Genomic DNA, 62,500 nt, shown 5'->3' with positions numbered 1-62,500 from the left:
CAGACAGATGTAAAAATGTCATGTATAAAACACAAAAACTATATACAGCAGGGAAAGTGAGGTCATACAATAACATACACAATTTGAAAAGATTTCGTAATACACACACTGACAACATTTAAGACAGTTCTAGCACTATAATGTCCCATGAGGAAATCCTGTGGTCCTTGCATTCCTCATGTATTTGCATATTCAGGTTAAATTATTTTACTGTTGTGTGCTTTTTGCGATTTCTGCCTATCACTATGTCAATGATTATGTGTGTGGCTGATGGTAGCCTGCTGTTATCCTATCTGATGATCCATATCTGGGAGTGATTATCCCTATCAGGTATCAGGGCTGCTGGTGATCCTCCACTGACCTGTACTTCTCTTCTCTGACTTCAGGCGTTGAGGACAGGTGTTAGTGTTGGTAAATGTCATATTTGGTTATGTCACCTCACTGCCGTTATTGACTATGATCAATCTGGGATTGACCTCTCTACCGCCCATGACACCACTCACCGGCACAGTGTACTGTGCAAATACTTATAACATACAATATCATGCACTGCCCATTTGCCGCACACCGTCTATTAATTATATTAATTCAATATAGTCCATCTTTGGGTATCTCCAATGCTTCCTTGCTGGATAGTTTGACACCTTGACCCTGCCTCTCTGAGGCCTTATCTCATTTCACCACCATGCATGCTGCAACTGTTCTACACTGGTAAGAGCGACTTAAACATCCTTGATCTGTGTGTTTCAGATAACGCTTGATACCACTCAAAAAATGTCCCTCTTTTTAAGAAGTGTAACATTTTCAGGGTTGATCCTACTCAATATGGTGCATAACGTAACACTGGGGTGTGAATAAATTGCACTGGCCAGCCACCTGCAGAATTTTGATTCTACTGCTATAGTGTTTTGACTCCCACACAGTGTTGTAAATACTCTGTCTGGATTCATTTAAGTTTACTGTGAAATATTGACACTCCATTTTTACTGTGTACCAGGTATTCCTTGCACACGTGGCTTTTGCTCTTAAAACAATTGGCATGGTTAAATGTAGGGCCTACAGTCAATCAGATGAGGTTGAGCAGTGTTCAAGCCCTTTATTGCATCAGTTGTGTTCAACCGGTCCTGTCCGCTTGCCTGCTCACCACCGATACATCTGCCTGACCGCTTGCCTGCCTCATCCTCAATAACCTGCTGGAGCCTTATTTGCTCAGAGGCACGAGTGCTATTGTAAGAGCACCCACCACACATTATAAATCACCCTCCTTGAAGCCTGTGCCTATATACTGTGTGTAGATTCTCAGCTTAAAAATTAACAGCGCCGCAGTGAGCATCTCAAGGCTACTAGTGTCATCTTTCTCTGCCCATCTGCTTCTTTGATGGGTTTTTTGTAGGACACATCGCAGAGTGTGACATGAAATGTCTATAGTACCGCTAAGGTAAAACAAGAAAAACAATGCCCAAAAATTATTTATGTGATCTACTGTACCATAAAATTTTGGTATGTTTTGAGTTTCAGTTTAGCTTAATAGTGTCTAAGGTAAACGACTGGTGAATATATTGCTATTTTCTGAAGAGTCTTTGGCCATAGAAGAAATTATGAGTGTGTAATTGCATAATAATAAAATAACACTTTGATTTAATGAAAATTACACTTCCATTATTCTGTCTATCTATCATAGCCATAAACTTGATCTGATAACTACGTATCCTGATGTGTTTAAGCAGACAACTTGCTGAATTGCTTAATTATAAATGCTGTTTAAATAATACTGTGCCGTCATTATGTTGATCTGTAAACCTTAATTCATGATTTCCAGGTACAGACTGTGAAAGAGCAGATCACACACACGAGTTGATTGAATAATCTCAAGACTGTAATCTTTCAAAGTGTGCAAACTTTGAATCCATTTTGCTTGGTATGACATTACTCCACCGAAGGATGTCTAAAGAAAGGGACTGCAGTCGTTCCGCTCCACTACAAGCATCTCTAGAGCCAGCGCATTAGTGTCATCAAACATTGCTTAAAAGGCCCATCCAGGTGGGATTGCCTGGGATGCCAAGACCACAGACAAAGTCCACAGCCCGCCTTTTATGAGCACAGTGGCTTCCTTATCTTATTTATGACCGTGCTCCACCCCCCACACAAACAGGTGGTGGTGGTGGTGGTGGTGTTGGGGTTGGAGGGGGGTGGGTACCAATACGGTAACACCGAAGGATGCACACCTATTGGATACAGCCTATCAGGCCTTGCGTGTCTTGTCTTGTGATGACCACACTTGTTGCAGCAGGTGTGTGTGTGTGTGTGTGTGTGTGTGTGTGTATGTGTGTGTGTGGGTGTGTGTGTGTGTGTGTGTGTGTGGGGAGGGCATCAGGTAAGGGATGATGGTGAGCTCGTGCCCTTACTTTGTATCCCCTCCCTCTGAGTGTCTCCACCCTCAGTCCACCGTTTGACGATATGATTCATTCCCGCCTGTTGTGTAGTTTACGTGCATGATGTGAGTAAGCCTACACACGAATGATCATGAAGGGGCTGAACAGAGTTGAGACTGTTGTCCAAACCAGTGAAACAATCTTTACTTGCCCTGCCTGCACTGAAGATACTCAGATACGATAACAGTAAACTAACATCTGCATAATAAGATATCCCAAGACATTAGTAAATCACAAGTAAATTATAAGACAGTATACCATAGGGCCTATGAAATTGAATAGGCCTACATGAACAAAATGTGTTAGTCATCGCTTATATGCATACATTAACTAAATGTTTTTACCTGTGGCCTACTACAAGGATGCAAGTTCTTGGTGAGGAGTCCTCCCTCGTTCTCTGTCTGAAATATCTGTTTCAGAACTTGCCTTTGGTCGATTTGACAACAATAATTGATTTGAAGGACGCACACCTGCCCAAGTAACACAATGGATATTCTGTGAAAGTGTCCATGACAAGAAAACACCATTGAATATTATGTCATCATCTCCTGCATTGAATGACTCACTAAGTGTGACAAATTATTTCACCACCACCAAAAGTTTTGCAAGGACCTGCTTGAAAAAATACCGGGTGGTTATTAAAATGACAATCGGAGAATAGGGCCAGTCTGATGGATTGGATAAGTGTATGATTGTGCTAAATAAGTATGTCCTTACCAATGAACAATAAGCATGTATTGGTCAGGTGGCAAAAGTAATCAGAACAAACGAGCAACGTGACGTCTTTATTTTGCCTTGTACAAGAAAGGGCATTAAATGTAAGCCTAGCATTTCACACAATCAGTAATGGACCCAGCCACCGGGTGTCTTTTTTTTTTTTCCCGTTCTCCGTCTCTATTCAGTCGCGGGCCTCCATAAAGAAATGAGTAATTGCGCCATTAATCATTGGCATATTATTTTTTACGGTGGACAATCAGAGTTCACGGAACCCGTGGACTGCCGCGCGCCATCAGCCAATGACAAGCAGACGATAGCGGTCACCAAGTGTAGGCACGTGGCCCACACCTGCACTCACAAAACACGTCGTAGTGTGTGCATGCTTGTGTGTTTTGGGGAGGGGAGGAGGGTCTATACATGCATATTAATGGATGGATAGGGACTGGGCCTAGGCCTACGACGCTTACAAGTGACATTTCTATGCATGACCTAGTGCCTAGTCTGTAATTTGCGATGGTAGTTTATGGCAGGCCATTTCTAAATAATTCCACGGGTCATTACAGCTCCATGCTTTTCAAGTTGTTTTACCCTCCTGTTTCAAATGCAAACACTGCAAGTGAAATTAAACTCGTTTTTCTTTTTTTCTGCTCGACTGAACTTGGCATCGCTGTTAATTTACAATAGCGGGACCCATACTCGGCATAATGAGGCTAGTAGATGGGCACAATAGTGCGCACAATGGGGTGTTGTGCTCTCCGTTTGGATTGAGATGGGCTGTTTGATGGAGCTGTGTGCAAGTCTGAAAAACACAGTCGGGGACAGAAGTACCCTACAACCACAGGCTTCACTAGATTGATCTCAGTTGGGCAATAAGAATTTTGACCCATTATTGTTCCCGTTGACTTGTCCAGACTCTATTTCAAAGTGAACTGAAGGCAGCAAGGGGATAGGGGTTTCCCCCCACCGGTGAAAGATGGGCCTACTCTTGGGTTAGGCCTACTGCGCCAGAACAATAAATGCACACATAGTGAACGGGGCGGAATATGAATCTTTCTTATGGCACAAAGAGGGACGATCGTCTTTTAGCCTTGGTTTTAATCACATAGCTTAGGCTTAACCGCAATTTACTTTATTACAATAGAGTTTTTTTGTTAAGTTTTTGCCGTTCTTGTCATTTTTTCTTGCAGAGTTCAGTCGAGCTGCTGCCAAGTTCAAATACCCCGTCACCCCCAAAGCTCAGTTTTAAGCGTAAAAGCATTTAAGAATACATGACCTATGATGCATGTGTGGCTGCATGTGCAATATTTTGTGAGGTCAACTGAAGGAAATTTTGCAACTTTAAAAAGAGCAGCAAAGACAAATATTATGAATAAATAGAGAAATCTTTATTTATAAAACTTTTACACAAAATATATTTGTAAAATCGAATATGTACATTGAAGTCTACAGAAAACGGAGAGCAAGTGCATACATTGTTGTCAAAGTCTCCATACCATGTACCCTTAATCTTTAACATGAAGAAATAGTATTAGGCTATTCGATATACTGTATTTCTCATACAACGACTCAAACATGCCAAGTAATATCAAGTGTTTGGAACCAGTGGATTATCCGACTAGAAAAAAAGCGGTGCAGATCACTAATTCATCATTAGTCTTCACTGGCCGAGACCGGCAGTGGTAACTGTTGGGCTTATTGTACAAAAATAAGTCTTCATATTTAACAATACATTGTATAATACAGTAGTAAACCACAATCTCACAATGTTGTCTTTGATAGCAGGAAGATTCAACATCCATCATGTTCACTGTGAATGAAAAGAGGTCTCTCGATTCCAATGTTTCTCTCACAATTGTTCTGTCGAGTTAAAAAAAAAAAAAAGTTGGCTTTTTTATGACAACGTTGTGAAGTTGATGTGGGACTGTGCTCGTGCCAGTTTATTGCCAACTGCGTTACTCAATTGCACTTATCAAATTGATGTCGCGGAAATCAAGACTTGAAGTCTTGGACCCTACAGCCACCCAAGCACTCCTGTCAGAGCGAGCACAAACTCTCTCTCCTCTGGAAGTTGCATGCAAGGGCACTATGGTAAAAATCCGCGACGTGTGTAGGTGACGGTGCGTAACCTTCTCTGGTTGCTGTTTCCTCTCACTTCGTCGAGAGTACAAGTCTAGAGGAGGGAGATCATCACGCTTGCGTTGCCACAGTGGATGAACTTTGTCATTTTTCACATAGGCCTACTGACCAAAAGTCGTCAGTATCTGTCGAACCATGTGGTGAAATCCAGGAGTTCCTGATCCTCTGAACTAAGGTGCTCGTAGCTTCCTTCGTCGGAAGAGTACGTTGACTGAGGGGACTCTGGGTCAGCAGAGTAGGTTTGGGAGATAGTGGGCGAAGGCAGCCCACACTGGAACGCCGCCGATACCGCGTCATGCTCGTCCAGGAGCTGCTGGAGCGCACGGATGTACTCCACGGCGGAGCGCAGAGTCTCCACTTTGCTCATCTTCTTGTTGGCCGCCCCGTTCGGCACGTGCTGGCGCAGAGTCTGGAAACCCATGTTGACCTGCTTGACACGGTTCCGCTCGCGCTCGTTGCGTCTGGCCACCGCCACGGGCTGCTGCTGAGGGATAGTGTAGCCAAGCCCGTTGAAGCTGAGTCTCCGCTTGCAGCGCAACAGCTCGGGCGAGCTCGAGCGCTGTCTTTTCAGCACCTTCGTCTTGCTTTGGTATGCTGCCACATTGGGCAGAGCGCACTCTTGCGCCGGAGCGTGCAAGGTGATTGTGGCACGCCTCTCGAGTCCGAATGAACACACACCCGGTGCCATCTCTGTAGTTGTGATGGTAGTGGTCTCCATCCCGAGTCACAGCAGAGGAGAAAAACGCAAAAAAACACTCGTAGCGCAAAGAATTCCCGTGCGTAACGTTGCAGGACGTCCACGTAGTTGCAGCCCAGAGCGCACTTGTGTTATATGCACGTTACGGATGCTTTTCTTTGTCCCGTGGCCCCAACTTTACACAAGGCTCGCGTCAGTCGCTGATCTGATGCAAACTTTGGCAGCACTCCGCTTTTTCAACACGCGTCCGACACCCCACCCCTTCAGAGATGCACACTTCTGTGGGGAGACCCCGCCCCGCTGGGTGATTCTTCTGCTCACCACTCCGCGAGCCAGGCGCGTGGCTCCAGGAGCTCAATAAACAATCCAGCGCTTTCAGTACCGAGGAGCACGCGCTGCGCTCATTTACATCCCAATATCTTCGAGCTGAAAGCCTATTGGTGGATTCAAACGCCTCGCGACAAGGCAAAAGAGAAGAAAAAAGACGGAGATATAATAGCAGAGAATGAAAGTGCTTTGAAATGAATTTTGGAAAAAAACTGACAGTAGACCTATAGTTCTGGCAAAACTTCAGGTTGTCTGTTTCTCTCCTCCCCTCTTCTTTCGTTCTTTTAAGATGGAAAAATACCAAAGGGTGTCTTTGTGGAATCCAGGTTACAAGGGAAAGACAAATATGAAAACAGCCCGCGAGCATGTAGCCTATCCTGCTGTAGCCTATTTGGAAGGAGTCCTTCAGATGGATAACAAAGCCAGAGCCAAGTTAGTGTTAAACAACAACAACAACAACAACAACAACAACAACAACAACAACAACAGTACACACACACGCGTAGCCAATTTTGTAGTTGGTTAACCACATGTATAACCCAACTAGAATTTTGTTTTCACCAGTGGAATGGATTTCTTTGGGTAAATTCCTCGCTTTAAAAATCAACATAGGCTAGGCAGACAGTTTGTTCCAAGTTCAAGGACATGGGTCTAGCCTACACTCTAGCACAAATAGGCAGTTTTATGGTGATGGGCTGAACAAACTCTTTTCCGAAAAAATGCGAATTATAGCGCTTTCTTAAATAACAATATACAATAAGCCATAAACAATAATTGTATATAAATATCACTGTCGTCAATTTAGGTCTTCTAACCACAGATAGGTCTAGCCTACTTTATCGCTGTCTGTGAGGCACCTGACCCACCGAAGTGAAGTCCTCAGTCAGCCCCACTTCGCACCGAAGCGTTTCGCGAAAAGTAAACTGGTAGCGCCCTCTGGCGTCCTTGGTATACAATTAGTGATCCTAATCATGGGGAGATCTTTTATTATCCTGGATATGCTCAACAGTAGCCCAAGTAGGCCTAGGCTTACCGGCTAGCCTACTACAAAAGACCCATTAGCCTACACATGCCCTAATGCAAACGCTCATGATATAGTGTTATAAGTCTAGTATAGATAGATATTAGTTATTAAGATATTATTATTTAGAGACTTTTGTGTATGTGGCACATAAAGGCATTGCGGAATTCACTGTTTCAATCTCTTGATTCCACATAACGCATTATCGTATTTCTCCCTGCATGACGCTGGCACATCCCTGTAAACTTATTATTATTTAAATTGGATGTCGCGCTAATTCGTTGTCAAAACAACTCACCTTGTAATGGTGCGTCATAGAGCTCAACATTGGCGAAAGTTCCAGTTTAGTTTGGTTATATCACTCTTGATTTACCCGCGAAAGAGAACAGTCACACGACGATACGCTCTTAATATTTTCTCCGAGATTGAGTTCACCTTCACCTCGTTGTATTTTCTCAAGACATCTTTTCTTCCAGACGAGGTCACAAGGTGGCCTCCAATTTCAGGTAGGCCCCGTCCTTGTAACGTTTCTTAATCGTGGCCGTTTCATTTTACGTGCCCCAAAAAAGCACTAAGCACAAAAGAATGATAGATTTAATGAAGGCTGAGAAATGTCCTGCACTTTGCTTTAAAATTTCAGTTGAAACGAATTCAAAGTTACAAAAAAGTGCTTTCCTCCTCTACAGGCGACTATAACTGAGATGGACCAACATCTCCCAATAATGGTATGGGTCAATCCACAAATAATATGTAAACAATCTCAATATAGACTTCAAAAAGTAATGGAGATTAAGAAAAAAAACATTATTTGTTAATTTTTTAGGTCAACCCTGAGGGCCCGGAGTTGGAAGACATGCACCCAAGGCCACAGCAGTGCAAGTCAGGACCCCAGGTCATCTCATGCCTTGGTGACACGCTGGAGGACACCCAAGGCAAGGACAGCTGTGTGCCTTCTCCTATCCAGGAGCTGGACAGAGAGTCTACCAGTGAGATGGCTGCAGATGTAGCCAGGGACCCACCAGCTCAGGGGCTGAGCAAGGAGACCAGTGAACATGCTGCAGATGTGGCCAGAGACCCACCAGCTGAGACACAGAGCATGGAGACCAGTGAGAATGGTGATGATCAGTCACTCTCCAGCAGTGGCACTACACAGCCTTCTCTAATCTCAGAGGCCTCCGCGCTGATCTCCTGTGACAGCATCATGCGGCCTGACAGCTGTGGGTCTGCAGTCATGGGCAGCACTGACACTGCAGGCGAGGGCATGGGGGCTCCCACTACCCACGGCTCTGACCTTCCCCTCCAGCATGTGGGGATGGACTCCAGTGTGGAGATGGACTCCACCGTCTTTCCCCTCCAGCAGACCTCCATGGCAGCTGCTTTGGGCTCCTCTGCCCACTCTGAGGCAGGCCCATGCCCAAAAGTCCTGCAAGCCCTGGAGCATCATGGGATCAGCCTGGATGAGCAGCTCCACCAACACCTGGAGTTTCTGGGCTTGACCTCCAGGCTCCAAGCACAGCAGACCACCTTACATCAGGAGGAGCTACCCTCCACACAGCAGCAGGGCTGGCTGCAACGCCTGCGTGACTGGATAAGGCGCTCCAGGAAATGGGTGAGGAGCCTGAGGAAATGCTGCTGGAGGAGGAGGAGGAACACCAGAGAGCAGGAGCCTTGCCCAGTCACCCTGGAGAAGAAGGTCTGTGGCTCAGAAGGCTGCATGGGAGATGGCGTGTGGCACACGCGAGCCTGTAACCGCTGGAGGCTGCAGCAGTTCCATCAGGTGCTGCAGGACATGGACTCCCAGGTCCAGGAGAGAAGGGCCTGGGTGCGGCGGGAGATGGATGCCATCACCAGAGAGGCACCAGGTGAGCACAAGGAACCATACCTCTGGTGAATGTCATATTTAATACTTCTGGCAACCTGCAATGCAAATACTAACTCTAACATATAATTATGATCGTAATATTTAACAACTATTATTTATTTTCATGGGAGAATCATACTTCCTCCAAACAGAAACAGCTGGCCATAAAGCCAAGCAGTACTGTATATGAACGCCAGATATCACCTGGCAGATCTCAGAGAGAACACCAAACTAAATGCTAATGGATCGACCCCCCCCCCCCTCTCTCTCTCTTTCCTGCAGTCAACTGAACATGTGGGGCCGTTTCCTGGATTTGGACCCATCTTTCCCTTCTGGAAGTAACGAGGGAGACAAAGGCCTATTTTGTTTTATTACTAGCAATAAAATGGCAAAATGTTTTAAGCTCTTACATAATGTGTGCTGCTCATCATTTGCACTGCAATATTTCAGAGAAACACCATTTATTAAGTTTTGAAAAGTTTAGAGAGTTTTCGAGAGCTTTAAGTCACAGCTTAAAAATGCTCTTAAAAAGAACCAAGCTTGTAACCACTAACATATTGTGATAACTGTTTTATTTCTTTTTACAATATATATATCTTTTTTTTGCGGGTGGGTGTGTGGATGGGGACATGCCATATGAATTATTTGTTTGTTGTTTTTATGTGTATTTTCATGTGTTTTTGACTGCTTTACTTTATTATTCTATTGTATATTATTTAAATTTAATGTTAGGGACTACAGATGAAAACTAGCCTAAGGCTAAATCTGGTACAGTGCATGGAATGGAAACATTTATGTTTTAATTGTAGGCCTACATGGTACTAATAAACTTGAATTGATTGATTGATTTATTAGTCATAGCTGGATGATAGTAGCGGTCACATTGACCAGACAAAACAGAAAACACATACATACTGTAGTCTACATTTGCCAGACAATACATACATGTACTATACGTATACTGTAGACTATGTTAGTACAGGAGGACATTTTTGGTGCTACAAAAGATATTGTTTTCCTCATCACAGACCTCTGCTTTGAAATACACTATATTGTATACTCATAATAAACTTAGAATTTACGTTGACACATATGAAAACCCCTGGTGAATTAGCTCTTCTACCTTAGCTGTACTAATCAGGACCAGCTGGTTTGGTGAGCAGAAATATGTCTGGCCTGACACATCAGCCACTTTCATTTTACTTCTAGCTGCTGGGGGGAATTAATTGAGCTCTAGACAAGTGGTGCCAGCCTGGCCAGGTCGGTGTCATGTTGACATCAGTGACATGTATAGAGGTCAGTGGTTGATACTGTCGAGTTGACCTACCCAAGCCATTACATTGCAATACAGTAGCTCCCCTGAAGGTGAGGGTTTGGGTGGATTACGTTCTGGTCATTTATCTTGACAAAGCAGCCAATTTCAGCAGAACACCAACTGAACACTAACCCCAAAGAAGGATGCCTGAGTGAATTACAAACATCAGTCCATCTTACACATCATGACATCACCTTCAGCTTTAACAACTAAAATAGGCTAATGATAGATGTGAACATCAAGAGAGAAAACCAATGCAGTCAAGCAGGTAAAACCTAGATGCAGTTGTCAGTTTGAATTAAAATAGCCTACCCATTGCCACCAGCAGAGGGCGTTATTAGATCATATTAAGCAGAGCCGTACATAAAGAAGGCCTACACAAAGTTACGACATCATGCAGGGATGCTATTTCTGAGAAATACTGTACTTTTATTTTACTCTCACCCACACCACTTTACTATAAACTGCACAGGACAAGAAGAACGTGTTAATCCACCCTCAGTCTGAGCACCATGATGGGGTACAGTCAGAGAGAGTTCAGTTCATGCCTGAAGATCAGTGCATTATTTCAGACTAGTGAAAGTCCCACTACACTCTCCAAAATAATGTGTTAAAAAGTGACACATTTTTTGTGTTAACACGTTTTTAACACAATTTGTGTCATATCGTGGCAAATCTGTGTCAAATTCTTGATTATGTTGGGCAACACATAATGTGTTAAAATACTGTCCAATCACATCATTCTAATCGTCCGCGCTCTTATCTTACCACTCTACTTTCCTTCTATCAAATGCCGTTACTAAAGAAAACTCCCATAGTGATTACAGCATGTCACAGCATACAGTCTAGACCAGAGCAAACAACGGAATTGCATTCATACCTCACTTGTGCAATGGGGCAGCCTAACAAGCATCCCAAGAGAGCAGGATACACGAGACAATACTAAAGTAACCCTCAGGCTACATGCCAGACTAATACTGTATCAGCTTTTGTCAAGTCTTAGGGACTTCCATACACCAAAATGGGCTTTTTAGGGTTTTCCCACTGACAGAATAACAACAAATTACAGTCCACAGATAATTCCTCATTAAACATTAACCAATTGGAATGGCCCTTCATCAAGCACTGCTTTCAATGAACTTGACCGTCTGCATAATCCTCCTGAGGCAAAGTGACGAGCAGGAAAAGGCTCCATTGATACAGAGCATTCATCAGCAATCTGTAAAATGACATGAAAAAGGACAAAAGGCAACCTTTAAAGGGACACTGTGCAGGAAATGGTCAAAAAGGGTGCTGCAACTATGCTGCTCATTGAAACTGGGCTGCCAATTGCCAAATTTGATCTTTACGTGAAAGTTTTCTGAGTAATAAACAAATATTTTCTAGTATGGACCAAGTAGAGTCATTTCTGCAGCTAAAAATGGCTTTTTTTTGGAAATTCAAAATGGCGGACCATGGAGAAGATCCCCCTTTTCATGTATGAAAAGTGCAATTTTCCCAGTCATAATGAATACTTAGAATTTGATGGTGGTGGTAAGTATTCATGAAAAAGGTAACATTAGTGAATGGGCAGCATGAATTCTGGAAATAAACAACTAAACATCTCACACAGTGTCCCTTTAAGTCAGTCAGTAGGATGATTGTTACTTCTCAACTGCACTCATTTCAATGCATATGAACATGTTCTCGACAGTCTCAGCAGTCTGTCGAGGAAACTGCAAGTAGACTTGTGCCGGGTCGGTTGTCATGGGTTGCTATGCGGGTGGTGAAGGCCTATGGGTGTAGTCTTGTACTGTGTAAACTATGTGAGCCAACCAAAAACTGTAGTGCTGTAAAAGCACTATGATGCACAGTGGAAGTACAAACCCCAACTCCGATGAAGTTGGGACGTTTGGTAAACAGTGAATAAAATCAAAATGCTATCATTTTCAAAACATTCAATCTATTCATTAGATGGATAATAGTGAAAAGACAACATATTAAGTGTTAAAACCGAGAAAAAATATTGTTTTGGGGGACATATGTACTCATTTCTAATTTGATAAATCCAACACGTCTCAAAAGAGTTGGGACGGGGACAATAAATGGCAGCAAATATCGAGGAATACTAAAAACAAAACAAAAGACAACACTTAACAGTTAAATACATTAACCGATGAGATGATTTTATATAAAAAACAGTGGTAATTCCTATCTTGGACATGATTTCACCAGCTTAAATGGTGGGTGTATTCCTTGTCATGTTTTGCAATGTTTTCCTTTCTGTAGTGCTTACAGTGTGACAGGTCTTGACCAAAAGCCCACCATTTTATCACCTGCTGGTCCTTATGATGGAGCCAAACTGTTAAAACATAGTAGAGAATGCAATTTGACCTTACTATGTGGCAGTAATCGAAGATCTCCCTTCAAAATATAATGCATGAGTGGCTTTTCATGCTGTTTAAAACCCATGTATACCATTCAGCACTGTATTTAACTCTACAGATGAGTGAGAACATCTTAACCAATGCACTACTGCACCCGCATACCATCAAGGAGGCTGACTTTTGAAGTTAGCACTAACACAAGTTGGATGGTCCATTTTCACTGTAGCACAGGATGTGCAATGCTCTATTATTGTCAAAAAGAATGGACTTCTACAACTTCTGCTGACTTCTGTAAGCAAAGGACAGTTTCCCATGTCTTCTGGGTTTATTTCAAGTGAGCTCAGGTGCTTAGGAGAATGTTACACCCCTGTATCATTTGCACGCATTAAGCATTCTTAATATGGTCAATTTTCAATAGCTCTAGCACTCCAGGAATTAGAGTGAGATTACAGCCAATATATATTTCATGGTGTCATGAACCTATACAATGATTTTAGTAAGAAAAATATGTCTTATATACACTCAATCGTGGTAAATCAAAGGGAATTCAAAAATGTATGTAATAACTATGGTAATTATTCCCTTTGCATCTTTAATTCTGAGTGACTCAGCCTCTCTGTGATGATCTTATACCTGGACACCTATATTGTCCGTCAGTACAATTCATTTTGAAATGTTCTTCTTTGTTGTTTGATCTTATTTGGATGTTTACTAAATTTCACTGATCCCCGTCCCAACTTATTTGAGACGTGTTGGATTTATCAAATTAGAAATGAGTACATATGTCCCCCAAAACAATATTTTTTCTCGGTTTTAACACTTAATATGTTGTCTTTTCACTATTCTCCATCTAATGAATAGATTGAATGTTTTGAAAATGATAGCATTTTGATTTTATTCACTGTTTACCAAACGTCCCAACTTCATCGGAGTTGGGGTTTGTACAAAGGTGTCGTCGTCCCCCCGCCCCCCCCCCCCCACCAACACACACACACACACACACACACACAGTTAAGTGACAAGAATATGAGTGCAAGGTTCATTATGAAAGTCACTATCACTGTCCCTACACATTTTCACAGCACATTGTGCTATTTAGACTATTTTTTTACATTGCTCAACTCAAGCTACTTTGGGTGAGGCCTTTCTGTTATTCCCTACGATTTATGAATGGGAACCCTATTAGACAGAGGCACAGTGTGTGTGTGTGTGTGTGTGTGTGTGTGTGTGTGTGTGTGTGTGTGTGTGTGTGTGTGTGTGTGTGTGTGTGTGAGAGAGAGAGAGAGAGAGAGAGAGAGAGAGAGAGAGAGAGAGAGAGAGAGAGAGAGAGAGAGAGAGAGAGAGAGAGATACTTGCCTTAAAGGAGAGATCTCCTTTGAAAAGGAACAGTGAATACCGATAGGAAAGGATCACTTCTTCATTCCTCAGATCTGTGGGGGCCTTTGCGTGTGTGTGTGTGTGTGTGTGTGTGTGTGTGTGTGTGTGTGTGTGTGTGTGTGTGTGTGTGTGTGTGTGTGTGTGTGTGTGTGTGTGTGTGTGTGTGGGTGTGTTCTATACTGTAGAGTGTGTTAGGTCCGCTTATAATAGCGCGATGGATTAAAAATACCTTCATACTTTACAATGACACGTCATTTTTCCAAAGAACCCATGGTACATTGCTACACACCTGCATAAGGTTATCAACTGAGAATAGACAGCTGCAGAACATATGACTGGTATTTTCCCTGGTTAAAAGCCTAGGACGTAGGCATCATTAAGAAGTCAGAAATATCTATGATTAAACACGTCCCGTCTCCCCCCAACTCAAGGGAAACTAAAGGGATTATTCATTTTATAGTTAGGTAGGCTATCTATGGGGGAGGGGCAGCATTCTGGAATAACAGCAAAAATAGGCCTAGGGAAAGTGACAATAATCATAAACTTGACACATGAGTTTTCTACCGAGCGCTGTGTATTCATTCCTCGCAGTCCAATGCTCTCTAATGTTTAGCTCACCTGTCTGACAGCCAGACCATTTTGTCTTTCATCAGCAAATACCATGATGATGCAATGACCTTGACATCACACTTTCACTTTCGAAGGGGTAAATGAAACTTTGTGGCCAATTGAAATATGACTCGGGTCGGAAGTAAGACATGAAAACACGTTGGTACCACGCCCCCTATCACTGAATGTGATCGCCGAGAGGTTGTGCCTTGTTTACGTCAGCTCTTTTCTGGACTATATATTTAAAGGCTAATTCACCTACAATTTACAGTAGTAGAACAACCTTGCAAGTGTCCTGTCGCGAACAACAGTTTTCAACAATGTATAGGTAAGATGACATTTCAATTCCAATAGGCTACAGGTTACAGCAAAGTTTGCGTCACCATTTGGGTAGGCTCATCATGTCATATTCGGCTTTATTCCAAAACGTGTTACTGGGTTGGGATCTGCCGAAAAGCAGACGATGTTGACTGCTGTCAAAAAAGTTGCTGCGGTCCACTCTCCCTTCACATAGCTCGCGCGCCTCTTGTTCTCTGCATCTGAACGCGATCTCGTTTACTACCGCGTGTGGTTGTAACATGTGTGGCATAACCTACCTAACCCATTACGTATAACCTACCGTTTTATTCAGCATGAACAACAAACCCCAGTTTGGCCGCTGGCTGATCGCACAGGTTGACAGTGGACAGTATGAGGGTGTGTACTGGCTTGACGAGCAAAAGACAGCCTTCCGCATCCCGTGGAAGCACAATTCCAGAAAAGACTGCAACGACGGCGATAACATGATATTTAAGGTAGGTTATCAGCCGTGCATTTTTCGTTAAATTGCTATGTCTGAAATACTTATTTCGTGTGTAATTTATTTTGTGGCATGACAGTGTCGTTCTTTTTCATATTTTCTTTAAGCAATGGGCAATTGTCAGTGGGAAAATTCACGAGAACCCAAATGACAAAGCCAAGTGGAAGACAAATTTTCGCTGCGCGCTGTCAAATCTTAATAAACAATTCAAGAAGGTGCTAGACAACTCCAAAGACTCCGTGGACCCCCACAAAGTGTATCAGGTCATCGTCCAACATGAATATGGAAGTAAGTCTCCCAATTTTGAACTCAGCAGGTTGTCTTTGTCGTCAAGTGCATCTCGTCTGGGTAGGTACTAACATCAGTTTCTCTCCATTGTAAACACAGTTCAAGAGTTCCAGGCGAACCAAAATTGTCCCGTAATTAATGACATCTACGCTGCAAACGAAGTGGACCTCTCTCCTGAAGATATAGGCCTACTGGTGAGAAACTTTTCACACATTTTTTTTAATTTGGTGCTCTGTCCCTTGAAAGGCTTATATATGGGATTCTAGGGTAGCCTAGTTGGGGCCCCAAGCAAAGTTTCTTAAAGGTGCACTGTGTAGAATGTGGCCAGAATGGGTACTGCAACTATGCTGCTCATTGAAACTGCTGCCTATTGCCGAATTTGATCATTTCATGAATATGTATCTAGTTGCTTGGGGGCCCCAAGCGGCTGCCTGCCTAGCCTGGTGACAAGATGCGCCTCTGGACATCGCTAGTAAAGATTCCTTTGTGTAATAGACCTCTGTACTGGCATGTAAGATAAACGCCAACCCAAGCAGGCATACAAGGACAACATTATTTTCATTTGTCATATGCATACAAATTCTATGAAGGTAATGCGTGTAGTGAAATTACAGGATGGCCATGCCTGGCTCACGACATGCACTAAGTCAGGACTGGAGTAACCAAATGAAGAGCCACTGAGTAAGACATCTAACCCCTCGCTGCTGCTGGGTTCCTGTCCCACTACTTATTGTTATTCAGTGTACATCTGTTTGGATAGGAACAGCATCTAAACGAAATACAATGTAATTAATGTGCAATATCATATATTATACTTTACAGAATGCTGACCTGCTAAATCTAGACCTGGACCCCCCTCAGCCAGGTAAGCTATCTGATCAATATCTAATGAAAGTACGTATTTAGAATTACCACACAGAGTGAGACACGGCTAGATTAATGTACAGGCTAGATATGGCTGAAGCTGACAGGAGGCCCCTAGAACAAAAATCAAACATGTCAGAATTGTGACAAGATGTGATATTGAATATTCATTTTTAAATCTTGCTAGCCCCTTAATGCACGCCATACCTCCTGTGGCACGCTGTAATAGACATTGAAAGTTAACTACTATAATACTACACTACTACGTCAGTGCCCGGGGCCTTTAGTAATACATTACAACTTGGTCATTGCCATTCTGGTAACAGCTAATTTATAATGCCGTGTCTTAAGGGGTTAATACTTGTCTCCACAGTTTGCAAACATGTTATCCTTAACTCCTAGCACATTTTTAGCACAGATTTTTACGACAAATTATTGTTGTCATTTCATTTGTCACGATGTTCAGATCTTCAGCTGTGGGGTGGCGGCTATGCACAGAACAATCAGGTGCTGGCAGAGGACTGCAACATGGCACCACCACCAGCAATGGAGGCAGTCCAACCACCAGTCTCCCACAACAACTCCCCCGCGGCTGCTGTCCCCACTGTGCAGCCACATTACCAAAGTAAGCACGCCCACACGCGCTACACTGCCCAGGCTAACGTTTATCTGTCATTTATGGTAGACTAATAGTCATGTGCTGTATGTAGGATGTGATCTGTTGTAAGAGTCATTGAATAAGTTATATTTTGTATTCATTTTGAAGTATATTCGTATAAAACACTTCACCTGGTCCTCAGTCACAGTACAGCATCAATGATAAGGTCTTGGGAGATATTGCATTATGCACAGTATGGAGAGTGAGTGTGACCTGCTGTAGCAGGTATTCCTGCTTAGTGAGGTGTAATGAGGATATGATGTTATCTAATAGTGTGGTTCTCACCTCTCTCCCCGTCAGTGTCACTCCTGCCTCCCATCCACGAGCTGGACATCTCCATCCACTACCGGCGGCGAGAGGTGCTGAGGACCACCGTGTCCTCCCCACTGGGAGTGCAGCTCCACTCCCAGTGTGACGTCAGCCAGCTGGGCTGCCCGGGTGTGGCCTTCCCCTCCACCGAGGGCCTGGTGGACCAGAAGCAGATCCGCCTCACCAGGCGGCTGCTGGACAGCATCCAGAGGGGCCTGCTGCTGCAGGTGGACAGAAGAGGCGTCTACGGCACGCGGCAGGGCATGTGCAAGGTGTTTGCCAGCAGCAGCCACCCTGGAGAGGGCCCCGTGCTGGAGGAACCCAGGAAGCTGGAACAGAACACTCTGGAGCTCCTGTTCAGCTTCGAGAAGTACAAAAGAGGTGATGAGCGACTTCAGTGATCATGCAGGCATCATTAGCATGGCTATCTTAGATTAGATTAAACTTCGTAATTACACATGTAAGCATACAAAATAATGAAATGCAGTTTAGTATCTCATCAGAAGAACAAAAACAAAGAAAAAAAACATGTGTATATGTGTAGAGTTTGTCGAATTCACAGACACAATATTTGAAGAATTTCATTATTTACAGCTACCTCCATGTCATGGCCTTTTGTCACAGTGGCTATGTTTACATGTTACAGTTAATTCAGAATTAACTCAATTTAATTCTGAATAAAGCTTAATTCTTCTTTGAAAACATCATGTAAACACTTGACAGAGCTATTTAGTTATGAATTAGTAACTCAGAATTTGAAACGTCACGTAAACGTAGCCAGTATCTCTGGTATCTGCTGTTTAACAATGTGAAATACTCATTTGGTTGATAGAACTAGGCTACAATAAATGGAAGACTATTTAACTTGTGAATATTTTAATATTTAACGACTTTTAAATTAACGTGATTCTACATCCTGCTTCCCTGCAGAGTGGCAAGAGTTCAAGGAGAATAAGCGGGGTTCTCCAGACTACACCATCTACCTGTGCTTTGGGGAGATCTACCCTGATGGAAAGCCACTGGAGAAGAAGCTCATTGTAGTTAAGGTAACCACCTTGGCCTCTGTACACACATACCTTAATAATGTTAACCCTACGGTTCACACCTTAGAAATGTATGATTAACTTTTGACGTTCTCACCCCTCTGATAACCCCATGTGGTGGTTATCTCTCCTTTAGGACCATAACGTGTAGGAATGCGTGTGTTTATTTGGCTAGCTGAAATGTAGCCGGTCACCTGTCCTCTCACTCTAATTTCTGTCTCTGCTTTAAAGGTGGTACTTGTAAGATAGTAACATGTAAGATCTACAAGAGCAGATGGACAGATGTACAGTACCTACATCCCCTTGTGCAGATTCTATTTCTAGTACACTCAATGCCACCACCTCCACCAATACTAGACATTCTTTCTTCCATTTTCATGTGGTCACGAATACATCCTCTCTTTCTTTCTTCCTCCCCTGCGTCCACAGGTGGTGCCTGTGATCTGCCGCGAGCTCATTGAGCATGCCCACAAGGAGGGAGCCTCCTCGCTCAGCTCCAACGCCAGCCTGCAGATCTCCCACAACAGCCTGCAGATCTCCCACAACAGCCTGTTCGACCTCATCAGCTCCCTTGGCCTGCCCATGCAGGTGTGACCACACAGCACCGCACCGCACTGCAAGCCTGCGGACAACAGCCTGGAGCATTGACATCTGATGCATGTCTGTGCCATGAAGGATGTCTGTCCGCTCAGGAGGGCACCAACGTGTGTTGCCTGATCCCAGGAGCTAGAGGGTCCTCTCCTTTCTTTTGATCTTCTTCTCTGTTGTCTCCTTGTAATTTGTACTGGTTGCGAATTCTGTTTAAAGGGTTACTTTTTCCCGTACATTTCTTTATCAATGTAAAAGGTCAATGAATTGTACATGTAGACTGGAATAGTGTAGGACAGGATGTGATTGAATTGAAGAAGATGCCCTTTAGAGCCACTATATGCACTTGTAAATAACATGAAGCACTTCCTTTCCCATTCCATATAGATGGATGTCGACTTTCAGCCTTATGGCAGCTTATGTATGCCCAGATGTTCTGATTTTGAACACACTACTACCCTTTGGGCTGTATGAACAATGTCTGATCACTTCCTCCTAGCAAATGTTGCACTGTAGCTATTCACCCTTTCAATTGAGGTCAAGCTAATGTTTACCTGCTGTTTTGATCACAAGTATGATCCAGCTTTGAACTATTTATTGAGGGCCAAAGGTGCAATATTGCCTTTGCAGTTATAAAGACTGTTTCCTTTTCTAAAGGATTGTTTTGCTTTACCCCATGGGTTTTAAAAGTTATTAAATATCCCTTTCTCTTGATTCAGAAGGTGAATTCACGGCACATTTTGAAGCTTTTTATCCAGTTAATATCTCCATTGCTGTGTCAGGGTCCTCCTTAAAATTGTATTACTTTTCTTGTCTATCTGCTGATTCTGTTGATTTTTAATGTTTTACCTCGCTCAAAGTTTTAATATCTCAAAGTTGTTTCATTCATTTGTTTGATGTCCTATGTTTTACCCTTAGAGAAAAATAAAGAGAAAAAAGGTTTTACATTTCTTGTCTTTTTTATTAAATACATTACTGAAGAAATATTTACAAAACACTCAGGTGGAACCTCCAGTTGCAAGCAGTTTGTACAGACACTGAGACTGGTGCTGAGGACCTGGTACGTCCGGGGTTGGGGGTGGGGGTGGAGGTAGGATGGGGTTAGGGTGAAGGAAGAATTTAGGTTGGGGGGTCCCCCTATGTACACCTGCTAAGACACCAAGGCTAGCAAAGGGACAGGATCCTCTTTACAATGTCACCTGCAGAGAGATGGTGAGATCACCCAGTCTACTTTACAATAATTATTATTCATGATACAGTGGCCTTGTTCAATCACTGGAAAGTGATAATCATCCTCTTTTCTTAATCCAATTACTCATAACAGAAAACAACAACAAAAGCAGAAGAAACGAAAGAAAACAAAACTGAGCTAGCTTGATACTAATGCTGTATTTACCATGCACATGTTCCCTCTTCTTCAGACCTGCACCTGCCTTAAAGGGCTAATTACCTTGGAAAGACGAAAAAACCCAAAAAACTAAGCTAAAAAACAAACAAACAAAAACACATTCGAGCAAGCACCACACCCTCTCCTTTACCCACTCACATGAAACAATAACATCTTCAAAGGAAAACATACACTCGTAAAAGTGAAATCAAAAAGGCCACAAATAAATCCCATGCCAACCATATTTACACTCCACCTGGTGACGGCATCTGCATCATCATTATCATCATCATCACACAGTGAAAACAGCACAAAGCAGAGCATCAAACTCTGCCAGACCAATGTCATCTCAGTCAGAAAGTATCTACGTAGCCAGCTAAAAGTAATCTAACAAAACGGTCCTCATATGGTTTATAAACGTTGTCTAAAACTTTGTCTTGCGCTAATATCTGCCAGTGTGTGGAACATAGAGCCATTTTTTTGCATAGTGTTGAGGACCAACAACTCATGGAGCTGCGACCACCATAGGGACTTTGAATATCTATGCAAATGATGGGTAACTTAAAAAAGAACACTGGCATTTCCCCATTGATCTGATAGCCACCAAATTAAACTAGGATGAACGGTGAAGTCAAGCTCAAACGCTAAGGGCGAAACAAAATGATACAATTCAAAATGATACGTTCTGACTGAGTTGCCACTCTAGTAGTTTAATAAAATCTCTTCTGGACACACATGCAATCGGCGAAGAGACATTCTGAATACCATTATTCAAACAGGAAGAAGAAAAAAAAAGGGCAAACTGAAACCAACTACCTTTTAAAAAGTTTATAAAACGAACCGTCCACTATAAATGTGGAGCAGTCCAGAGTGGGTGTTAGTACACTGCTTGGACTTGCAATGACAGAGGGTTTTCCTTTGTTCTTATCATGTTCCCCATCATCAGTGTTCAAACTACAACTGTTGGAACTACATGATGGTTCAGATAGGAAAGCCCTTGTTGAAGAGGAAAGGCTTCCCATGCATGGCGGTGTCTTATCCAGGAAAAGTGTTAGCACAGCCCAGCAGGCGCTCCAACCACAGACACTCAGATGCCTACTGATGGTCAAGGCTGGTCAAGGTGGATGTTAGTTGATAGTTGGTTGCCCGTGACAACAGCAGGTTAGTCATAGAGGCACGGTTGCCTTGCGGGCATGAAGTGGTTGGAGAGAGCAAGGACACTCTCTCAGACTCTCAGCCAACCACACGGATTCTTACACACAGATGCAGGGGGTGGGAAAGTATTTTACATTATGTATCTGTTGTACAATTATAGAGTCAAGGAGCTAACTGAGGAGACAGGCGCTAGCGCATGCAGAACAACTTTTAGCTTTCATTTCGCTTCAACTCAGGATAGATAGGTGATGTGTACAAGTCTGTGCTTGCGGGTCTGTCCTCAAGCTCATTTCCCCATTTACCGGTATTGTTTTGTACACTTTAGGGAAGCATCTTCCTCTCTCTCTCTCTCTCTCTCTCTCTCTCTCTCTCTCTCTCTCTCTCTCTCTCTCTCTCTCTCTCTCTCTCTCTCTCTCTCTCTCTCTCTCTCTCTCTCTCTCTCTCTCTCACACACACACACACACACACACACACACACACACATACACACACACACACAGGACTTGAGGCCCCCTGTGCTGACGTGGCTATAAGGGGCATGTGTGCATGTGTGTGTACAGTGCGCACAAACTCAAATGCGTGCACGATTGCAACATAAAGGGCCGAAGGTGGGGACAGCTTATGGAAAAAAAGGACATGATTTCTCCAAGCCCTTGGGTTTACCCCGAGAGGGTAATGTGGCGGTGATAAGTGAAAATAAAAACCCCATTACACACACAAACATGAACAAATAAACAAAGCAAGATGTCCATTAGAGCTGGATGCCGTACAGGTGGTGAACAGGGGAGGGATCCTTCCCGGAGCTCGCTCCCTCTCTCCCTCATCTCAGGTCTCGAGCTACTCATTTTCCGCTAGGTCTTCACTGGCCTCGCCCTCCGCGGGGTTGCGATATTTGCGCGCGTGCCTGTACTTGTCCACGTACGCCTTGACCAGGTTGGCCACTTTCATGGGGTTGATCTCGCCGCTCTTGCTGTGGCACACCTTCAGGCAGAGCCGAAAATGAAAATGAAATTAAATACACGGCAACACACTTGAGAACAACCTGCGCTGGGGCCAAGCCACACAAAAGGCCTGGCTGAATGGAAGGGGATCAGAAGCTACAACAAAAACAAGTGATGATGACGTAATAGTTTTACAACTAAGGCTGTTGGTCAATTGCTCATTTAAAGCACACATCCAAAACCAGACATGGTTGAGATGAGATCTTGATGTGACGTGATGTGAATACTAATGTAGAGCAATGACACATATCTTTTACAAATCCCAGAATCGAACAACTACAACAAGACTAAGTCACAGTTATTTTTGTTCAGTTTGAGTCTCGGTTTTTGATACCTAATACTCGAAAAATAATATGTTTTGTGTGTTTTGATTGTTACCTTCTTGACAGCTTTCCTCAGGATCTCCTTGTACTCGTCTTTCGTGATGTCTCTCTTCTGATAGAAAGGCTTGATGGCCAGCTTCACCTCCTCAACGGCTCTCTCCTGCATGTGCAGCTTCTTCATGTACTGTAAAGGAGGTACACACACAGAGATGGACATGATGCATACAGCATTATCACATTCATGTTATTGCTACCTCAACTCTCTGTCTGCACGGTTTTTCCCCCCATTGACTTTCCCTGCTATGGTGTAGTAGTAGTATGTGTGTCTTGCAACGTTCATTATGTTTAAGCTACTTGACACAGTGATTGTATAGTATACAATAGATATTGATCTGACACCTTAATGTCCTCCTAGAGATCAATTACCTGTAAGTAACCCTACTCTGCCAATCTACAACCTCCTCATGCTCACAAGACCTATTATGGCTCCATCAATGCACATGGTAAGAAGTGGTAATCCTGTGCCTGAAATTAGCAATGGTTTGAAATGTGTTACTACTGCGATGAGAGAGAGGGGCACTAGGTGTCTGCCCCTCCCCACAGTACATTTGGAAGCTGCACATGACGTATGCAACCACTTCTTGCACAATGTTTTTTTTTCAACTTCTAGCATTGAACCATTTCCAGAGTAAGGTGAATTATGAATTTCTCAACCCGACCCATCCACTCCATATTCATATGATGGTGACAGACTGAGATGCAAAGACTCAAGGAGCCAAGCAGCTGCACAGCATTCAGTATCGAGTTCAAGGTCAATTCGACCTACAGCACTTAGGAGGGGCAGGAGTCAGAGGAGCATTACTAAATGTGGACCAGACAGGAACGGACAAGTCAAACAGTTCATGTTTCCCTCTGTGAAATGGTTCACTTAGCATTTCACTGATAATGAAACTTCAAAGACAAATAATAATTTTTACAGGGGCAAATGTTTTCTAAATTATGGTATACAGTCAGTTTAATCCTATTCTAGGTTATTGAATGTCAAGTCCAATTCTGAACTAGCCTAAACTGTTTGCATTTCTCTGCAACCACAAGTGACAGACACATAGAGGTAGAAAATAACATTAGAGAGGACACAGCAATTTGCGACAGCACTGGGAAATGGCAGATGGAGCTTCCCAACTTCCGTAGGTAGTGTAGGTAGCTTCAGGCAATGCAAGTCAATGGAGAACACGCCCACCCCTGTCAAAAATGGACTAAAACTGTGTGAATATGAAGTAACACATTAATCAAAGACCAGATTTGAAATGTCATGCAAAATATCTAAATCTTAAATCATGAGTCGATAAAATACATTTAAAAATCAAATAATATCTTTTATGAATATAGTTAGCAACACACTTCAACTATTGTCCTTGTATAGTGTGTTGATGGACAATTTCACATGATTAAGCCATTTTTGACAGAGGTGAGCCTCGTTCTCCGTTAATTTCCATTTCTCTGATCTACCTACAGATAATGGCCGCTACAGATTGCCGTAAAAAGGGGGGCGGGGTCACCTCTAGTGTTTCTTTCTACCTCTATGGACAGACATGACAGAGAACAGGTGACAAACAGCTGAAGCTTTAAATGTGGGCTGTGTAATATTTTTAGTAGTTTATTACCAGAATTTTTTCTGCCTGATGTCACCATGCTTGAAACAAGACTTACTACTACCGTGACCCTTCACACACCTTAATAGCTAAGAGCAGTTCTTTTCAGTCACACCTCAAAAACACTTTGATGTGACATTTATGAGCTGTGGAAGGAACACATTCCCCCCAGCTACAAAAGGGAAAGTTTAGGGATTTCCAGCTCCTCCCCTCACCATGTCCTTGTGGACGGCCTCATCCTCCCCTTCGGCAGCAGACGCCCCCTGGCCCTCCTCCGTCAGGGTGGTTGCCACGGCATCACCGCCAGAATCCTGCGGGACCAGAGAAAACAGAGGCAGAGGAATTAAGTGTCAGATGATCTCCATCATATTCAACAAATAATAGCAATGAGAGGAATTGTACTGTGTATAGCACAGTTCATACACTGATACAGCTCACACTGCAAAGTTGGCACATTTTAAGCCAAAGATTTACGACCTGTAACACTGGTTTGCAAGCACTCCAGGATGCGTCAATGTCTTGTTTACTACTGATATAGGTACTAAACTGTTAGTGTGAGGTCTTAAATTGTGGGGTTACAAGGTTGAATAGGCATGCTTTCTATGCATACTTTAAGCCTGTGTAATGGTTAACTTCACTGTATGTGGGAGGACACAGAATGCATACACGGGTGCAACGTACATGCGCCCTCAACAGACAACAGACAGGTGTGTTGACTTACTGAAACAAAGAACAGATTTGACAACTTTATTTTAGGGACTTTATATTTTAAAGTCTTCTCATGGGAAGCAAACATACTTCAGATTTGACAATACTGTAGCTATTGAAGTTGCTTCTCAGGAACACACAGAGTTTTTTTTCCACCCATATCAGCATTCCTGAGATACGCCCTCTTCCTGTTTCCCCTGCAAATCTCAGTTTCATTTCGGCTGAAATGCCTCTCCGATTCACGCATAAGAGCGCCCTCTACTGCCAAAGCTGAGACATACTGTACATACAGATGATCTTCCCACAGCATCCGGGACAGTGCATGCACGCTTCTAACCTGTCTAGCACTGCCACCTCCTGGTCTAAGAAGAGGTAGACACGCATCTCTGCAAGTCATAGACCACCTCTGCTTGACAGGATTCCACCACCCTTACATACAAAAATGCATTTTGGTTTCGTTTTGATGTCCGTTTTTTTTAGTGGGGAAATCCCAGTGAGAGTGAGGTTAAGTGGATGACAGCCAAGCTGATTGTTATATTGGTCTGGTTTCAGTCAGTTGACCTTGAGAAGTTTTGACTGCTGCTGCAGGTGCTCTTCAAAAACCTAAACAGCCGAAAGAAGTGGAAGTGTTTCTTTTTCCAGAGTTCAAAGGCAATACAACGTGAGAATGACCACAAATGAGAACTTAACTTTGTACCGTTTCCCTTTCTTTGAAAATCCCTACTCTCTTCATGTTAAAACAAGCTTGAATGCTGGCCTGTGCATAATATTTTCTTGATCAGAGCTTCAGATCAATGAAGACTGCCTGAAAGATACAGACTTTTACCTTAGGGACCATTTCAGGCATTCAGTCCATGACTGTTTTCATAGAGTCGGCACAGCGAAAAGCAAAATGGGGATGGATGGATTTGCACATTAGTTTAGCTTTGTGCTTATTGATGAAAAACGAAACTCACACATACACGGTCTTGCAAACATTTGAATGCTTACGCTGAATGTGTAAGCCAATCAGGAAATCAGGAAGTGAAAAAATAGAGCCATGAGCTTTTTTGTTAAGAAATTGACATCAGAGGAAGTAATGGAAAAAAGACACTGGTGGCATGAAACCACTGAGGTTTTGCTTTAAACTATCCATGACAAATGAAGCCTAACCAGACAACAGTGGCTGAGGCAGCACGCACCTGGCTGGACTTCTGTGCGTTGGTGGCAAGAGCTGCCCTCTTTGCTCCCTCCAGTTTCTGTCTCTGCTTATAAAGACTAAGTTCTGAAAGAGAACAAACAGAATAGGCATTTTGATTTATACAATTTATATAAAAATGAATGCTTTTAAGAAATCAAACTTAGGTTTGGTACATTTAAGATACATGCAAGTATGTTATTTTCTAGTAGTTTATTTCCAGAATTTCAGAATCTCTTTCATGAATATTTACCCCTACCATCAATTTCTAAGAATTCACTATGACTGGGGAAATTATTTTTTTCATACATTAAAAAGGTGTCTCTAGTATACAGGGTCCACATAAATATCTTCACTGTTAAACTTAAAGGGACACTGTGTGAGATTTTTAGTTGTTTATTTCCGTTATTCATGCTGCCCATTCACTAATGTTACCTTTTTCATGAATATTTACCACCACCATCAAATTTTAAGTATTCATTATGACTGGAAAAATTGCACTTTTCATACATGAAAAGGGGGATCTTCTCCATGGTCTGCCATTTTGAATTTCCAGGAATAGCCATTTTAAGCTGCAAAAATGACTGTACTTGGGCCAAACTAGAAAATATTAGTTTATTACTTAGTAAACTTTCATGAAAAGGCAAAATTTGGCAATAGGCGACACAGTTTCAATGAGCAGCGTAGTTGCAGTACCTTTTTTGACCATTTCCTGCAGTGTCCCTTTAAGTTACTGGGCTTTGGTAAGAGCAGTAAATATTAGTATATTACTAATATTTATGAATCATCATCAAATTTGGAAATGGACGGCATAGTTGCAAAATTCCTAATCTAGTCAGATTCCTACATATTCTACCTTCAATACAAATTTAAAAAGTAAACCTAAATTGTTGCATCTCTAGATGATGTGATCACTGGACATTACAAATTGATAGAGATTGGATACTCACTGCTTATCTTCTCTCCCGGAGGCTTTTCTGACTCCTGTATGTTCCAAGTGACCCTCTTCCCCTTGGACTTGGAGCCCATGGAGCTTGTGGAGGAGTCCATATCCGTTTTCTCCGTCTCCTCAGTGGTGGCAGAGACACAGGCATCATCCTGCTCATCTACACCGGCCTCCCCAGTAGCACCGGCAGCCCCGTTACCGTCCGCACTGGCGCGCCCTGTGATCTCCTTGAGGTAGAGGCTATCGAGCATGTAGTCCACGTTGAAGTCTTCGTCTCCTGACGAGTCGTCCTCATCTTTCACCAGGTCCATCTTGTCGTCCTCTTGTTCTGCAGGAGGAGGAGGTGGAGGAGGAGGTGGTGGGGAGCCGGCGGTAGGGGTAATGACGAGAGGAGCAGTTGGTGCCTCAATGTCCATGACCTCCTCAGGTGTGTCGATAGATAGAGGAGCAGAGGGTAGAGGTGGAGGTGGTGGTGGTGGGGGCGGTGGTAGACTATCTTCATCAGGCCAGATAGTTTCTACTTTGATGGGCTTGGCGCTGATGATGACGACAGGATGAACTTCACTCTTCGTTTCTCCCTGGACAGAGGCAGAGGTGGTCTTGCTGTCGTCAAGGTCCACTGGTGTGGTTGGGGTGATCTTAACCTCCTCCTTTACCACCTTGACTTCTGTGGTGTCTCCCTTCAAATCCTCCTTGAGTGGGTGAGGAGAGGGTGCATCCTCTTGATCAGCCTCTCTAGCCTTACAAGAGGATTGGGCCTTTTCTTCTTTAAGTTTCTCCTTTTTGATTTCTTTGAGCAAACCCAAACAGGGCTTTGTATCCTTCTCCTTTGGGTCTTTGGCGATTCCTTGAGCCCCTGAGATGATTTTCAGTGTGGTTGTCTCTTTCTTGACAGAAACAGGGATAACTTTTTCTGTCGTCTTGGCAAGCTTCTCTTCCTTCACGGTGGCATTCGAAGACCCTTTCTTGTGCAACACCTGAGATGGCTCCTTGGCTTCCTTGGAGGACAGTGATGAGGAGGTGGATGCAGAAGATGCAGGTTTTTTCTGGAGGCCTCTGTCCTTGTCTTTCACATGAGAACTCGGCTCTGCTTTCTTCCTCTCTCTAGAGCGCGATCTGGACCGAGGTCTCCTCTTGTCTTTGGACCTCACTTCACTCCCTCGTTCCTTCGACCTCGAAGAAGGAGGAGGAGGAGGAGGAGTGGGGCTCCTCCGCCTCTTCCTTTCCCTGGATGAAGAGTTCGACCTGGAGCGTGACCGTGACCGACTACGTCTCCTGTCTTTGGTGCGTTTCTTGCTGTTAATAACCCGCTCTTCATTCCTTTCTCGGCTGTCCCTGCGTTGCTTCTTCCTGCGCTCTGCGCTGTTGGACTTGGAACGCCTCCTTTCTCTGGTTCGGGAGTGGGATCGCGAGCGCGAGCGCCTTCTGTCTTTTGAGCGCGAAGAGGGTTTGTTTCTGGATAGAGATGGGGAGCGGGAACGCTTGTGTCTCTTGTCCCGGGATCGGGACGGCGAGGCTCTCCTGTCTCTTGATCTCGATAGTGACCGTGAGCGAGTCCTCTTCTTTTCTCTTGATCGAGATCGCGAACGCCTTCTGTCTTTTGATCGAGACCGTGAACGGTGCTTGTCTTTTGATCGAGAGCGAGAACGTCTTTTCTCTTTCGACCGAGAGCGCGAACGCTTTTTGTCCTTCGATCGAGAACGCCTCCTCTCCTTTGATCGGGAACGTGAACGCCTCCTCTCCTTTGATCGTGATCGTGAACGCCTTTTCTCTTTTGAGTGAGACCGTGAACGGTGCTTGTCTTTCGATCGAGAGCGAGAACGTCTTTTCTCTTTCGAGCGAGAACGTGAACGTCTTCTCTCTTTTGATCGAGAACGCTTGTCCCTGGATCGAGAGCGCGACCGAGACTTTGAGTGCCTCCTTTTCCGGTCAGACACTTTTGAGGGTGGGCTGTGGGAACGAGACTTGGACTTCTCTCTTTTCATTTTCTCTCTGGAAGAAGATCGTTGGCTTCTTTTGTTCTGCATCTCCTCTGCCTTCTTTCCACACCCACCAATTTCAGCATTATTCACAATAAGCTGTGCAGATGGTTGCCCCGTGCCATGGCTTTTAGAAGGAGACTTTGACTTACTGGGTTTAGAGTCATCATCTTTCCCGGGTTTCACTTCAGTTTTCACCTTCTGGTCATCAGCTTGGCTGTGACTGGGTGAGGAGTCTGCGCTTGAGCTGGAGCTGGAGCTGGAGCCGGAGGATGATGAGGAAGAGGAGGATGAGGAAGAGGAGGAGGAAGAGGAAGAATTTTGAGGCAAGTCGGGCTCAGCGACCGGCTCCGCGGCTGGCTCAGCGGTTGGCTCCGAGGCCGGCTCCGCAGCTGGCTCAACGGTTGGTTCTGTGGCCGGCTCAGCGGTTGGCTCAGCGGCCGGCTCAGCGGTTGGCTCAGCGGCCGGCTCAGCGGCCGGCTCAGCGGTTGGCTCAGCGGCCAGCTCAGCAGCCTCCTCCTTCTTTACTGGCCCACTTTGAGGAGGGCTGGCTGTTTCAGTGTTTCTGCAGTTGATCGCCTGAGGAGCTTCATTGGGGACTTCCGGAGGGCACGCTGGTGGCTCAGGTGCTTCCGGAGTGTCAGGGAACATGTCGTCGTACATGTGTGTTTCATCGTCTGACTCGGGCTCTTTTTTCACCAGAACTTTACAGTCGCCGTCTCCCTCCACCTTCACCGAAGCTGGAGCTGGAACTTCTGGTACTGGAACCACTTCCGGAACTGGAGCTGCTTCTGGAACTGGGACCACTTCTGGAACTGGGACCACTTCTGGAAGGAGAAGTTCTTTTTTCACCGGTGTAGCCACTTCCTCCTTGGCAACAACAGTTGGTAATAACCTTTGCGTCCTTTTCAGCCAAAACCCAAAGCCACCTGTCCCCGCAGGTCTTTCCTTGTCTGATTCCGAGTCTGAGTCCGAACTGGAGTTTGTGGGATTCGAAGGGTCGTATACATCAGGCTTTGCGGACGTGCGTTTGCTGTTGGATTTGGAGAGGAGCAATTTGGCCGTTTGCTTCTTCTGCTGCTCCCCCTGTTGAGCTGCATCTGGATGATTAGAATCCGACAGCCTCCGCCACGAGCTCCCACTGGCGTTAATGCGAAAACTCACCGATGACGACGATGATGAGGAGGAAGCTCCCCTGGAGAAAGAGGAGGAAGACGATGGTGCGGCAGAGGATGAAGAAGATGAGTGCAAGCTGTTTGAGGAAGACGAATGGGCCACTCGCTCTGACCTCTGTCTGTGGGACTCGGTTGTCCGTCCCTGGTGGTTCCCCGAGCCAGTCCCCTGTTGATCAGCAGTCTGCTGCCGGACTTGGTTCCCCGTCAGGCTGGTGAGTGGCTCTGGTAAGCAATTACTACTGCTGTTGCTGCTACTACTGTTGCTCCTGCTGCTGTTTCTGCTGTCGCTCTCTGTCCGGCTACCACTACCACCTCCACCACTGCTGTCACGCTTGATCTTCGGTATGCGAGGCAAAACAGACACATCCACCCAAACAGGCTTCGGAGGAGCAGGGGCCGTTTTGGCTGATAACGGACCGTCGGCCTTATGCCTGCTGTCTCGGCTTTCTCTACTGGATGGCCGGTGGCTGTGATGGCTGTGGTGGTGGTGGTGGGAGTGGGAGTGAGAGTGGACGTCTCTGCTGCTTGCACTGGGGCCGGGTGATGTGACTAGCCCCTGCGAGGAGCTGGAGCTGGGTCTGGGTAGGCTGGGGTGTGCGTGGGAGGGCATCATGGGTGAGGCGGGGGTGATGTGAGGGGGCAGCAGCGCTGGGCTGCTGGGTGAGAGGTGCGGTGGGGTGGTTCTGCTGGGAGGTAAGAGGGAGGGACTGGCGTCACCGTTATGACTGGGCCCGCCGATTGGCGCTTCACTTCCACTTCCACTGTGGCTGGGCGTGGACTTTGACGACGCAACATTCACTGCAAGCATAAAAAAATAAAGATACATCATGAACGATGTGATGCAATCATCTGTGCAATAGATAAGTACAGTTTTAAAATATTCAAGGAAAAATACTAATTCATCATCAACATCATTAGCGACAGTTAATAAGGATTTTCTTCCGGAATCAATATGACGTAAGGTTCTAAGCTATCAATATGGATTCCATGCCCCTTTAGGAGACTGATGGGTAGTTCAGAAAGAATGGAGTTCAATGGAAAGTCACGCGCATTCAGACCAGACTTGATCCCATTTTGTTGCATTATTGATACACAGTAAGGTTTATCTTGGTTACCATGCTGAAAATCTCAGACATTATTACTTCAGCTTTGTTTCAGATGACAAACAGGATTGTAATACTGTACATGGAATGAGAAGAGACAAGACACATGACACGTCACGTGACGAATGACAGACTGGGTGACTGACCGGGCTTCTTGGCTTTGAGGGAGCCGTCCCTGTTGATGACCACGTTGGAGCTGTCCATCATGAGCATGCTCTGGCTGGAGAGGATGCTGCCCAGCAGGTCAGGCACGGGGGCCGGCACCGCCACCGCCACCTCCTCCCCCTGAGACATAGCCACACCCCGCCGGCTGCACACAGACACAAGCCAATACAGTGAGTCCAGCATCACCACTGTACACAGCATCCTCACATTACACAGCAAAGACAGAATAGCCCTGTCACGATAACAAATTTTGCCAGACGATAAATTGGCCAAGAAATGATTGCGATAATCGATAATATTGTCTCTCTCGCCATTTTCAAACAATATAATGTGCAATAAAAAACACTGCTATGCAAGGTGCGGTCTCCTTCTTGAAACATTGAATTTAACATTTGGGCCAACACCCTCAGAGGTTTAAATAATTAGGATTGACGCCTGCTCCAAGAAGACATGTGTCAAACAATATAATGACGATAGGATAAAAATGCAATAAAAATGTGACTACACCCTTTCACATTTTAAAAGCATCACGGCGGGGGATATACAGCCGTCTCCAAAAGAGTTGTCGCCTATCCATCTGTTTAGAATAACAGCTAATAACCTGACTTTCAATTAATCACTTGGCTCCAGAAGTCACTCATATGAAAGCTACAACCCTCCCGAATGAAAATGTATCTACAAAAATAAATTTCATGCACCAAAGAAAGATTGACCCTTTAATGAACACAGACAGGGCAGATTTTCCCAAGACAAAAGTTTTGTCGCCTATTGAACAGAATGTGAAAATGAGCAGATAAGTCACTTCAAAACACTTCAAATACGCAGATCATGTGCCATACTTAATCACTTATTTACCCTCAACTCTCCAGAAAATCAACTTTGGCCTTGGGTGTATGTTTAGGGTCATTGTCATGGAAAGCAACACAATGAAAATCAATGGAGTTCAATGAGAGATGGTGACATATTCGCTATTCGTAGAGCAATACATGTTTAACTTCATGATTTAATCAATGATAAAAGCCCTCACACACCAGCAGATCAGGTGTCATACTTAATCACTGATACTGCGCCAGCAGTATCTAGTCTTAAGGCTACAGTAGAGAAAGGGAGAGAGGGAAAACAAAACATCATGCAAATAACTTATCGTAACTTATCGGGGCCAGAAAAGTGATCGTTCTTGTAAAACGTTATCGTACGATTTATTGACTTATTGAATATCGTGACAGGCTTAAGACAGAATCTTTGGTACACATTCAATATTGTCACACTAGTTTTGGGATGGCATTTGAGGTATGACGAGATATATTTTTTTTAAATCTAAAAAAAATCATGACCCATTACAATGGGCTGTTGGGTACTGACAAATCAAGGGTAGCCTGAGCAATAAGCCTGCATGTTGAAATTGGCAGGAAGTCTCCTTTAACTCTGCAGAGATGTCTTTTTATGAGGGTGAGCTGTCCGTTTATGAGAGTGCGTCTAGTCTGGTCTCTACCTGGACGTGCCAGCAGGCACAGGTCTGGCCACAGGCTGGTGAGAGCGCATGGCGGAGCGGGACAGGCCTCGCCTCTTCAGTTCCAGTAAGGAGGGGGATGGGGCTGGCTCCTCCTCACTACACACACGCACACGCGCACGCACACACACACACACACACACACACACACACACACACACACACACACACACACACACACACACACACACACACACACACACACACACACACACACACACACACACACACACACACGACAAAGAAAGACCAAATCTTACTTCAACAGTCTACTGCACATTTGCCATTTGACACAAAACAAATTCAAAGTCTCATTAATCTTAACTCCAAAACAATGAAAAAACAACAATCAACATAACATAACAAGTCAACATAACTAAAAACACCACTGTTCAAGACACACTCCATAAAAAAAATAATTCCATGAAACCTACACGTCGAAGTCGTCGAGGTCATAGGGGTCCCCGTAGATGGAGAGGGAGGCGGCGCCGATGTCTGCCCGCATGGTGCCTAGCGTGCTCTCCGACGGCCGGTACACCGAGGGCAGCGACGAGCCGTTGCGGGGCTTCTTGATGCCAAGGCTACGGGCGATGCGGCCACGGGTGGTAGGCTGCTTCTTCTTCGTAACCTGGAAATAGTGACGTTTTCAGTACAGCACAGTGCACAACGGGCAAAGCAATAATACATTAATGAAAAGCACAAATGAAAAACATTGATGAAAAGCATCAAAGCAGAGAGCGTATTTTTATCTGGTTTCATATGTGAAATATCTGTGAAAAATGTGTTTTTATTTATGACCACTATTAAGGAAAATGCCACTTATTATATGACATTCCATTACAAATTACACTGCAATTTAAATTACGATCATAAAAACCGGCAATTTCCAAGCCAAGCAGGGTGTTCCTCACCAGTTTCCTTCTGGATTTGGTCCTCCTGACTCGTCTTTTCCTCCTCTTCACCCTGGTGGTTCCTGTCGCTTTACCCTTCTTGCCGTCCAGGTCACATGACTTACCACCTTTGGTGGTCTTGCGCTTCACTGTGGAGAAAATCAAAAACAAAAAACAAACCAGCCGATGAGTCCCCCTGACTAAAACAAATCCCTGACCAGGAGTGTGTTTCTCGAAAGCGTTGTTGCTAACTAACTTAGCTAACTAAGTTAGCAACTTACTTGGTTGCAATGCGATTTCCCATTGGCAACCTACTACTTTCGAGAAACAGTGTCCAGAACTACTACTACTGACCAGGGGGCGTATTACAGAAAACTTCCTATCTTCAGTCGTCCTATCTTAACTTTTGACTTGAAATAAGATTTTTTCCAGTTTGTTATTACAGAAACAAATCCTAACTTCATTTAGGATTCTTATCTTATCTTTGGAAATCCTATCTTATCTTGAGTTAGGAATCCTAAAGTAGCGATCTAAACATCTACGATCTACTTTTTATGTCTGTTACCTGACAACAAATGCACCGCTACCTAGCAACAGTAGTGCGACGCAAGCTAGAATACACAGATTTGACTGCTGCTGCATCTCGCGGTCTGCGTGATACTAAACCAGAGAGGAAGAGGACGTAAATATTTCGCTAAACTTTTTAAGCTCATTACTTTTAAATAACGCACTTATTAGTGACGTTCCACCGAACGGATTTATAATACAGCAACATCTGTGAGGACGAAATTAGGTCATTCTCGCTGCCTGCAACCTCAAGTTGACCAAATGCATTGTGGTTTCAGTCCCAATAAAGTGCTTCCCATTTTCCATATTTTCATCCCAATGCTTTGTTTTTCCAAGCGAATGCACGCAAAACAGTTAAGACGTAATTTCATGAAATGTCTTTGTATGACCAGCGCATGTAGGCCTATATAAATAAATGACAGTTAGCCGACTTGGCTTAAGTTGATATCGGACTTCATATCGAAGTCGGGTATATTTATCATCAACTCTTCACTTCACACATCGTTTGGGTCAGTCAATATAGCCTAATTTAATTAACATTTCATCCGTTCACAATTGCGTTGTTTTCCCGGATAGACTTCACTGTTAGCTCTGGCTGAAACAGCAAGCTGAGCGTGGGTAAATGGTGATGAACACCAGCTAAATTTTGGCTAACAAATCAATGGATAACTGGAATTAGGACAGCTGGGTGGCTGTCCTAAAGTTAGGACCAATTATTTAGGATTTTTCGAAGTTAGGATGCTTCTGTAATACCCCTTTCTTAACTTAAGATAGGATGCGCAAAACAACTTAGGAAACGCTGTTCTGTAATACGCTTTTCCTAAATTCGGTCCTAAAGTGCCGTTGCCGCGGTAACTACACAGATAAGATAAGATTTTCAAGATAGGAAGTTTCTGTAATACGCCCCCAGGACCACTATCTAGCTTCCCAAAAGAACCTAAGTTCTGTTGCAGTGCCACATAGTAATCTAGGACATCATTTCAGCAACAACAAAAAACCTAAAATATGATGTAATGTGTACAAGAGAGTGATTGAAGCTGACCTGTCCTCCTCCTCCTCCTCGTCCGTGCAGGTCGGGGTGTGAGGTCGCGCACATACACGGCCGTGTTTAGACCAGCCACCACAGCATTGATGGTCTCATCCAGCCAGGTGGACTGAATCAGATACCTGGGTGTAAACTGCACAGACCAGCCCCAATCACACTTCATGACATACAAATGCATTTGGGTAAATTACGTTTTTTTTCGGACGTCAGGTGGTACAACCACAGATAATGCTCATACATTAATTGGTACATGGTAATTAATATACAGCAATGCATATGCTTCTTAGATAACCCATTAAAAATAACAACAAGAAAACATTTAATACAATAGTGGCAATAGCTATGGTTGCACCAGCCTAACATGTGCTACTAAAACGACTTTGCCTCATTTACCATATCAATGAACAGCAACGCATTGCAGTAGATGATTCAGTCATTATATTGACTTAAGAAATCAAGATTCCATTGAATCATACAAACACATCATACAATCTTCAAAGAACACGACATTCAGGAAAGACTCCCAGTTTACTCAACATAGAATTGTGCTTTGTTAACACAAACACTATTGAGAAACCATCGTCCCATGATCACACCAACACCATCAGCGGATAAGACACACAAAAAAAGCATTAGTCAATTTCCCTCATTGAGCCATCACACATATGCGGTGAGCAACACTCCAGTACACTCCAGTACACTCCAGTAATCATTAGCACTAAGACAGCCCCACACTATGCACTTTCAGGCCGACTGAGAACCGTGCTGGAGCCCGTTCCAGCACCTAATCGCGAACCGGCCGTCGTGTTCAGGCCACAGATATTTGAGTTTGCGAACCGGAAAGTTGGTTCGCAATGCGGTTGCGGTCTACACGGTTCGCAGATAAGCACTTTAGTGCCGAACGTAACTTGTGCGGGCACCGACAGCGGCTCCGTTCTGGTCGGCCTGAAAGCCCTAACTCAGACCCAACACATGCTCTCCTCAATCTGCCCTGAGGCAAAACCACACAGCTACAGCCAGCAGAATCACAACCAATCAATGAGTGAGTGAGTCGAGAGTTAGAAGCAGAAGCGTCATGCCAAACCTGGTCGCGTGCCTGTGTGATGCGGTGGCGGTTGACGCTGGCGCGGACCCTCTCGCTCTGCTGCGTGCGGGCGATGGCACGCGTGGGCCTGCCAGCGGGGGCCCGGGAGCGGCTGGTGGTTGGCTGGGACACCAGGTCTTCACCGCTCTCGGTGCCAGACCCTGGTAAACAGAGCAAATCATCATCACCATCATCGCAGACCTTGCGAATGAAGGAAAATGACTTGAAATGCAAAATGGAAGGGATTGTTTCACTAGGTCAGAAATAGGGAGGGAAGATGGAAAATGGCGATCCTAGCGGTTGCATTCCTTACACCAGGGGGAGCCTATTGAAAATCCCATAGACCGATTTAAAAAAAAAAAAATCCCACAAAGACATGAATCTGAATTTACGCACCAGACAAATGTTACAGGTTACACAATAGGATGAATTACTAACTGCGAAAGTCTTGAATTTTGAAATTGTGCGAATCTTGTCGGAAACAGACTTCAACTCCAAGTCACTCTCATTGCGTCGTTAACCATTTCACCATGCTGTGCCTCGTGTCTGACTGTACAGAATTTGCACAGAGAAACAAATGGATGCAAATTCTTCACGTTTCCAAAATGATTCAACAACTCTAAGATAGTGGATTTGTGTAGTCCCGCGAGTTCCATATGTAGGTTCGCTTAGTTTGTTTTTTTGGTTTTCCAGAAGAGGTGATAGCTTCTATGGCGACATATAATCACCTATCTGGCTATGCAAATTGTATGGAGTAAACATATCACACACGCGACTATCATTCAGTGTAGTCCTGTATTAGTTTTTTTTTTTAAAGTATATTAAAAATAGTTCAGATCAGTGGAAACCCGAACATGTGACCACCTGTATCGATTAAACTGATCAACATGCATATTATATGACAGCCACTACCTAAACTTCGTAGTCAGAACCGAGATGTAATTGTTTAACGAAAAAATGACATTCATTTGATACAAAGGTTAGGAACGCTACCAGCAGGGGGCGATGAGATTTGCAATAAGGAAGCAGAGTTAAACATGTGCTGGATCTCACATGGCGCACTTTTGCACTTCGGGCACTATGCTTCAGTGCGTAATCAACACGCCATACACACTGAAACATAGTGCCTGAAGTGCACAAGCTCGCCATTTGAGATCCAGCAACGCTGTTCATTATGAATGGGCCTCCAGGAACATAGCCAGAGGTTCATACACTTTCTATGCACTTCAGGGGTGCTACAATGTTTTTGAAAGTCAACGACTGTGGTGTCTACTACCATCTTTACTTCTGCTGTGGAGAAAACATGTTTAGGAATCACTATTCTAATGTGGCATGCTGTCGTGTCTTATCACAGGAGTACTGATTAGGCTTATCTTGCTCTCCGTGAGGGTCAATCATTAATCTCTTACTTGAGCTGCGGTTGTTGGCTGCACACTGTGGGCAGAACCACTCCTCGACGGGCACAGAGTCCAGTGGCGGCGTCAGGCACTCCATGTGGTACCTGAACACATGGGAGACAGGGCATGAGAATACTTTCTCAGAAAAGGCACACTCTCACAAAAAGCAAGACACCACACAAATTTTACTGTGATTTAGTACTTGGGAATGAGGTAAATTACAAGCAAAATTGTACAACACTGTTTGAATAACCGTCTTGTGTTCTTTTTCAAAATCTTTAAAAAGGTAGAGTATGTGGGATTATAGCCAGAGTAGGCGTTACAAATATGCTGTCCATTGCAACTATGCTGCCCATTCCTAAATTTGATCTTTTCATGAATACTTACGAAGTAATAAATTGATATTTACTGGTTTGACAAAAGCACCATAAGTTGTAAAGCTTAAGATGTCTATTCCCGGCAATTGAAAATGCCGCACACAGAGTGTCATTTTCTCAGTCATAATGAATACAGCACATACAAATTGAAAAATACTTTTGGATAACATTTGTGAATGGGTAGGATAAATTCTGAAAGAAAACTACTAAGACTAGTACACACATGGTGATGTATACATCACAGGGCCCAAAGGAGTGTGTGAGGTTCTGGAGGACAAACACGCAAGTGGGGTCAATGAAGGCAATACCTGGCCAAACACCATCCGGGCTAAATAATTACTGTTATGCCGTGTGATTATCATTACTGCTACTGACTGACAGCTGGAAGCAGGGCCAGCGGAGTGTCTCACCCGGCGTCACAGCCGTCACAGAGCAGCAGGCGGTCCTCGCGGTCGCTGCCGCCGCACACCTCACAGCTGGTCTGCTCCAGATCCAGGTCCACCACCTCCTCCTGACCCTCCTTCACTGGCTTCTGAACCGTGATCTACAAACAGACACAGACGCACGCACGCACGCACGCACGCAGCCGCACGCAGCCACACACGCACACACAGACACAGACGCACGCACGCACGCAGCCGCACGCAGCCACACGCGCACACAAACACACCATTTATACTTTTGTTTAAGTCCAAAATTGATTGTGGACGGATCCAATGAAATGACCATGGCATGGATTAAAGTTGGAGGCCTAAAGCAAACAAAGTCCCATGTTCCTGGAGATCTTAAAGATAAACACTGCACCACCTTCTCCAAATATGGCAACAGGCGATATTATACACAAACACGCCATTTACATGAATGCCACATCTTGCTATTCAAGAAGCCACTATCTTTCGCACCTTCTAACAGTCCACATTTGCCAACAAACAGAAGATAATAAACAACAACAGCAGTGCCTGAATTTAAGCATCATCAGGTACACATTAGTAACCTGATTAACAGCTGAAGGTTGAGTGACACGTTTTATGCTACTTTTCTCCACCCCTTCCCAATAGTGTTTCATACAGATTTATAATTTGAGCCATTGGGATAACTTATTTCATTACATGGAAGTTTTTTTTCCACCAACAGCCTTGATGAGTGAGGCATATTTAATAACATTTGTGTCTCAGTGCTTGCTGGTCAGCCAAGTATTAGATTACTATGGTGCATGTCATGAAGAGAAATCATATCTTGATAAATGTGGCATGGCCTAAAGAGGTATGCGCTCTGTATATAATCAACAGTAAACACTGCCATGCTACATGGCCTGCTGTGCTTATATGAGGCAGTAAACCAAGGCAGTTGACTTGGTGCCAGTGATCCAACCAATCGCGCGCATTCTTGACACCCAACTGGTGGAGCCCCCAAACTCAACTGTATTCACACAGTGTGACCACTGTACTGGCAAGAAAGCGTGCAGAAAGGCACACTGTGTACTCTAAAGAGATAGACAGCCAACTGCACACTGGCACAGAGCCATCTCAAGTATCTTAAAGCCTTACATAGGCTCCTCCAGACAATTTATCAACCAGAGAGAGAGTAACATAGAGTCATGCATAGGGTAAGCATGTAAATTCTGCATTCACTTTGCTAGTTTTGCAGCTATGCACACATGCATTCCCTCAGAAGCCCATTCCCATCTGCTGACATTCAAGTTTTAACACTCTGGTGTGCTTATGGGCCACCATAATATACAGTCAATTAATGATATTTTTACGACAACGAAAAAGCCTTGCAATAAAGACAGCATTCAAAACATTGTGTAAACCAGCAAGTTACTCACAACTTTCTGAACTTTTCCTCCAAAACTCTTCCGTACACAGATGCTCTTGAAGACTATTCGGTCCACTGGGCAGGAGTTGGCATTCTAATGAGAAAGCAGAACAAGCACGTTACTCAAGCAACATTTCAGGATCATTAACCTCTCATCTTCTGTAAGAACATTAAACAGGCCATGTCATATTGTCATCATACAAGACTTCTTGAGTGGCTTCTTACATAGCACAACACAGCTTACAAATGTAAGCTATAAGAAGACTTTCCTAAATGTGATATACAGTTACTAATTCTGTTCAAAAACACCCAGTTATGTTGTAGCTTCACACATCGGTTACCCCCAAATAGGGCGTATGGATGGATGCACTTTGGTTTGTACTACCGTAGGTATGTACTTGGGCTACCTCTATGACTGTATTTTAAGTCTGTACTTTCAAGCACTGTATCTTGTATGGTGTTATGTGGAACTTTTGTGAACGTCCAAGACAAAATTCCTCCGTGACCAACAAATCAATCTTGAATCTTGACTCAGGGCTAGACCTCTGAAAAGGTGCGAGACAGTCTGATTGACCAACCTCTCTAAAGACATTTTTGGGTTTTCATGCCATTATTTTTGAGACATGACAGTGGGGGAGAGACAGGAAACGAGTGGGGAGAGAAGGATCGGCAAATGACCCCGGGTCGCTGGCATAGCAGTCCAGTGCCCAGCCGTTTGAGCCATGGCTGGGCCTGACCAATCTCTCTAAATGGATCATACCTTGGACCACTCCAGAATGCAGTCCAGACAGAAGTAGTGGGCACAACTCTCGGGTGTTGCCACCATCTGCTCGTGGAAGGAGTTGAGGCAGATGGGGCATTTCTCCGCGTCCTCGTCCGAGCTCAGACCGGACATGTCTAAAGAGGCACCTCCAACAGCCCCCTGCACCTCCTTCTCGCCCTCCTCCACTGGAATTCATCAGAAGGAGAAAGTGACAAAGAAGTATTTTTAGTGACATACAAACGACTGTAAGACACAGATCAAAATTACATGCACTGAGTATTTCAGTATCAATTTAAATATTTTCAGTATCTGGAATATTCCATTGACATCTGTGGAAGAGCGTTCTGCAACCGAAATATTCACGGAACGCAGCCACATTTGGAATGAATGAAGAATTCTCACAACTCTTGCACAAACCGAATGCTGCCACCATTCCGTTTAAAATCAGAAACCTATCTTGGGGGAATATATTCATGGTATATAACTTATGCATGCAGGAGTAGAATGGGTTCAATAAAGTAAAAGCACTATTTGATCCAACTAAGTTGGACGCAGCTGATCGATCCATCTGCACGCTCAAGACAATTAGATGAGCTACTCAATGAAGTCATCTTTGTTGACTTGAAAGTGGCAGAAGTTCTTCTTTCTGAACCAGTTACCAACCCCTCCGTGTGTGCACGACACATGGCTTACGTTGCAGTAGGTTTGGTTTATAGGATAGATAATTAAATTGTCCCTTCAGGTAAAATTTTTTCATAGACTGTATGTCACCACAAACAGAGCCCCGAAACATGTGCTGTAAGCACAACAGAAGCAAGAGAGACATCACCGTATATGAACAACACGAGAGGAAGTATCTCTATCTTACCATCACTGTCATCCTCCTCCTCCTCCTCATCTTCATCGGGGTTATCTTCCTCCTCTTCATCCTCCTCTTCGCTGTCGGTCTCTTCCTCCCCAGATTCTTCCACGTCATCAGAGATGTCCTCTACAACACAGACAGAATAGCCATGACATTTGGGCCCAAGACGAGGACATGAATCGATTCCATTAGGTTTGCACAGGACTGAGGAGCAGATAGGCTACACATGTCCATCAAAACAGCTCTATCTGAAAAGTCAGTGGCGGTGGGGAACTCACCGTCAGATACTATGGATGTTGCCGGTCGTTTGCCCTTGCCATGGGAAGCACTTCGGTTGATCAGCTCGTCCTGGCTGTCGTCCTCGTCCATGGCTACTCATCAGAAAATCTTCACTGCACTTCTTCCAATGTAATGAGAGACAATGACCAAACACTACAAGATCACAAAAACATATGTTTAGTATTATTCTTGGCTATATTTAGTACTAGGCCTACTGCTTGTGCTGCTGATCACGAGTAATGATCTCTCAGCACAGTTAAGCTTACAAGGCAAACACACACAGAGATGAAGAATTACAATAGTGTATTTGGCTCACACTGGCAACAACATATGCCAAAGCCACACGCTTCACTTCACGGCTAATGGTTTGCTGCTCTTGAGGTGACATAACACTTGCTGTCAGTGTCAACATACTACTGTACGTAGTAGTAGTAGTAGAACTATCCAGACGTTACCCATTTTAGAAACAGAAATATAACCAAAATACCCGCCACGAAGCAAGCAAACTGTGTCTGTCACAAGCCGATGGCAACAAAACAAAACAACTTTGCATACGGGTCAGTTCGAGGACAGCACCGTGGGATCTAGCTAGAAAGCTAATGTCCGAGCCTAGATGTGTTCTTCTGTTCTATTTTTTACTCAAACATTCGGTGTAGCAGCTACACGCGGTGCAGCACAAACACATGTCAGCGTAAACACATGTATCTCCGCAACTGGTTACTACATTTCTTGCAGTTCGTTCTACTGAAACAAGAGGCAACCCGCAAGGATTTACAAACACCTCGGGCAGTGAGAGCTGAGGTAGCTGCTAGCTAGCTGTATAAATAGCTAACCAACTTTTAACCATTTATTTTGTTACTGTGGCAACAAATGGAGCTGGAACAACTAAACTATCTTCCCATTAGAAACCGTAAAAACATGTCAACATACCCCGCTAATAATGAATACCAGATCTAATCACAAGCTGCAAATTCTTCTCAGCTGATCAGGATAGCCTGGTAGACAGCATGCTAGCGTGATAGCAAGCTAACAACTATCCCTGCTTTCAAACCTGAAATGAGTCTAATTTTAACTCAGACCTACGATTGAGATCATGCTGCTTTGCAACGTGGGTGCTTTGTTTCAATATTAAAGAAAGATGCATACTCAATGAACATTTAATTCGTTTGCCGATCATGTATGCGATGCACCTACCCTATATTGTTGTGCTAGTCATTTATTTTTTATATAAAAGCTCCGCGGTGTGTGCGATGACTGACGCTGCCGGCTGGGAATAGCGACGGAAATGGCTGATCGCACTCAAATCACTGTGACACCCTTAAAGGAGAAGCATCAAAAAAAAACTAAGTAAAGAGATTCTCTGGTAAAAACTACTATCAATGGATCTCGCGTTATCTATATTTTATTTCAGTAATTATCAAGTCAATAAAATGACAAAACAAACTCAGAAGTCGTATCATCGCGACATGTTATTCCGTATCATGATGAATGATGTTGCTCTTCCAAAACGGAACCAATGTTATGTAATAATCTGCAGGGATGTGCTGCCCCCTGCTGGTAAATACTTAGAAGTTCAACTTAATGTCCAGACTAGTAGAAAGAGAAATGTCGAGGTGCGCCCCCCCCCCCTCCCCCCGTCTCTACTCTCTCTCTCTCTCTCACACACACACACACACACACACACGCACAGGCGCGCGCGCACACACACACACACGCGCGCGCGTACAGGCGCGAGCACACACACACACACACACACACACACACACACACACACACACACACACACACACACACACACACACACACACACACACACACACACATTCAATGGGTGTGTGAAGGCTATAGCATAATGTTGGGGGTAGCCCATGCACCCGTGGGGAGTAGGCTACATAGACGATCCATTCAAATGAGTAGGCCTAATACATCTGTGAATGGATTGTTATTCTCACCAGAATCATACAGCTACTATACGTGAAATGCTTAGATTTCGCTGACCTGAGGGCCTAATAATAATACGCCTGTAATAAAGGCCTATAACATTGGGCAATAATAATATGATAGGCTAAATGAGCCAAACAAACAACAATATATTATGTATAGGCCAGTAATTCCCGATAGGTCCTGGTTACTACAAGTCTACTGTACATGCCGCATACAAAATATTTAATTTAATTATTATTTCAAAGATTAACTGTAGGCTATTCAGTTTAATTTAAAGCACCTCAAAGTCCTGTTAAGAATACAATCGTTCAAGTTGCATTTGTGACTTGAGTGCTAAACAAACGATTCATACATAAAAGCCTAAAAACTTTAATAAAACAATAGCAATGTTGAGCTGATGACGTAGCGTTTGTTCTGACAGCAGCCTGTTCTCTCTCTCTCTCTCTCTCTCTCTCTCTCTCTCTCTCTCTCTCTCTCTCTCTCTCTCTCTCTCTCTCTCTCTCTCTCTCTCTCTCTCTCTACTGTCATGCTGCATCCTTGGTACGTGCACATCCACACCAGGCTCATGGCAACGCTGTACACAACTGAACAGAGTGCAACCACTTTGGGGACAAGTGGGTAGGGCTTCCATTCTTTAAATCGGTCCACACCGTCGACCACCGGCATTAGTCATGGACCCTGCCCGGCAATTCTGCACAGAGAATCGCTGATAAACGTAGAAATTGGTGAAGGATGACCAAATGTAGGCAAAGGCAGGAAATTGATGACGCGAGAATGGTTCATTCCCAAAGTAAGACGTGCAAAAATGAACGCGCCGCACCCCAACTATAACTCAAGGAACACCACCAAACACATTGGTGGTACTAATCACGCCCTGCAACTCCAGCGATACGGTAGCGATGACTTGTGGGAGGAGCACATCACCTTACTTTGGTTATCTATTGGTTAAAGTCAATGTCACTTGAGCTGCAATTTGCATAACCAGGTCAGGTTGCAGAGACAGGGGAGTGGGCTGGGTTGGAATATAGCAAGTGAGCTGCTGAACTTCTGCGCTTCTGTTCACTACCAATCTCTTACAATGTTACTTTGTTGATATACTTTGTTTCTTTTTAGTGGAAACAAATGCGCTGTATAATTTCATTGATTAGGCGTCCTTTGCTGATGAGGTGCTTTTTTCTTTTCCTCCAATTTAAAAAATGGAACAGTGACTGGTAAGTGACTGGAGGTACATCACTTGGAATATAATGATTATTTTCTTTTCATGATGTCTTCATTGTAGCCTCTTTATTTCGATGGGTTTTTGTGATGCATGTCATAGTAGGCCTATACATTTATGTTTACAGTTAAATATGTCAGTATATAGCCCCTAAGGCCTTTTGGCTATGTACATGTATGTCATTGTATTTCAGCAATGTAATTCTAATGTAATTGATTATCATATTATTGAAACTGCAGAGAAAGTCTCTGTGAACTGCGTATGTAAAGCCCTTGCATTTTTTTTCTCTTGTTCTGAAAGTATCTGTAACAAGAGGCCCGGCTTGTCGCCTATACAGTAGCTAAACCCAGAAGCCTATTTTGAAAATCACGTGGGGATTCCTGATCAAGTGTTTCATTCAGGATGGTATTTTCTTCTAAACAGTGTTTTTTTGTACACGTAGGCCTATTGGACATCATATCATTCGACGATTGAGCTTATACTGTAATCTGTTTACTGTGCCATCCTAGTTACTTTTTGCAGTAGGTATAGTGCTTTGTGTTCTCGTGGAATATCTGAAAGCAGGTAAGCCACTGACTAACGCACATTGCGCCAATACCCAGTTCCACTGTGCGTGTGACAGCGGCTAACCAGCTTTTGGGGGGTCGCGCAGAGCTTCGTCCGGGCGCGGGAACACACTGTCCAGAGGAGAATGTCCCGAGCGAGACGCGCGCCGAATCTACTGAGTTATGGCCATTCATTTGGGGGAGAGTCATGTTCCACTTATCAGTTGTCTTGTGGGGGCATGCACTGTAGTCCCCGGACCCTTTGTGCCGTTTGACAGAATGTGTTCAGTGACATTTCTTTTCATGTTTTATTACCATTTCTGGTGATGCGATGTATGGGCTTGATTTGATGCGTAATTGTGAAGAATTAAACATCCTCAAATGAATGTTCCTTGTGTTTGCTTTATGTAAAGACTACGGTGTACTGCACATAACTAGGCCAAATGTGACAGCCTGTGTAACCAGTTCAGTCAAGTTACCATGACGATACAGCATGTACGCTGGCCTGACACACAGAATAGCATAGCCTGTAGGCCTTCTCGATTTAAAAAGAAAGAGATGGTATATCAAGTCTGTGCGTAAAGGGTGTGCTGCCGTTCCAAAAGGTGCAACGGAGAGGGTACGCCTTGGCTGTTACATTGTTGACATTTGTAACTATGTATAGGTCGAACTGCTTCTCCACCTGCAGCCTTGCCATTGCCAGAGCGATGGTACTATTCGTTTACCTGTCTCTCAGGTACAGACTGATGGACAGAGAAACGCTGCCCCCGACCTATAAATAACTCAAGCAGTAATGCTGGCAAGACAGTACTTTTATGATGTGCAAATGTAGACTATGGGTGGATGTCAGTAAAGAAAGTCACTCAGTGGTTGCTCTGGGAGTGCAATGAGAGTGGGCCTACCCGCCTATAGTATGAGTCCTTGATTAAGTGAAGGGTTGTTATTGGCCATTCTCCGTGCCCATAGGCAGGCCCTTATGAAATTAACATACCCCTCTACCAGAGTACCGCTCACTGTTCACATCTATAAGTCAAAGTAATGTAATATTCAGATGTGTCTACATTCCTTGTATTTATAACTGGAAGCTGAGATAGACACAAGAACAGTCACATGGGCCCTTGTGTGTCAGTGTAATAGTTCACCAAGGGAACCTGGTTGAATGGAGTACGTGTAATACTGCACAGCCATGTGTGTGGGGGCATGCGTGAGGGCATACGTGTGTACAGTATGGGTGTTGCCTTATCACCACCCTAGACGCTTCCCAGACAGGGCAGGATCACTCGCGTGAATTGCAGGGATTTGTAGCTTATCTTTTGCCATAGCCACGCCAGTGCAGCACTGATCTTATCAGCCTAATCCAATTTGAAGTAATTAATCCCAATATCAAAACTGCCTGGCCCCTTCAGGCAGTTTAAATAAATAGTTGTGGACACACCACCACATTATATGACTACCGGTACGTGATTGCTTGTTCCTCTCATTTTAACGTCTCTCATTAAAAACAAGATCCTTCTACAGGTTAAATCTTAAAGAGGTTGTTTGAAATGAAAAGAGTTTTGCCATCACAAGAGTATGGGCCCTGCTGGAGTGGAGCACCAATCAGATCGGGGCAGGGCAGGGCTGGGCTGGCATGCTCCTTCCTTACATAAATGTTTCCTGAGGTCAGAGGTCAATCTGCGGCTGAGCATGCGGCTCAGCCATAGAGGTAGAAAATAACACTAGAGTGGACATGGCAATTCACGACAGCACTAGGAAGTGGCACATGGCGCCTCCCATTGTCTGTAGGTAGTGTAGGCACCTTCAGTCAATTCAAGTCAATGGAGAACACGCCCACCTCTGTCAAAAAAGGGACTAAAACTGTGTGAATATGAAGTAACCCATTAATCAAAGACCAGATTTGAAATGTCAGGATAAATATCTACTTAAATCATATGAGTCGATAAAATACATCTAAAAATCGAATTATATTAATTCTGCACATATTTAGCAACACACTTCAACTATTTTCCTTGTAGAGTGTGTTGATGGACATTTTCACATTATTAAGCCATTTTTTGACAGAGGTGAGCCTCCTTGTCCATTCATTTCCATTTATCAGACCTACCTACAGATAATGGCCGCCACAGATTGCCGTCAGAAGGGGGGCGGGGTCACCTCTAGTGTTATTTTCTACCTCTATGGGCTCAGCGCTGCCTGCCTGCCTACATGCCAAACTACATGTGTACATGACTGGCTGCTAATGCACTGGCTTCTGCCTCCATCAACGTGCTCCATCACACACACACACTAACATTTTAACTCTCTCTCTCTCTCTCTCTCTCTCTCTCTCTCTCTCTCTCTCTCTCTCTCTCTCTCTCTCTCCTCTCTTCTCTCTCTCTCTCTCTCTCTCTCTCTCTCTCTCTCTCTCTCTCTCTCTCTCTCTCTCCTTGTAGTCATGAGGATGTAGTGCTTTCATCACTTCCTCCGTATAGTACATACTGCTCCTGGGGGCAGTTTATCTTGATGTTGTTTGACATCACGATTGTGTCAACTTCCTTAACTCAGCATGCCCTTCATGTTGTATAGCCACACTGGCATAAATGGCTAGCATGGTCAAACATTAACAGACGCTCGGAGACATGGATTATCTAAAACACAGCGCACAACTTTATTGTATTTAAATACAAGACATGTTCTAAAGATAAACTTTTTTTTCTGGTCATATCTTACAGTAGGTACATACTTTGCATTGTAGCAAAAAATGTAAATATATATATTTCTATGTACAGTTGATATATAATATATATGTATAAATGTATATTATAACAACAAAACAAATGAATGAAATGGGTAGACATATTAGCACAAGATGGTTTCAATAGTTGTCATTAATTACAAAAAAGGAACCAATCCACACTTCAGTGACGCCGCTTTTACCTCCATGAAGATTCTCTGGATGTGAGGACTGCAAAACACATATGGGAAAAAAAACGAATAAATGGAGTGGACAGCCCTGTACATACTTATATCATTATTTTTGGTTTTTGGAAATGATCACACACAAACACAATGCACTTAGGTCTCTTTTTGACATCAAGAGTAAAATTGGTAAAGCAAAAGACAAGAACACCATGAAAATGACTGGGAGTGTAAAAATACGGTAACACTTTACTTGACGCCGGCGTCATGACATAACAGTGTCATAACATTGTCATAAAGCAGTCATGAACATGAACATGCAGTCAATGTCAATGTCATAAACACTGTATGACTTTGTCTTTCAGTGAAATTTGACAGGCCTAACAATGTCAACCTTTCATGACCATAAAACGTTTGACATTGGCATTATGTTTATGACTCATTCATGACACTATTATGATACTGTTGTGACAGTTATGTCATACACACGACACCAGCGTCAAGTTAAGTGTAACCAAAAATACATATTCATGCAATATGACCTTTTCCATTTGGCCCACTACCATGCACACACACATCCCCACACACCGTTACAATCCACTCCAATTGCAATGCACACAGCAACCACCAGAGGAAAAGAAGGAAGGCACCCTTTTCTCTTTTGAGCTGCCTAGACGTTTGGAGATGTGACACCTGAGAGGTAACAAAGGCATCTGCGTTACGGTGATTCCTCTCCCCTGTGACAAATGTCCACTCATCCACTCCATGGTACACTACATGGTGATTTAAATAGTGTTTTCACTACACATGTACCTCCTAGAGGAAAAGCAAACCTTTTGCAATTTAACCCTAGTGTGTCTTTTAGTGACAATCTAATGGCATTTTTGGTCGTGTACATTCAATTGAACTCCCATGTCCATGCTATGAAGAGCATTTACTGCATGAGTTAAGGTGTTTCAGTCTCCATTCACCAGGTGAGTCTCCATAGTCGTAGACAGCTCAAATAAAAAAATGCACTCAGTGTCGCAAGCCTGGGCAATGCATTCACTGTAACAAACAGATGACAGACCACCCAACACCTTAAACCAGAGCACATGAGTGAAATCAGGCATTAGGCATCGGGCATGTTAAGTCCCATAGGTCAAAGACATATATAAAACTTCAGGAAATTCATGTCAGCACTATATCATTTTTATATGGCATATTCTATAAAAGTGGGCCATTCCTCATCATCCTCATACACATATATATGATAAGGCGCACAGACAGTATATTCCATGTACTGCAACACATAATAAGCATTGTACATGGAATGTGAATGTTTCCGTACTTATATGGAGCATACTAGAAAGTGGCCCATTTCCTATAAGATTTTAGAAGATTTGAAGAGCTATGTCAGTTTTTTATACATCTTTTTTTTCTATGGGCTGCGCAGACGCTGCACAACACATGTGCATGGTCCTATGAGATATTTGTTGTTTGGCTGAATTTCAACCAAAAACAAACAAACAAACCAAAAGAAGTTGCAGACATCAACATTTACTCTCACAGACACCCTAGAATACTGTAAGTTAACAAATTCAGAGTTGTTCGACACGCCAAACAATAAAACCATTGTCTTTAGATTGTTTTGTTTTTTTGTTCGTGTTACATCAAGGCTTTTGATAATGAGATTATTGTCTGGTCAGTGCACACTGCCTCTTTCTACTATTGATGAGCAGCTGATGAGAGAGACAAGTGCTGATAGTTTACTGGGCTCTGGGGGAGGAAGGAGAGAATGGGCCTCCCCGTGTCAATCAACAGAAATTGAGAAAAAAGAAAAAGAAAATAAAGAAAAAGAAAACCAAAAGGAAATGTAGTACTGTAGTGTCTGAGGTTCGTGCCACTGTCTACAGCGGCACCTCTTACAATGAAGCCGAAAAGAACAAAAACAGCAGGCAGAAAAACAAAACAGAAAAGTAAAAACAAAAAAAAACCTGGAGCAGGAGAAAGGAGAAGAGAGCCAGGAGAGAAAGCCACAAGCCTGGGGGGTTGCAGGTAAGAAGGGAGGCGCACACACCAAACCAGGATGAGTGGTAGCAGCAGGTAAGTACCGGTAATATTGGATTAGATGGGGGACACCATAGGGTGGGTTGGGGACCACAACATATTAAAATAAAACCAGGGGAGGTACTGAGGGAAGCCTGCGAGTCCTGTTAGAGAAGACACCATGCGTGGAGAGCAGCAGCAGCAGCAGGCTCGACCCATCGACTCCTCGTTCCACCCTGGCCCCACCCCACCACCATGATGCCTGCCTGGGCAGGGGGATGGCAGAGGGCTGGGGGCACGCCACAGTGGAGCAGGGTGGAGTGGGTAAAGGGCCAAACTGGGGGGTAGAAGCAGGGGAGGGTTGGGTTGGGAGTAGGTAGGTGGAGCAGGGCGGAGGGGAGGGGATGGGGGGGAGGGCAGCAGGCTATCACACATACACACCCTCAGGGTTGAGGCTGGAGACCAGGGGGTTCTGCAGGTTGCGCGGGTGACCCAGGAAGTGCTTGGCAGTGGGGCGCGGAGGCGAGTCCACGGGCGGGGAGATGGGACCTGCGAGGAGACACACAGAGGAATTCGTTAACACAACAATACATGAGGGACATGGACCTACACATCCATCTATTGCTTTGGTTAGCTCGCGTTTGGGTGAGTGTCCGAATATGGGAATTTGTTTCAATGCTTTTTTTCACCACAAGTCGACCTTAGGGCATTCACCTAACCCAGCATGTGAACACGTGTCCATGAAAGTTCTTCATGAATTAGCCTATTGTAACATTCTGACATCCCTGCAAGCATTATCTTTGCTATGTGTGAATTGAATAGACCATATATTTGTGGGTGGGGGGTAGTGTGTGTCTTTACATGTGTCTGTATATGCCTATAGGCATATGTACAGCTGGACGTGCATGAGTGTGTGCATTGTACTGTATGTCCGACTGTCTATTCATGCTTGTGTCAGGGTGTGTCTGTGTATATGCATGCTTCTGTGTGCAAATGTCCCTATCTGTGCGAGTGTGTGTGACGTGTGTGTGTGTGTGTGACGTGTGTGTGTGTGTGTGTGTGTGTGTGTGTGTGTGTGTGTGTGTGTGTGTGTGTGTGTGTGTGTGTGTGTGTGTGTGTGTGTGTGCGTCTCTGTGTGTGTGTGTGTGTGTGTGTGTATGTGATTGTATGCGAGAACACATGATCTTCATCCTGGCCCAGCTCTGTGTGTGTGTCCTCATGTTGTAGCGCTCCTTGAGGTATAGCTGTACACGTGTGCGTGTGTGTGTGTGTGTGTGTGTGTGTGTGTGTGTGTGTGTGTGTGTGTGTGTGTGTGTGTGTGTAAGCGGTCCACATACTCCTCATGTTGTAGCGCTCCTTGAGGTATAGCTGTACGTGTGTGTGTGTGTGTGTGTGTGTGTGTGTGTGTGTGTGTGTGTGTGTGTGTGTGTGTGTGTGTGTGTGTGCGCATGTGTGTGAGCGTGTGTCCACATACTCCTCATGTCAGTGTTTCCCATACATTGAGGAAACTATGGCGGCCCGCCATAGTTTAAATTTGGCCGCCATAGTTTACGAAAATGTAAAAAAAAAAAAAAAAAAAAAAAAAAAATAAAACTTTTTTTTTTTTTTTTAAAACGATATCCGTTTTTGTTAAAAACGATTTGAATTACGATTTTGCATTTCCTTCGCATTTTCCTCCTGGAGTAAACACATCCCACAGACTCTGTATTGGTTAGATAAGTAGTCCCACGGTAACAGAATGAGGGGAAAGCATTATTAGGAAGTGACCGTAAGGGTATTACAGTTGATTCATGTGTGCACACATGTAACATCGGGTGAGTAACAGAACATGTGCGCAACGATGCGTTATGACACGCCGATATGCGAGGATCTTCGTCCAAATCGCTAGTCGCATGCATCATCGCTAACTGCGTTTACATCGCGTGCCGCGTGTAAAGGAAATGTTTGTTGTTGACATGTATGGAATTCACTTCAATTTGTGCTGTTTCTTGCTTCAGTTGTGGACAAAACGATTGGCCAAACTCACAATAGACAGCCTTTGCTGTGCTACTGTCCCAGAGAGCTGAAAAAAAAACCTTCATAGAAGAAGTCACTCTTAACAGGGGTGTTAACCAATCCAATGAGTTCTCTCATTGCTCTCTCTCTCTCTCTCTCTCTCTCTCTCTCTCTCTCTCTCTCTCTCTCTCTCTCTCTCTCTCTCTCATAGTAGCCTACTATTTACCCATAACAAATGGTGAATTTCTGAGCCCTTTTTAAATTTGTAGGCCTAGCCTATACCACTGAAGGCATGATAATGCTTCATCATATTTTAGAAATAGGGCCTATGTGCCTTTTATATACCAAATGTTTATCATTTTGAAATTGTTTCAGTTGTTTATGACTTGTGTATGACTGAAATTATCTCTGCATATTATCAGTGCTGCATTGCTTTGTAAAGATAGGCTATTCAACACACTTTAAAAACATACTGAAAAGATACGGCCATAGTAGCCTACTAAAAACATTTTGTTCATAATAATGGTGATTAATAAATGGTGGTCTTAAAATTTTCATACTGACATCCTTAAATTTGACTTGGTAGGTCACGGCAGACCATCAACTTCAAAAGTAGATCTTGGTTAAAAAAAGGTTGGGCACCCCTGCTATAGAGAGAACCACAAGTGCTTGAAAGACAGGGATCAAAAGCCTAGTCAAGTTGTTGTAGTTAAACTTGGGTTTGGGAGCAACATAAAAAACCTTCAGAGAAGGGACAGTTGGGATGGGTTTACTAACACTCCCTAGGCTTTGTTTTACAGTTGTAATGAGTTTGGTGACAGACATGACACAGCAGAGGAGGACATCGGGCTGCATACAGAAATTAATGTGTAATGAATGTGAATATAGACATAAATGTGTAATATGTTGTTCAGCCCCTTTTAATGAGAGGAATTTGGAAAAAAACTGGCCCTGTGACCAGCACCCCTCATGAAGAATGTGTACGCCTACAGATATGTGTGGGGGAAAAGGCATAGCCTACCCTCTCAGACCCTTTTTGTCTATGCGTTAACAATTTCACAGTGCTCTTAAATTCTTATCTCTGCTCCTATTTTGTTTTATTATTGTTTCCCAGACCCCTGCATGAGGGACGAATGAAACTGAATGAAAAATTATTCACTGTACTGCATTTTTTGACAATGACAATGTACTACTATTATACAAGTCATGGGTAAAATCTTATGTAGCCTTAATTCTCAAAATATAAATGGTTGAAATATAGGCACAGGCCTACAGTTTCTCCATGCGCCAATGTCATACTGTAGTCATTGTTTTGGCGTTTTGCATTTACGCTGCAAGAATACAAACACACCCCGCCCCCCCCCCCCCGCCCCCCACCCACCCCCCCCCCCCCCCCCCCCCCGGACAAAATAAACCCAGGCTGCCCCCATAGTTTCCAAAATTTCTGTGGGAAACACTGCCTCATGTTGTAGCGCTCCTTGAAGTATAGCTGTACGTGTGTGTGTGTGAGTGTGTGTGTGTGTGTGAGTGTGTGTGTGTGTGTGTGTGTGTCTGTGTGTGTATGTGTGTGTGTGTGTGTGTGTGTGCGTGTAAGCGGTCCACATACTCCTCATGTTGTAGCGCTCCTTGAGCTGTAGCTGTGCGTGTGTGTGTGTGTGTGTGTGTGTGTGTGTGTGTGTGTGTGTGTGTGTGTGTGTGTGTGTGTGTGTGTGTGGGTGCGCGTGCGTGCGCGTGTGAGCGGTCCACATACTCCTCATGTTGTAGCGCTCCTTGAGGTATAGCTGTACGTGTGTGTGTGTGTGTGTGTGTGTGTGTGTGTGTGTGCGTGTGTGCGTGTATGTGTGTCCACATACTCCTCATGTTGTAGCGCTCCTTGAGCAGCTGGGCCAGCTCTATGTGCTGCTCCAGCGTGTCGGCCTCGGTGAGGTCTGAGCGGGAGCTGGAGTGCACCGGCACCACGCCCGTCTGCTGGATGAACTGCTGCAGGTTGCACTGGCGCAGCTCCTTATTCAGCTCCTCCAGCTCCTCCTGACGCTCCTGCAGAGAGGGAGGAGAGGAGAGCGGAGCGGAGGGGAGGGCAGAGAGAGGGATGGGGATGGGGGAGGTGCAGAAGAGGGCAGACAGGGAGGAGAGGAGAGCGGAGCGGAGGGGAGGGCAGAGAGAGAGAGAGGGATGAGGGAGGTGCAGAAGAGGGCAGGTGGGAAGGAAGGAGGGGGGGAGATGACGGAGGTGGGAGTGGAGGAGTGGGGAAGTAAGGGTCAGGGAAGTGAGGTGCAGATTAGAGGAAGGGAAGAAAGGTGAGAGGGTGGGAGATGGGAGAGGTGGAGAGAGGGGAGGGGGGTACGGATGGGCGTCAGGAGTGGATGTGGCAGAGTGAGGTAGGAGAGACAGGTGGGGTGTAGGAGAGAAGTTTGGGGGGCAGATGGAGGGAGGGAGGTGAAGGTGAGGAGGGAGGGATGTTGGAGTGTGGAGAAGGTGGAGGTTGGGTAGAGGGTGAGGGAGAGAGTTGGAGGTGTAGTAGAGGGGTGAGAGTGGAGGTAAGAGAGATGCGGTCCGGGAGAGGAGGTGGAGAGAGAGGCAGCAGGTCAGGGGGTGAAGAGAGGTGGAGGGAGAGGAGAGGGGAGGTGGTGGTGGGGGAGTAAGGTGAGAGGGAAAGTGGGAGAGAAAGGTGGAGATGTAGGAGAGAGGTGCAGGTTTGAGAGAGTGGTGGGGTGGGGGGGTACAGATGCATAACATCAGTTTGTGACCATACAGTACTTGTGTATAGTTCATCTTTATGATATTACAAAATATTGTTTATTATTATTATGATTATGATTATGATTATTATTATTTCATTACTACAAAATATTGTGAGATTCTTTGATGCTTTGAGGTGCTTCACTCCACACAAGCTGCTTCAAAATATGTGACTATACCACCTTGGCAACCAGACCTTATTTGACCATAACCAAATCCATTTATGAAACAAACAAGCAATAATATACAAGAATAGACACTTTATTAATGGGTTTCAGTCATACGATCTGGAAGAAGAAACAGAGGAACACAATACATATCTATACATCACACCTCCTTGGAACACTAACACCCTAAGAAACAAATTCCCTAAGGGAATCACAAGGAGGAAGTAGCCGGAAGAACTAGAACCTTCAACACATTCACTATGTGTGAGTCAAACGATAACAAGTGCATGCCATGGTGCGTAATCCCGGCTTCAAAGAGCAAAGTCCTGCCATGTATCATTTCTAACCAGTGGACATGTTGTGGGTGATCTCACTAATTAGCGGAAGTGATCCTATTATCAGCATAGTTCCTGGTATATCGGACATTTCTGTATGCTCTTCCACTTAAAATTAGCATTAACGTGATGTAGGCTAAATATGAAGAGATAATGATATTATAGTACTGACATAGATCTGAGCAGGATTATCTATATTAATATACATACCGTATTAGAATAGTTCAAGATCAATCTTAAACATGTGCGACAAATTCCTGACATAGCAATTCAAAGTAAAACTATGCAATACCTTTTTTCCCCCCATAGCCCAGTACAAATTAAAAACTCTATGGAACTGTTAATGTGAGTATGATGTAAGTATAATCATGTGTGAAGACTAAATATGCTGCAGTCAAGATCTGACTTTATATAGGTTGTACATATCCTTGATATTACAACTTTGGACCACAAGGGGGCAGGCTCACCACAGGCTTCTCGGAGGAGAACAATTATGCCTGGAAGCTCAGTTTTTCTGTGTAATCCTCAATAAGCAGCTATGGGAAATTTTTCCACTTGAAGGTATTACTTTTTTATTGGAGTGATGGAACTCCAAAGATGGATCAAAGTGCTATAAATCAAGAACAAATCGTTCTGGAGCAAGCCCAGACTAACATGCAGTGCTGCCGAGTGCCAGTTTCTGAAGACGTTAATCAACTCAGAAGATAATAAAGATATTCCAAAGCTATTAGCTGACATCAATTGACTAGAATAAAAGCTCAACCACAAATAAAACTGTAACCTGAAAAGAGATTACATCGCACAGATATCACCCATGCCAACTGAGCAACTGATGTTGCCAACTCATTCATTGACATTTTGTAGTAGCAGATACTTAATTCATCCTGAGGCAACATTTTAAATCAATTATTAACAAGTTATGCGTCATTTCAGATATTCGCTTCATTTTCAGCAGGCTTGTTTTTATTTCACGCACACCTCATTAACATATCAAGCAGACACAGACTGTTACAAGACTGTTAACTCATGTCTCAGTGCAATTTCCAATTGTCCCTTTACAAGAAGTGACGATATGCAAATGTGTCACACAATCATCCAATGAATCTACACACGATAGCCCTGAGCCACTGGTCAAACATTATGTAATGGCAGCAGCAATGGGGTTCGTGCAGAAGTCTAGCATGCAACAGGACACACACACACGCACGCACGCACGCACACACACACACACACACACACACACACACACACACACACACACACACACACACACACACACACACACACACACACACACACACACACACACACACACACACACACACACACACACACACACACACACACACACAAACAAACTATCCATTTACACTCGAACCCATGCCAGGTGACAAACAGCGTGATTGTGTTACCACAGGGAATTGTGTTACCCCCCGGGACTACATGTTCCTCTGGGCCCTTATCTTTCAGGAGCCATGGGATATGAGTCACCCACACAGGAAGACGGAGCTGGCAAACCTTAGCCGGCCTGAGATATATAGGGACGTGTTCAGACTTGGGGCCGCTCTTATGTCATCATAACTGTCATTCTGTGACCTTAGCTTTTTTTTTCATAGAGACAGAGAAAGAATTGAGGCAGGGGAAATGATTCATTTTGCACTTTTACTGCACCCATTTATTGGCCAACACTTGGTCACGGACACAACTCGCACAGCACCACACACACCCAAAGGAGTCTGAACTGTTCTTTGTACAATGAGTTCATGCGTGTGTCTACATTTCATAGATATAACAGATACTGGTCACAAAACTAAGATACACCAAGGAATTAAATGCCAATATTTGTTTTCTTTCCAGAGTGGTTGACCCCTCATCCACATAGTCCTTGCAGAATTTTAATTGGAGGGGTACATTCATACTTTGAATAGATAAAGCATTGTGGATAAAGCATTGGGGCGTTCACCATAGACTTCCTAGCCGACTCGATGAAGCCAAAATTGTCTGGGTCCTCTTGGCCAATTCATTCTTCGAAAAGGAATTTTGCCCATTCAAAAGCTACAACAAAACAGCCTTTTCACATTCAGTCTGTGAAAATCTTTATTTATTTTTTGCTGTGAGAATTGTGTTTATTTATTTATTTATTTTTTTTACATTTTTTACATACTTGTTCCTGCTGTAGTGCAGTCCAATGTGGAGTCCAGCATGTAAAGCTGAGGACTTTCCTTAATATACAACAATGACAATTTTGGCTTCATTGTTGTGTCATTTCAGGAGTTGTGTTGTGGTGTCTACATCCCCCTCTCCTGAGCGCGGCCCACTCTGCTTACCTGCAGCAGAGCCTCCGTCTTGCCCAGCGTACTCTCCGTCTGGCTCAGCTCCGCCTCCAACTCCGCCCCCTGCCTCTGCTGGCTCTGGAGCTCCACCCTCACCACCCCCAGAGACTCCTCCGGCGACACGCCACCGCCGCTGCCGTTACCGTTCACGTTGTGGTTACCGTTCGTCATGGCAACAACAACGCCGCCGCCTTGACTCTCCTTCTGCAGCTCGTGCTCCAGGCGCTGGGCGCGCTCGTTGAAGTCCAGCAGCCGGCGGCCGCAGTCGTCCAGCCTGGCGTGCAGCTCGGCCAGCCGCCGCCGCATGCTGCTCTCGTGCTCCAGCTCCACGCGCAGCTCCTCCTCCCAGTAGTCCATGTGCGCCAGCTCCGCCTGGTTGCGCTCCAGCGTCTCCTCCAGACGCTGCAGCTCTCCCTTCTGCTCCGGAGGGGAGTCGCTGCTGCAAACGCTGCCCACCGAGCCGCAGCTCCGCATGGACGGGGAAGGGGAAGGGGACGACCTCTCCCAGGCGTGGCTCTCCCTCTCCACGCCCTCCAGCTGGGCCTGCAGGGCTGCCAGGGCCTCCTGCTGCTGCAGAATGTGCCGGAACACCTCCTCTTTGGAGGGCCCCCCGCTGGAGGTGGTCGCGGCGGTGGGCAGCGGTGGCGGTGAGGGCGTGTGGGAGGAGGGGACGGGGGAAGGGGACGCCCGCTGCTCGGGAGAGTCACTGGGCAGGGACTTGCGCGTGGTGTCCTTGGCCTTGGCCCGGGGCGAGCTGGAGGGGCCCAGGTTGAAGGTGAGGGACTTGCGTGGCGGCTCCCGGCGTTTCGGGGGTTGGTCCACGTCGTTGGTGGAGGCGGTGGGGGAGGGCCGCGGGAGGGTGAGGCTGCGGTCGGAGCCGGTGGAGCCGTCGCTGGTGCTGCTGCTGGGGCCCGTGCGGCGCAGGAAGAACTGCACCTCGGCGCCGTGCTGGCCCAGCTTGGCCAGGGACTCCAGGGGCCGCTCGGTGGCCAGAAGCTGCCGCTCCGTGTCCCTCAGACGCTGGATGAGCACGTAGCGGCCCGTCTGGCCTGTGGAGGGGGCAGGAGCAGAGGCAGGTAATTAACACAGTGTTCAGATGAGTTGAATTACCTCTCCAAACCAAAACACGTTCATGCTTTATATACAATAAATTGTGTATTAATGCACCTTGGGGGCTATGGGTCTTGATCTTTAGAAACATTAAAGGGACACTGTGCAGGAAATGGTCAAAAAGGGTACTGCAACTATGCTGATCATTGAAACTGGGCTGCCAATTGCCAAATTTGACATTTACATGAATGTTTTCAAAGTAATAAACAAATATTTTCTAGTATGGTCCAAGTAGACTCATTTTTGCAGCTAAAAAATGCTATTTTTGGACATAAGTGGTAAGTATTCATGAAAAAGGTAACATTAGTGAATGGGCAGCATGAATTCTGGAAATAAACAACTATTTTACATTTGACATGAATTATATTTTATTACTGTAGTTTGGGTTAATGAGTCTTGATCCCCTGGTACCCATTTAAGTGGTCTTAGCTACTCTGTGATCAGAATTTCTTAAAGTGCCACTCGGAGACCACTGTTGTGTGATAGAAGAGATCCCAGGTGATTGATGCGCCAATGTTGTTTCTAAAGTCAACCATACTATACACTTTTGAACATGTGCAAAGTAAACATCATCCTGATGCCATTCCCTAGTTAGGGACATGATTCACAGGGGAAAAGTGGTGCTTGGTCTGAGGAACTTTCTTTCAAAATGAATACCTTTGAAAATGTTTAGACCAGTGAACTAAATGAAATAGACTGACAGATGAAATGTTTCTAAATTTTGCTCTGGGGGACAAGTTAAAATGAATACCTTTGAACCGCCAGTCAGTGTTGTATAAATAAACGCGCGGAAGGAGAAAATGGACTTTAATTGGAAATGGCATAGAGATTTGGCTCACAACAAGGGACCCTTCCATCAAATGTGCATCAGCTAAAAATATCTGCAGCCAGCTTTGACGGGCACTCAGAAAAAGCCTGCGCTGAACTCAGTTCAACCTCAATGAACAAGACCAAGCAGGAAAAGGTATGTCTGGAACATTTTAGGCCTTTCAGGCTTCTGGTTCTCTAAAACTGTTCAATGGATGTCAGATTGGTACCAGAGAACATGGGCGTTTTAGAATTTTCTATGACTGTAGGATGCATATTTAATAGAATGGTCAAAAACCTCACATCTTGGAAAATTCTAAAGAGATGACTTTGGGTAAGATCTAGCGATAAAATTAGTTTCTTTACTTCAGTGTCAATTTGGGGACAAGCAGGGTTTTCCAAAGCAGTGTGATGGAATGAAATTGGACATTTTGAAAGCCCTTGAATTGTTCGCCCTCTTTCTATTTCCATTCATAGATTTAACAGACTCTATGGTAGCCAGTTAATTAGTTGTGTGTTCAAAACAACAAAGAGGTATATTTAATGCCTCCAGTGAAGAGAGAAGGGTACAGATTGATGCTACAGTCAGTGTGTCGTATGTAGTTAAGCTACAGTGGCAGTAGCAGGGTTGGCCTTACAGCAGGGGATAAACATGAAAGCCTTCTGCGGCTTGACATCAGTCAATTAAAAACCACATAGAGTGTATTTTTTTGGGTCGGGACGGGTTTGAATAATTGGATCGTTTCAAAGGCTTGGCAATCTCTCTGGACAGGCCTAGTGAGTCATCATGAAGTCTAACTTGTGAAAGTTCACTGAAGCAGAATTGTGCGAAGCTCTTCTTGAAGTTTCAGACACCAAAGATGTCAAACACTTGGTCCAGAAAGTAAACACCCAGCCACGGTTTTATTTCCAAGACATGCAACTTCACTGAGGAACTCGCCACCTGTCTTAAGTGTTCATTACCATCAGCTGATTCAGAGATGGTTGGATCTCTGGTTATTGTTTTTATTTTTTATTTTTTTATCCAAAGCAAATGAGAGTAACTTTTTAAGTGCAGGGTATTGGCTACAGTGCCTGGAGTGTGGCGTTAAGTGCCTTGCTCAGTGGCACCTCAGCCATGGAGTGAGGTGGAAGGCTGGGGTTCGAACCTGCAACACTCTGATCTAAAGCCCATCTTCTTTACCACTAGGACATGGCTGGCCTGGTTGAATTGTGGCAAGGTTTTATACTTTTCTGAAGCCGGGAATGCATTAACAACTCTGCTTACTGCGCTTGAGCTTGGAGGGAGATGTGAAGAAGGAAAGGAGGACACTCACCGATAGCCTGAGCCAGAGCGATGACCACATCCTGGCAGGAGGTCTCCTGGGAGAGGCCACACACCACGCGCACCACCCCATCCACCCACACCTTCAGCTCCATGATCTGGCCTCGAGGTCAGCTAGCCGGTGGGCAAAGAAGTCACCACTGCATGGCAGGCACGCTGGTCTGGAGAAACAAGACAAGAGATGACAGACACTGAGTGACCGGCAGGGAGAGACACATGCGATTCAGGCACGCACATACGCACACAAAGGCACACACACATAGTCAGCCAAAACCCTGTCATTGTGGCT

At 44.4% G+C, this 62,500-nt stretch overlaps 5 protein-coding genes across 8 annotated transcripts in view; 2 read left to right on the top strand and 3 right to left on the bottom strand.

Moving 5' to 3' along the window:
- Positions 1-5,070: 5,070 nt before the first annotated feature.
- Positions 5,071-6,076, bottom strand: LOC134446674 (achaete-scute homolog 1b-like). The gene has a single exon (XM_063195984.1). The coding sequence runs from the start codon at positions 6,001-6,003 to the stop codon at positions 5,404-5,406; it is 600 nt and encodes a 199-aa protein (XP_063052054.1). The 5' UTR covers positions 6,004-6,076; the 3' UTR covers positions 5,071-5,403.
- Positions 6,077-7,976: 1,900 nt separating this feature from the next.
- LOC134446672 (uncharacterized) lies at positions 7,977-9,618 on the top strand. Its single transcript, XM_063195983.1, has 3 exons — positions 7,977-8,055; positions 8,154-9,192; positions 9,474-9,618. Exons 1-3 carry the CDS (start codon positions 8,032-8,034, stop codon positions 9,479-9,481), a joined length of 1,071 nt encoding a protein of 356 aa, XP_063052053.1. The 5' UTR covers positions 7,977-8,031; the 3' UTR covers positions 9,482-9,618.
- A 5,436-nt stretch (positions 9,619-15,054) lies between these two features.
- irf7 (interferon regulatory factor 7) lies at positions 15,055-20,356 on the top strand. The gene is made up of 9 exons (XM_063196616.1): positions 15,055-15,186; positions 15,490-15,652; positions 15,765-15,945; positions 16,045-16,139; positions 16,768-16,810; positions 17,276-17,434; positions 17,768-18,157; positions 18,707-18,822; positions 19,249-20,356. Exons 1-9 carry the CDS (start codon positions 15,179-15,181, stop codon positions 19,411-19,413), a joined length of 1,320 nt encoding a protein of 439 aa, XP_063052686.1. The 5' UTR covers positions 15,055-15,178; the 3' UTR covers positions 19,414-20,356.
- A 2,064-nt stretch (positions 20,357-22,420) lies between these two features.
- On the bottom strand, positions 22,421-44,075 carry phrf1 (PHD and ring finger domains 1). The gene is made up of 18 exons (XM_063196350.1): positions 43,965-44,075; positions 42,770-42,923; positions 42,498-42,617; positions 41,627-41,814; positions 40,877-40,960; positions 39,459-39,592; positions 38,684-38,775; positions 37,275-37,435; positions 36,188-36,323; positions 34,600-34,727; positions 34,123-34,316; positions 33,671-33,787; positions 32,160-32,323; positions 27,761-31,708; positions 26,815-26,897; positions 25,141-25,236; positions 23,329-23,457; positions 22,421-22,930 (listed from the first exon to the last, which is right to left on the bottom strand). The coding sequence occupies exons 2-18, from the start codon at positions 42,858-42,860 to the stop codon at positions 22,787-22,789; spliced, it is 6,009 nt and encodes a 2,002-aa protein (XP_063052420.1). The 5' UTR covers positions 42,861-42,923; positions 43,965-44,075; the 3' UTR covers positions 22,421-22,786.
- Positions 44,076-49,104: 5,029 nt separating this feature from the next.
- Positions 49,105-62,500, bottom strand: part of rassf7a (Ras association domain family member 7a) — a 56,971-nt gene continuing 43,575 nt past the window's right edge. For all 4 annotated transcript variants that reach the window (XM_063196611.1, XM_063196612.1, XM_063196613.1 and 1 more), the window contains 5 exons: positions 62,204-62,372; positions 58,965-60,019; positions 55,250-55,433; positions 51,843-51,950; positions 49,105-49,419 (listed from right to left, as the gene is read on the bottom strand). In XM_063196611.1, coding sequence (XP_063052681.1) covers positions 49,388-49,419; positions 51,843-51,950; positions 55,250-55,433; positions 58,965-60,019; positions 62,204-62,306 — 1,482 coding nt within the window. In that variant the 5' untranslated portion in view covers positions 62,307-62,372 and the 3' untranslated portion in view covers positions 49,105-49,387. The remainder of the gene's footprint in view (positions 49,420-51,842; positions 51,951-55,249; positions 55,434-58,964; positions 60,020-62,203; positions 62,373-62,500) is intronic.

This window comes from Engraulis encrasicolus, chromosome 4 (assembly GCF_034702125.1).
Source record: "Engraulis encrasicolus isolate BLACKSEA-1 chromosome 4, IST_EnEncr_1.0, whole genome shotgun sequence".
NCBI lineage: Eukaryota > Metazoa > Chordata > Actinopteri > Clupeiformes > Engraulidae > Engraulis > Engraulis encrasicolus.
The sequence above is the reverse complement of the archived record's forward strand: the minus strand, read 5'-3'. Positions and strand labels throughout refer to the sequence as shown.

Coding starts and splice junctions, on each gene's coding strand:
- LOC134446674 (XM_063195984.1), bottom strand. CDS start 6,003: ATGGAGACCACTACCATCACAACTACAGAGATGGCACCGGGTGTGTGT.
- LOC134446672 (XM_063195983.1), top strand. CDS start 8,032: ATGGACCAACATCTCCCAATAATG. Junction 8,056..8,153: donor ACCAACATCTCCCAATAATG/GTATGGGTCAAT, acceptor TTAATTTTTTAG/GTCAACCCTGAGGGCCCGGA.
- phrf1 (XM_063196350.1), bottom strand. CDS start 42,860: ATGGACGAGGACGACAGCCAGGACGAGCTGATCAACCGAAGTGCTTCC. Junction 37,436..38,683: donor AGCCAACAACCGCAGCTCAA/GTAAGAGATTAA, acceptor TCTGTTTACCAG/GGTCTGGCACCGAGAGCGGT. Junction 36,324..37,274: donor TCACACAGGCACGCGACCAG/GTTTGGCATGAC, acceptor TGGTCTGTGCAG/TTTACACCCAGGTATCTGAT.
- irf7 (XM_063196616.1), top strand. Junction 15,653..15,764: donor GCGATAACATGATATTTAAG/GTAGGTTATCAG, acceptor ATTTTCTTTAAG/CAATGGGCAATTGTCAGTGG. Junction 18,823..19,248: donor AGAAGCTCATTGTAGTTAAG/GTAACCACCTTG, acceptor CTGCGTCCACAG/GTGGTGCCTGTGATCTGCCG.